The sequence below is a fragment of the Sorghum bicolor genome, chromosome 4 (assembly GCF_000003195.3).
Source record: "Sorghum bicolor cultivar BTx623 chromosome 4, Sorghum_bicolor_NCBIv3, whole genome shotgun sequence".
NCBI lineage: Eukaryota > Viridiplantae > Streptophyta > Magnoliopsida > Poales > Poaceae > Sorghum > Sorghum bicolor.
Window position 1 is genome coordinate 12,288,470 of NC_012873.2, and position 71,749 is coordinate 12,360,218.

At 40.9% G+C, this 71,749-nt stretch overlaps 5 protein-coding genes, 1 long non-coding RNA gene, 1 other non-coding gene and 1 pseudogene across 7 annotated transcripts; 6 read left to right on the top strand and 2 right to left on the bottom strand.

The window, feature by feature from the left end:
- Window positions 6,701-10,241, top strand: LOC8059058 (zinc finger BED domain-containing protein RICESLEEPER 2). The gene is made up of 4 exons (XM_002451860.2): window positions 6,701-7,018; window positions 7,993-8,463; window positions 8,578-8,927; window positions 9,133-10,241. The coding sequence occupies exons 2-4, from the start codon at window positions 8,009-8,011 to the stop codon at window positions 9,789-9,791; spliced, it is 1,464 nt and encodes a 487-aa protein (XP_002451905.2). The 5' UTR covers window positions 6,701-7,018; window positions 7,993-8,008; the 3' UTR covers window positions 9,792-10,241.
- On the bottom strand, window positions 22,279-24,307 carry LOC8078364 (B-cell receptor-associated protein 31). Its single transcript, XM_002453596.2, has 2 exons — window positions 23,843-24,307; window positions 22,279-23,018 (listed from the first exon to the last, which is right to left on the bottom strand). Exons 1-2 carry the CDS (start codon window positions 24,141-24,143, stop codon window positions 22,651-22,653), a joined length of 669 nt encoding a protein of 222 aa, XP_002453641.1. The 5' UTR covers window positions 24,144-24,307; the 3' UTR covers window positions 22,279-22,650.
- TRNAK-UUU lies at window positions 35,127-35,198 on the top strand. Its single transcript has one exon. It is a non-coding gene; the product is annotated as a tRNA-Lys (tRNA).
- On the bottom strand, window positions 36,520-39,041 carry LOC8059060 (arabinogalactan peptide 22). Its single transcript, XM_002453598.2, has 2 exons — window positions 38,740-39,041; window positions 36,520-36,991 (listed from the first exon to the last, which is right to left on the bottom strand). The coding sequence occupies exons 1-2, from the start codon at window positions 38,852-38,854 to the stop codon at window positions 36,885-36,887; spliced, it is 222 nt and encodes a 73-aa protein (XP_002453643.2). The 5' UTR covers window positions 38,855-39,041; the 3' UTR covers window positions 36,520-36,884.
- On the top strand, window positions 45,665-46,876 carry LOC110434621. The gene is made up of 3 exons (XR_002452168.1): window positions 45,665-45,712; window positions 45,903-46,061; window positions 46,796-46,876. It is a non-coding gene; the product is annotated as an uncharacterized LOC110434621 (long non-coding RNA).
- LOC110434743 (U4/U6 small nuclear ribonucleoprotein PRP4-like protein) lies at window positions 60,354-61,351 on the top strand. Its single transcript, XM_021459458.1, has 2 exons — window positions 60,354-60,961; window positions 61,348-61,351. Exons 1-2 carry the CDS (start codon window positions 60,354-60,356, stop codon window positions 61,349-61,351), a joined length of 612 nt encoding a protein of 203 aa, XP_021315133.1.
- Window positions 65,419-67,785, top strand: LOC8078365 (probable WRKY transcription factor 27). Its single transcript, XM_002451862.2, has 3 exons — window positions 65,419-66,144; window positions 66,270-66,383; window positions 66,501-67,785. The coding sequence occupies exons 1-3, from the start codon at window positions 65,690-65,692 to the stop codon at window positions 67,057-67,059; spliced, it is 1,128 nt and encodes a 375-aa protein (XP_002451907.1). The 5' UTR covers window positions 65,419-65,689; the 3' UTR covers window positions 67,060-67,785.
- On the top strand, window positions 69,049-69,581 carry LOC8078366 (annotated as a pseudogene).

Below are 71,749 nucleotides of genomic sequence, written 5' to 3' on the forward strand. Positions count from 1 at the left end.
GTATCCGGGTCCTGATGTGCGAAGCAGTACGAATCCCACCAGTCCTGTGCGGCTCCCTGAAGCTGCCCAGAGCCATACAGAACCTTCTCCCTGTCATTGCACTGAGCAATGACCAGCTGCTTCTCCACAGCTTTAAGCCAATCCTCAGCTTGCATAGGGTCAGCTGAGTGAGAGAAGAACGGTGGACGTCCCTTCATGAACTCTCCACGCTTGTCCCTAGGTGGGGCAAACGCGTTGTTACCTCCTTGATGCTGGTTCTGATTCTGATGCTGATTCTGATTTTGGTTCTGCTGCATGTTGTTCATAATATGTGTCATCCCTTGCATCAGCTGAGTCTGCATAGTCATCAACTGCTCTATGGTCATGGGCTGATTCATAGGAGGAGGGTTGGCATTAGTCCCGTTGTGATCATTGTTGTTGTTGTTGTTGTTGTTGGACTGCCCATTGTTTCCTCCATTGGTGTTGCTTCTGGTGTTGACAGGCATCTGATGTATAGAAATAATATAATAAAATCAGATGTAGTTCATATGTGTAAACCTGAGCTGTAATGTGAACTGCAAAGTAATAATCTTTCCTCAAAGTGTGAACCAGCTGATAGTCACTTCCCTTTTTCAGTTGATAAACACAGTACTCATAACAGATGTAATATATAGATACTGAACTGATCATGATAAAGTAAGACTAATAAGATAAAGCGATATGAAATATGATAAAGCACAAATAAAGGAGACCGATGATAACCCAAACTAACTATCTCATATAAACTTAATACTTAATCTTGTTCTTGATGCGTTGTGGACATAACCCACAACTCATCGCACTCATTACAAAGAACCAAATCACACCATTAACACAATAATAAATCAAGTTCTCACACAGACCAAGCAAAGCACACTAAGCAAAACCACTAAACACTAGACTCGCATAACTAAGATCGTGCTAACGTTCTAAGCGTGGCACTATTAATTACTAAGCTGGGAATAGCTCCTATTCTATAGTAGTACGAGCGTTGGCATCTCCATAGGCAGGATCTTCACGGGGCGGAGAGAAAGCAGGCCACTTAGGTGAAGGCGGTGGCACTCCAGTGATCTGAGCTTCCAGCTGCGCTATCCTCTTCCTGGTGTCATCCAGCTCCTTCCTGACTTGCTTCAGCTCCACTAGTGAACTGTTGAGCTCAGTGTTAGTGACCGCCACTAGCTTGACAGTCCTGTGCATGCGGGGGTCCTGCTCTTCAGTGGTGGAAGCAATAGTCATCGCCAACTCTCCACGGCGACGGCGAGGGTAGTAGCGACGTTCGTCCTGGCTGATCTCCTCGAAGAAGTGATCACGGTATGCGTAGAAAGCCTGACGAGCAGCATCATTAATGCCCGCCATCTGGGTAGACCTCTCTACCACAGCTTCATGTATGGACATGATCCTCAGTGCCCTCAGCGTCGGGTTAGGCCTGCCGACGTGTGCCCAGACCTTCCAGTACGCCGGGTAGTCTGGGTGACTCCAGTGCTCACTGCGGTACTCCACTGAGAACATGCCATGTCCTAGTTGTTGGTCAAGGATACGCTTCAGCTTGCTGTGGAAGAAACACTCTCCACCATCCCTTGTGCAGACTGTCACAATCCACCCATCATCAGCAGCGAAAAGTCCATCTTGACCTCCAGGTCCACCGGGTCCTCCAGGTGCATCCTCATCATCATCATCCATGTCATCGTCATCACCGATGGGATCATCTCCTCCAGCCGCCCAGCAAGGCGCCCTTCCATGCACTACCAGAGCTTGAGGTGGTTGTTGTCCTTCATAGGGTTCCGCGTCTTGGAGGTTAGCACCGTCATCAAGATGTTGGTTAGGCTAGAACACGATGTTATCCACGCGACCAGTCAACGAGAACTCCACAGCTTGAACGGGACGGAAACGAATGACGCTCTTACGGCAGGTCAAATGGCGAGTCATCTACTTATGCATAAATCATAGACATGCAGGAAACGGTTAATAGATCATGACATTGATAGATAAATGAATAACATAAATGAAAGTAAAAGTGTATGTGTAATGAAGATGAACCAAGATTATACAATGGATGGACAATATGAACTTTGGTGGTATTTATGGTAAGATATGAAAGCAAGTAATGAAGGTATAAAGTAAAAACAAGGTAATGAAATTTATTGTCAAGGCAGAAATAAAACATAATTCAAGTAATAAATGAAAAACAAGGAGCAAGAAGGTAATATGAGTAGAATGATAATAAAAGACAAGGTATACAAGAAAGGTTCAAATAATAAGTAATAAAAGTTGAAACAAGAATATAAATTCAATATGAGAAGCAGGAAGTAATAAATGATGACAAGGTAATAAATGCAGGAAGTAGAGTGAATAAAACTGAACTGTTAGTAAAAGTAAGTAGATAAAGCTAATAGATAAAGTCTAATGTGACAGGTTAGTAAGGTAGTTAATAGATCCAATGGTGTATTCCACCCAAAAGGGACAATCTAAACGGCTGTTTCTAACTAGGCTGCGTGATCCTACGGTCAACACGGCTTTGGTACCACTTCTGTCACACCCGGATGTAAAAGAGCATTCGGGTGCCAAATCACATGTGCGCCAGGATCTCAAATTCACACACATGGACCGACATCATCAATGGTACAAAACACAGTGTTCAATCGAATTACATAAATGAGAGTAAATATACCATTATTACAAGCCAAATGTTTATCAAAGTGCGAAGGGGAAACATAAACTAAACTGTTCCATAAATAAAAGGGAAACAGACGCCGACGCAGCAGGTCCACCTTGCCACAGGAAGGTCGACGGCAGAATCACACGTGCCTAACAGCCAGGAGACTCAGGGTAGTCCTCAGGGAAATCGCAATTGTACTCCTGATCGTCCGAGCTCACCCTTGCTATAATCATTAAAGGTTGCTCGGACGATCAGGAGTACAATTGCGATTTCCCTGAGGACTACCCTGAGACTCTTGGCTGTTAGGCTCGTGTGGTTCTGCCGTCGACCTTCCTGTGGCAAGGTGGACCTGCTGCGTCGGCGTCTAGTTTCCCTTTTATTTATGGAACAGTTTAGCTTATGTTTCCCCTTCGCACTTTGATAAACATTTGGCTTGTAATAATGGTATATTTACTCTCATTTATGTAATTCGATTGAACACTGTGTTTTGTACCATTGATGATGTCGGTCCATGTGTGTGAATTTGAGATCCTGGCGCACATGTGATTTGGCACTCGAATGCTCTTTTACATCCGGGTGTGACATGAAAATAGAGATCTTCCTAGCAATTGACAAGTGCCACTTGTGCTCATTCTATCAATCTTGCATCCACCATAGTCGGAGTCCGAATATCCAATCAGTTCAAAGTTAGACCCCTTGGGATACCATAATCCAACATCATGAGTGCCCTTAAGATACCTCAATATCCTCTTGGTTGGCTTCAAGTGACTTTCCCTTGGTGAAGCTTGATATCTTGCACACTTGCACACACTAAACATCACATCCGGCCTTGATGCGGTGACATAGAGCAAACTTCCAATCATGGACCGATATAGCTTTTGGTCTACCATGTTGCCACTTGCATCACTACCTAGTTGATCATTTGTGCCCATAGTGCCATTCTTAATTTGCTTGATTTGAAGACCAAGGAAGTAACTAAGCTCTCCAATCATGGACATCTCAAACTCATTTGCCATCATTCTTCCAAACTCTTCACAAAAGTCTTGATTGGTTGATCCAAAGATGATATCATCAACATATATTTGCAACACAAACAAGTCCTTGCCTAGCTTCTTGGTGAAGAGGGTAGTGTCAACCTTTCCCATCTTGAACCCTTTAGAGAGAAGGAAATCTCTCAATCTCTCATACCATGCTCTAGGTGCTTGCTTCAAACCATACAATGCCTTCTTGAGCTTGTACACATGGTTGGGTTTCTTGTCATCTTCAAAACCGGGAGGTTGTTCAACATACACCAACTCATTTATGTATCCATTGAGAAATGCACTCTTCACATCCATTTGATAGAGCTTGATGTTGTGGGCACAAGCATAGGCTAATAATATTCTAATTGCCTCCAATCTTGCAACTGATGCATATGTTTCTCCAAAGTCAAGACCTTCAACTTGAGTGTAGCCTTGTGCTACTAATCTTGCTTTGTTTCTCACCACTACACCATCTTGATCTTGCTTGTTTCTAAAGACCCACTTGGTACCAATCACATTATAGTTCTTTGGCCTCTCAACAAGTTCTCACACTTGATTTCTTGTGAAGTTGTTCAATTCTTCATGCATGGCATTTACCCAATCGGAATCTTTCAATGCATCTTTTATTCTCTTTGGTTCTTCAAATGAGACAAATGAATAGTGCTCACAAAAGGATGCTAGCCTTGATCTTGTTTGCACACCACTTTGAATACCACCAATGACTTGATCTAGTGGATGATCTCTTGCTATGCTTGTAGGTTGGAGTATTGGGAGTTGATTGCTTCCACTAGCTTGAATTTGATTTTGATCCTCATCTTGAGAGCCACTAGTACTTGCTTGATTTGTATCAATTTGCACTTCTTGATTGATCATGTGAATGTCACCATCATCATCAACTTGCCTTGGCCTTATGTCACCTACATCCATGTTCTTCATTGCATTTGCCAATTGATCTCCTCTCACATCATCAAGATTTTGAGCTTCACTTTGAGATCCCTTGGTTTCATCAAACTCAACATCATGGACTTCTTCCAATGTGCCACTTGCCAAGTTCCAAACTCTATATGCCTTGCTTGTGGTGGAATAACCAAGTAAGAACCCTTCATCACATTTCTTATCAAACTTGCTCAATCTAGTGCCTTTCTTGAGAATATAGCATTTGCAACCAAACACTCTAAAGTATGCAATGTTAGGCTTTCTTCTGTTCAATAGCTCATATGGTGTCTTCCCAAGCTTCCCATGGCAATAGAGACGGTTGCTACAATAGCAAGCCGTGTTGATAGCTTCACTCCAAAATGAATGGCTAACATTGTATTCACTAAGCATTGATCTAGCCATATCAATCAAGGTTCTATTCTTCCTTTCAACTACACCATTGGATTAAGGAGTGTATGTTGGAGAGAATTGATGTCCAATGCCAAGATCATCACCCAATTCCTCAATTCTTGTGTTCTTGAATTCACTACCATTGTCACTTCTAATCTTTTTTATAGTGGTTTCAAACTCATTTTGCACCCTCTTGACAAAAGACTTGAATAGATCACAAACATCACTCTTGTCATAGAGGAAGAACACCCAAGTGTATCTAGTGTAGTCATCTACTATCACAAAGCCATACTTGTTGCCACCAATACTAGTATATGTTGTTGGCCCAAATAAATCCATGTGCAATAGCTCAAATGCCTTTGATGTGCTCATTTCACTTTTCTTAGGATGTGCATTTCCAACTTGCTTTCTGGCTTGACAAGCACTACATGGTTTATCCTTCTCAAAGGTGACATCCTTTAAGCCTCTAACTAAGTCATGCCTCAATAGTTTGTTCAATTGTTTCATTCCAACATGACCAAGCCTTCTATGCCACAACCAACCCAAACTTGATTTGCTAATTAGGCATGATGTCAATTGAGTGTCACTATCATTGAAATCAACCAAGTATAAGCTACCATGCCTAAATCCTTTGAATATTAAGTTTGATCCATCAAAACTAACAACCTCAACATCATCACTTCCAAAGATGCACTTGAAACCAAGGTCACACAGTTGTGCAATTGACAAGAGATTGAAATCTAGGCTCTCAACTAGCAACACATTTGATATGCTCATGTCATTTGAGATAGCAATTTTACCAAGCCCCTTGACCTTGCCTTTCTTGTTGTTGCCGAAGGTGATTGAATCAAAGCCACCATTTTGACTAGTATCAATTGATTTGAACATACAAGACTCTCCGGTCATATGGTGAGTGCACCCACTATCAAGCACCCAATGCCTTCCTCCGGCTTTGTAATTGACCTACAAGACAAGATCAATTCTTTTTAGGTACCCAAACTTGATTGGGTCCTCCAAGGTTAGCAACTAAGCTCTTTGGTACCCATATGGCTTTCTTCTTTGAGCCCATCCATGGTGCACCAATGAACTTAGCATGAACACCTTTTGTATCCTTGGTAAGCACATAGAAAGAATTAAGCTTAATTGAGGATACATTAGCTTTGGGTTTCTTGTTCATGCATTGTTGCTCTAAGTGACCAACTTGCTTGCAAGTTTGCAATACCGACCATTGTCCTTCACAAAACTAGTCTTGTGAGGAGCAAAGGCGGCTTTGCCTTTCTTGGGGTTATAGCCCAATCCCTCTTTGTAGAGAGAAGCTCTTTGGCTACCCAAGCACATAAGCAACCAGTCCTCACCACCATAAGCCTTGGCTAAGGTGTGATTGAGCTCTTTCACCTCCTTCTTGAGAATTTCATTCTCAACTTTTATTGTGGTGTCACAAGTGAAACCATCACTACTAGATGAGGATGATGTAGATGTGCTACATGAAGGGTTAGTAGAAGCAATAACAATAGGTCAATTTGCAGGCGGGGCGGGCTCTTACCGCAACCCACAAGGTCGCCCCGCAAACTCTCGCTTCGTGGCTATTGTGGCCCAGCTGCGATTTCTTTGTGGCCCACTATTGTTTAACCCGCAAAGCCCGTTGGCCAAAAGCCAGAATCCGCAGGAACCCGCAAAGACCCGCAACAAGTGCACCTCACCCTCCCGAACCCTACCGCTATCGCCGTCACGGTAGCGTGGAGTCGTGCGTCGCTATCCTCTCGAAGACGTGAACTCAGCTGCTATCGCAGATGGGAACACCGGTTCTAGCCGTGGCTGGCGGCGGAAACGTGGTCCTCGGCTTGAGCTCCTCCATGGCGGAGCAAGAGGAGGCAGGAGAGGATGGGGGCCAAGATGCCTCCAAGATCCAGGCGCCAACTTCTGCGAGATTGGGACGGCGCTAGATCTCAGATGTGCATTCATCGTCCTGCAATGTCTTCCACACAAATCAATATGGGTAAGGATTTGCTCGGTTCCTTCGATTTTGGTTGTTCTGAATGTCTGGATCTCTGAATGTCTGAATGTTCTGATACGTAGTGGAGCAGATTGTAGAGTTCTGAATGTTTTGAATCTCTGATGCACGCATGTGCATATTGCGTACTAGTACTAACCCTCCATTCTCACTGGTAGAAATCAGTTGATATATGCTCTCGCAGCTATGGACTAGTGCTCCATTCTCTTGTGCGTAGTTGATATATGCTCTTGCCGTGCTCTGTAGAATTACTGATATATGCTCATGTGCGTAGTAGTAGTCTAGTACTGGTGTTCCATTATCCTCTATAGAAATCAATCGTGTGCTTTATTATTTAGAAATAAATAATGTGTGTTATTCTAAAGAATAGTGATAGATATTCCAAATTATTTGTTTGCTAGTGCCAAAATGTCGGATGATACATTTGTTAAATGACTTAATTACGTTTGGTGATATAGTCGCTAGGAGCTTGCATCTATATTTAGCGAGGCAACACCTGTGAACTTTATTTTTTATTTAGCGAGACAACTCGTCGTCCATTTGCCGTCTGTATTTCTTGTGCGATTCAATCTCTGCTTGGCGAGTGTCCACCGATGGCCCATGAGGTCATGCCTCATGCCATGCAGATACAGATCCTGTCTATCGCCTGCACACTACACTACAGGGAGGATTACTTTTTATCTAAATGTCGAATTACTTTTTATCTAAATTAGGTGAATACCTCACGTGTTGCTATGAAAGTTTAAGAAATAGTATTTTGTGAGTGACAAATGAATTAATCATGAAAATATGAAGCATAAATTTTGTAAGAAAGTGTTAGGGTTGGAAGTGCGAAAGACACTATTTATTTCTAACATCTGATCCCTAAACAATTAGTATTTTTTACCAATTTACTGTTGCTTCACTATTTCCAACTTATCTTGGCTTAACATATTATTGTATTATACTATTCTATCCAGATGTGCTAGTGTTCAGATGGCGACCCTACAATCTGAGGTTGTGCAAGAAGAGTTGATTGGTCATGAAGCAGTGGAACAAATGAGTAAGCATGCAGCTTTAAAGAGTGTGGATGTGACAGAGTCATTGCTGATGAAACGAAAGCCATCTTCTGCTCATAATGCTCCAAAGCCTCCAGCAGAGAAGCGAAAGAAGTCATCTGCTTTGCCCGTGCAATTTGTGAGGTCTCCGCTAATGAATAGGGTGCTAGTATCACCAAGGATACGCCACTCTAGAGCCAAACACCTGAGGTCCCCTTCTATGATAAGGGACGGGCCATCATCAATGGAGCAGGAGTTGCACCAGCCTACGGACGTGCCCCCAGGTTTTCACTTCCAACCCACTAATGAAGAGCAAATCTGTGGATCCCAAGATGGAGGGCAACTTCATCCTGCATTGCTTCCTTTGCAACAAATTGAATCTCAGCTACCTGTGTAAGCATCCCTTTAAAATGAGTTTATATTGATTTAATTAGTACTACTGTTCTGTCCAGTACTACTCTTCTGTCCAATACTTCTTGCTGATAAGTCCATTTTATATTGGTTTAGGTGCACTGTACCAAGAGAGCAGGTTGGTCAAGAAGTAGGAAAAACTGCAGCTTCAAGAGGCGTGGCCGCACCGGAGGCGGTGAAATCCTTGTTATCGAAATGGAAGGCGACTGGCAGGAATGCACTAAAGCCCCCAACAGAAAAGCGAAGGAAGTCCCCTAGGTCGCATGTGCAGATTATGAGGTCACCTCAACTAAAGAGGAACCTATTGTCACCAAGGTTGAGATATCCTTCTGTGAGAGGCACTGGATTGCCATTAGATGAAATAAATAGATCACCATCTACAATGTCCTCATCTTCAGCTTCTCCTGATGATGCAACAATGGATACTTCCAATTCTCTTGTCCCAGGTTAGATTAACTTCTGTTTTCTTTCATGTTAACCATTTATTGTCGTTACTCCTGTGATTGCTCATGCCTTATATTAAAGAAATTTTATGGGATGCTGCTATAAATTCATGCCTAGTTCTTGTTATGTACCAATATTTCACAGTTTGCAGTTTTGTATTATTCAGTTGTATTTATTCTCATCATTACTTCCTCACTTATGATGTAGATGCATCAAGAAAAACTAAAAGGCACAAACTTAGATCTTCTGTCTGGAAAGAGTTTGAACCAATTTATGATGGAAATTTAATTGTACAAGCAAAATGCATTCACTGTTTGGTTATCTTTCCTGCAAACCGAGAGACTGGTAGAAGCACTTGTCGTAGGCATTTAGAGACATGCAAAGAACGCATTAGAATGAATGAGATGGTTGGGAATATGACTACGGGTTCTCTGTCCCCTGATGCAATTACTCTGAAAAACTGGAAGTTTGACCAAGATGTCTCTCGTGAAGCGATGGTTAACTTCATTGTTCTACAAGAGTTACCTTTCAGTTTAGTGGATCATGCACCATTTAAGAGATTCATTGGTACTTTGAACCCACTATTCAAAATAGTGTCTAGAACTACAGTCACCGAGGATGTGGTGAGGTCATATGAAGATAAAAAGATATCCCTTCGAGAAATTATTAAGAATACAGATTCGAAGGTTTGTCTAACATCTGATATGTGGACATCAGTACAAAATCTAGGTTATTTGTGTGTTACCTGTCATTTTATTGACAATGATTGGAAATTGCAGAAAAGAATTATAAGCTTTGGTATGGTTGCTTCACCACATGATGGTTTCACAATTTTCAGTGCTTTATTGAAAAGCTTACAGGATTGAAAATTAGAGCATAAGCTTTTCAGTATTACACTAGACAATGCAAAGAACAACAACAAAATGGTTGGTTACTTGAAGAAAAATCTTTTAGATAGAAAGCTGGTTGTCGCAAATGGTGATCTTCTCCACATGCGTTGTGCATCGCATGTTCTGAACCTTATCGTCCAAGATGGATTTAAGATGCTTAACAATGGTATTACTCACATTCGAGAGAGTGTCAAGTACATCAAAAGCTCACAACCTCGTAAGGAGCGATTTGAGGAGATCATTGTTCAAGCTGGTATATCATGTGAGAAGCGTCCTCCTCTAGATGTACCTACTCGATGGAATTCTACTTATCTAATGCTAAAGTCTGCAGTGAATTATAGAACAGCATTTGAAGCTTTAGACTCACAGGATCTGAGTTACATAGATAATCCATCAGCTCCAGAATGGGCACTTGCAGACATACTTTGTAGGTACACTGTACCCAACAGCCAACCTTTATTTCCATGTCCTTTGGGAGGTTAAAAGACGACTAGAAAAGGAGGCTTCAAACATAGATTCTTCCATTGCAACAATGGCAGTCAAGATGAAAGAAAAGTTTCAAAAGTATTGGGACCTATCTTTGCTGCAAATCTGTGTTCCGGTTGTTTTAGATCCAAGGTTTAAGTTCGGTTTTGTAGCGTTTCGTTTGGCTGCGGGTTTTGGTGAGAAAGGTTCCAGATACACAGAACAAGTGAAGACAACAATGAAGAATTTGTTCTCTGCATATTCAACAACATTGCCTGATGAAAATAACTCACAGTCAAGACAAATTGATGAGATTGCTGATGATGAAGATGATTGGACAGACTGGGAACAACACCTTACACAGCAGAAAAGGAGGAAAGCAAAAAATGATCTTGATGTGTATTACGAAGATGATCTTTTCCCTCGGCAAAAGAGCCTTGATGTTCTGCAATGGTGGAAGATGCATTCTGCTAAATACCCTATAATTTCACGTATTGCCAGAGATGTATTTGCAGCACCTGCATCAATGGTAGCCTCTAAATCTGCATTTTCTACTTCAGGCAGAGTTGTTAGTGAGTACAGGAGCCGGCTGACAAGCAAGAATATAGAAGCGCTAGTGTGTCTCCAAGATTGGTTGAGAGCGAAAGGTATGTTTTCTTTCAATTGTGCTTAACTAGCCATAAGGGGTCCTACTATTCACCAATTTAGTCAAGATGATCTGATTTGTATCTAGTTGTTCTGATGTTAGATATAATTTTTCTAAGTTAGTCTAGTGAATATGTTTTACAAATCTCCACATAGTTCAATAATTGTGGATTTGTGGTTGTTATGCTTTGAATGGACAGACCATTACATAGTCTGCTGATTTTCAAATTGATTCTAAGCTAATGTTGGCTGCTCTTGTTGCACTTAGTAGAAATAATCAGGTTGTTATTGGAACCAAAAAGTTTAACTTCCATACCACAGGTTCAACTTGTCTGCTAGACTGCTAACTTAAGACAATCAAGATACTCTTTTAGTAGTCTTTTTTCATTAAGTTGATGCATAATGTTACCACATAGAAGCTAATACACATTTCTTATTTCAGGCCATAGTAACTTCAAGACAACAGAGGATATAGATGAAGAAGAGGATCATTTAGAATAAAAATTTAGTTTAGGTAATGGAGAGGATCGGTCTTGCTCAAATGGAGGGTTCAATACAATGATTTTTGTTGGCTGTTGTTATGTTCTTGTAATTTAATTGCCTATACTCTTATAAATATTATTCAGTCAATACGTGCTTTCTTTAAGTGGTACAAAGCTATCTTGGTATGTGGTACAAAGCTGTTTTAATATGTGGCATGTAAGTTGTATAAAGTTGTCTTTATATGTGCTTATTGTACGTGGTTATTTTACTTGCGCTTGTTGTATGTGATCATCCTGGTTGCGGATATTAGTTGGCTTAAAATATTTGTCCGCATAGTCCACTGGACATTCGTGGCAATCATCTTGCGGCCAGCGGACTTCCGCATAACCCGCTTTATAGTTTGGTGGCCAGCTTAGTGGCTTGTGGGCAGTCCACAACTCGCCCCGCCTGCAGATTGAACAATAGGCTTACTCAAGATATCACATGTTATGCCTATGTTGCAAGTTTTAGCTTTTTCAATTTTAGTTGGCTCATTTTTACATTTGTTAACTAGAGAGGAATGAGCTTCTTCAAGCTTAGTGTGAGCCTTTTGAAGCTTCTTATGGTCTTCCTTTAGACTCTCATAAGATGCTCTAAGCTCATCAAGTTCTTGCTCAAGGGTTTTCTTATCCTTAAGCAAGGCCTTGCACTCCTTTCTAGTTTCTTTATAGTGATGAGTGCAATCTTCTAGCATAGTGATTAGTTCATCTTTATTTGGTTCATCATCATCACTATCACTATCACTATCATGCTCACTCTCATCATCGGATGATACCTTAGTGGCCTTAGCCATGAAGCACGATGGAGTGTCAAAGATGGAGCGCTTTCCTTGAATTGCAATGCTAGCATGCCCCTTCTTCTTATTGCTCTCATCATCACTTGAGGAGTCATCACTATCCCAAGTTGCAACATGGGAATCACCCTTCTTCTTGTTTGAGCCTTCCTTCTTTTCTTGCTTCTTCTTTTGCTTCTTTCTTTTCTTCTTGATAGCATCTTCATCATCACTATCACAAGGACACTTGGCGATGCGATGAACCTTGCTATGGCATCTAAAGCACCTCATGGAATGGTCATTCTTCTTTGAGAAGCTCTTCTTCCTTCTTGCCCGATAGCCTTTCTTCTTCATAAACTTGCCAAATCTCTTGACAAGAAGAGCCATCTCCTCATCTTCATCACTATCACAAGAGCTTGCTTCTTCTTCACTTGATGATTCTTGCTTGGCTTTGCCCTTGGATGTGGAGGCCTTGAATGCCACACTCTTCTTCTTCTCATCATCCTTCTTCTCACCATCCTTCTTCTTTTTATTGATCAATTCATCCTTCTCATCATCTTCTCTATAAGCATCATCGGTCATCACTTCTTGGAAGACTTGTTGGGGAGTTGATTCACTAAGTGTTGTCTTGACTAGCACGGTGATCAATGTGTCAAATCTCTTGGGCAAGCTTCTCAAGAACTTCATAGAGAATTGACTATCCTTCACCTCTTCCCCAAGTGCCTTGAGCTCATTCACAATAACTTGCAACTAGTGAAACATCTCCGGCACACTTTCATCTTCTTGCATCTTGAAGCTTGAGAACTTCTCTTGGAGGATGTAAGCTTTTGCGGTCTTAGTACCTTTGGTGCCTTCAAATGTTTCTTCTAATTTTGCCCATGCATCATGAGCAACCTCAATGTTCTTGATTTGCTCAAAGGTCTTGTCATCAAGAGCTTCATGAAGAGCACTAATTGCAATGTCATTGCATTGAAGCTTCTTTTCTTCAACCGGTGTAGGTGCATTCTCATTTGCAACCTCAAACTTTGTTTCGGTCACCTTCCAAACTTCTCTATTGATTGACTTGAGATGGGCAGTCATCTTGACCTTCCAATAAGCATAATTTGTGCCATCAAAGTAAGGTGCCTTCTTAGTGTTGTTGATATGCAAACTAAGAGCCATTTCTTCACCGTAGGTTGTTAAGCCTCAAATAAACGGTGCCTCGGCTCTGATACCACTTGTAAGGTCCAAATGGCTAGAGGGGGGGTGAATAGCCTATTTAAAAATTCTACAAACTTCAACTAGACAAGTTGATTAGTAAAACAAAAGGCGAAGCTATTCTATCACTAGCACAACTAAGCTATGCAAGCCACCTACACAAGTCTAGCAAGAAAGCTAAACACTAGTTACAACAAGAAAGCACAACTAGAAGCTTGCTACACTCCTAAACAAGAAAGCTAAGCTAAACAAGCTACACAACTAGCAAGGTATACACAAAGGTAAAGGAGAGGGGAGTGATTGTTATACCGATGCTGTAGAGTAGAAATATATCCAATCAATCACGTGCACAATCACAAGAGAAACCTCGGCAAGAGATGACACAAGATTTTTTACCGAGGTTCACTTGCTTCCTGGCAAACTACTCCTCGTTGTGGCGATACACCCACTTGATGGATCACGAGCTAATTGGCAATCCAAAGCCAAACCTCAGCGGGTGCCGCACATCCACTCACAAGATGGGTATCCTCCAAGCCACGAGCAATCCACTAGAGTAGCCAATTGCGATCTCCCGCGGGGAAGGCTCAAGAACCCCTCACAAGTCACTTGGTGAGGCTCGAAACAATCTCCAATCACGAGCTCAACACCACCGCTGCTCCAAGCCATCTAGGGCGTCGGGAAACACCCAAGAGTAACAAGAAATCCACAGCAAACTCAAGAATCAAGTGCCACTATATGCAACTCTCAAAGCAATGCACTTGAATCTCACTCAATCTCACTAGGATTAGCAATCAAGCAAGGAGATGAGTGGAGGGAGTATTCTGTAGCTCAATGTATGTCTCAAGTAATCAAATGTGCAAGAGAGAACCCCTCAAAGCCGGCCACCAACTATTTATAAGCCCCTCAAAGAAACTAGCCGTTGGCCACTTTCACTGGGCTGAAAACGGGGGCACCGGACGCTACTAAGTGAGCACCGGACGCTCGACCCCCTGCGTCCGGTGCTCACGGGAAGGCCATGTGTCCTTCAGGAATCTCGCGTGTCAGATTCTAACAGTCACCTGCGCACCACCGGACGCTCTGCAGGTCCACACCAGACGCGTCCGGTGCACACCAGACTCATGCGCAGAGAGGGTTGCAAAACGCAGGGTCACCGGACGCTAAGCACCGGTAGCGTCCGGTGCTCACCGGACCCATGCGCAGAGAGGGTTGCAAACTTGCAGGGTCACCGGACGCTAAGCACCGGTAGCGCCCGGTGCTCACCGGACCCATGCGCAGAGAGGGTCGCAAAACGCCCTCACACCGGACGCTAACCACCGTACGCTCTCAGAGTGCGTCCGGTGCTCAACCCTAGCAGGGTCAAGCACACCGGACTCTGAGGCCAGCGTCCGGTGCCTCCGCACTCAGCGTCCGGTGAGTGTTTCTCACTGAGAAAACACTCCCGCGACTTCTTCAAATTTCCCACCGACGCAATAGAAAATATACACTTATTTTTCTCAAAAGCGTCGAATCCGGCCTCGCAAGCTCGGCGGGAGAGAGAGAGGAACCCAAACCCCTCTCAACCCTAGGAACTCCACCTCCTTTGTAAATGTGCTAACACCAACAAGTGTCCACCACCAAAGTGCAAGTGTGTTAGCTTTTCACAAACATTTTAATCCAAAGAAGTTAAGTTAGCACTTTACTAGATCATAATGCATATGCTCAAGATATGGACCTAGTAGCACTTGATTCAAGAGATGACCGTGATTTCCCCTCTTGATAGTCGACTATCTATCCTAAACCTGGTCAATCACTTCTCTACTCATCTTAGACCGGCAAAAGTAAAACCCTATGTTTATACCTTGGCCTTGATCACTTTGCTCCTCGTCTATCACCATGATCTTCACTTTATGCTTCATCCCTTTGTGATCATGTGGCCACCTTTCCATGCCACCATGCACCTTCATCACATGTGTTGCTATGCCTAACTCAAATTACTTAAACACAAGGCATTAGCAACTTGGTGTCGTTAATTACCAAAACCAAACTTGGGCTTTTAGCAGGCGCGCGTGTGCAGTAGCCGTCGGCGGCAACGGTCGAGTTCAAACGGCTAGTGACACGTGGCTGACGCCTGAGCACCGGACGCTGGAGGTTGAGCGTCCGGTGGCTCCTTGTGAGCGTCCGGTGCCCTCGTGTTTTGCCCAGTGAAGGGGCAACGGCTAGTTTAGCCCTTGGGGCTATAAATAGAAGTGGTGGCCGGCCTTGGCTGCAGTTGAGCACCCTTGGGACTTAGTGTCCATGCTTGGGGAGTGCTAGTGAAGCCTCTAACTCACATATACTTGATAGTGATCATCCGATTGTGTGAGTGAGCGATTCTAGTGCGTTGCATTGAGAGATTGCATCGAGTGGCACTAGGTGTTCGTGTTGCAAGCCGGTGGTGCTTGTTACTCTTGGAGGTTGCCACCTCCTAGACGGCTTGGTGGCTTGTGACTCCGTCGAAGCACGCAAGGAGATTGTGCGGTGCTCCGGAGAAGAGATTGTGAGGGGTACGGTGCTCACCCCACGGGGATCGCGAAGAGCAACTCTAGTTGAGCGAGACGTGAAGAGCGACAAGTGGTTCGACCGGGTCAAGTGCTAGAGCTTGTGATAAGCACTCCACGTGGGAGAGTGTGACTTGCGGGTCACCACTAGCAAGAGGACCGGCGGCAACCTTGGAGCTTGTCTCAACGGGGACGTAGCTTGGTGGCAACCAAGTGAACCTCGGGAGAAAATCATCGTGTCAACTTTGTTCTTCCCGTTGGTTTGCAAGTCCCTAACACAAGCTTGTTCTTACTTTCATATACTTGTGCTTGTGTAGTTGCTCTTGTAATTAGTTAGCTTGTGTAGCTTGCTAGTTACCTTCTTGCTTGTGTAGCTAGTAGTAGTTCCCTTGCGTGACTAATTTGGTTTGTGTAACCTTGTTAGTCACATTGCTTAGTTTGTGTAGCTAAGTAAGTTGCGCTCTCTAATTTGGCATTAGTTGCCTTGTTATTGAGCTTGCTAGTGAGCTTAGGCTTTGTGCGCTTTGCCTCACTAGTTTGAGTAGGAGCTCCCCCGGTTTGCAAAGTACTAGTTGCATAGGTTTGTGTGACCTTGCTCCTAGAATTGGTTAGTTGAGCTCTTGCTAAGGTAGCACCTTGTTTGCTTGTTTAGGATCTTTTACAAGGTGCTAGAGAACTTAGATAGAGGGATGTAGTCTTGGCTAGACCGATAGTTTTAATTCCGCATTTGTTTCGGTTAGCCGGCGCAATAATTTTTAGAAAGGACTATTCACCCCCCTCTAGTCCGCCATCTCGACCCTTCAACAAGGCATGTTAAGAGACGATTAAAATCTATCAGAAAGTTGAAAACCTCCGAAGTTATAATGGTGGACTATGTCTATACGTCGAATAATTTGGCAGATTAATTCACTAAGGGACTGTCACGTAATGTGATAGAAAGTGCATCAAGAGAGATGGGTATGAGACCCATAAGTTAATCTACTGTAGTGGTAACCTGCTCTATGTGATCGGAGATCCCGTGAAGTAGAGTGGTGAAACAAGATTGAGAGGAAAGTTCCTTTCTGAACCTATCTCTCATGTACGACTTTCCTTTTGTAAGGCAGGTTTTGAGGAATACACCTATATGAATCACACTGCTGGTCACAGTCTATGGGACTTGGGTAATCTCTAAGTACTCATGAAAGACACTGAAGTGTGACTTATATGCTTCAAACAGCGGGGATGCCTTGTGCAGCCAAGTATCAGCAAAGAGCTTGAGTGGACCTCATCTCGCACAAAACTATCAATTCAAGGCCTAGTCCATTGTTCAGTTGTGAGTGGGTAAAACTCTTGTTCTAGATGGATGTTCAACTTAACAGTCTCCATCAAAACACTGGTATATCATAGAACTGTGGTTTTGATGCTTCATCATTACAAACCCTAGAGTTTGGTGGGGATTATTTAGATTTAATAAATCAATAAACTCTATGGTGTGTAATTATGGACAATATATATTGTATCAAATTGGAAGTCCAAGAGTTGGAGTGGCAGGCTGACGGTACGAGAGTTTCAACTCAATTATGTGGGAGTTTCAACTCATTATCTGCGGGTGTTTTGATAAGTAATTGAGGGAGTTTCAACTATGCGTGAAAACCTTTCAGATGCCCGTCTCCTCAGCTGCCAACAGGGGAGTTCCTTCCCCTCCTCTCCTCTCCTCTCCAGCCACAAGGATAAAAGGAGACTCTCGTCTCTTTGGTACAACAAGAGAGAACACTCAGATCATAGTTTCGTTGCAAAGTAGGAATCCCCATCTCGTAACTCCGCGTGCTCGGAGGAGCGAGAGGGCAGGTGCCTCCGGAGCCCTTGCCGTGCTAGACCTTGCACGGGGGATCGACAATTAGATTTTGGGGAGCGTCTACACGACTGCCCAACTCTATTGTTGCTGTCCATCTTCTTCCCGGAGGTTTCTTGGTGTTGCCGGTCGCCGTCTTCTCCTTTCCGGTGATTGGTTCGTCGGCTTCACCTTCGTCTCTACTCCATGGCAATCGAGGAAAGACAAGATTCTGGAAATCTGAACGCGGGAGTCTCAAGGTATGATCTGTTCGTCTTCCCTCAGTTTTACGTCGCTCTGTTTCTGTTTGTTTCAGTAGCTCCGTCGTACAGGTTCAGTAGTTATGTCATATTTGTTTCAGTAGGTCTGTTTTGTTGTTGCGCAAGATATCTGTTGTCTGTTCCTGCTATGTTTAAGTTCTGCGTATATGCCTCTGTTCTACAGTTTTGTTGTTTCGCTAGTATCTGCTTTTCTCAGTACATCTGTTTATCTGTTTCGATAGTTATATCATGTTTGGTGCTATTACATAGAGTTATATACTATGTCATGCTTTGATGCTTAGTATGCTTTATGGATCATATTTACATATCGTAATTATGATTCATGCCATGATTATATTTATCAATAATATCATATATGTCATCATCATATTGTCAATTTATGAAATTAAAATGACATGAAAATTGGCTAATATTCTAACATATCCCAGCTGGAAATAGGAGTCCATTGTATATTGATGTTCTTTTATTTTATTTTATTTTACTTTATTTCATTTTATTTTGTTTTGATTCTTGATAGGTCGTGCATCAGAATACAGAAAGACCGAAGGAAAAGTAGGCTGGTGAGTGAGTGGAGCGCCACTAACTATCTTGATCTCGTAAATTAACGCGCAGGAACAGTGGCGGAGCCAGGATTTCACAGCTGGGTATTCCACGTATAAAATTTTTTCAATGCATATGTGCAATAATAATAGGGGATAAAATTAATACAAAATTAATTCTGGTGCACAGCTCAAGTAGTACATATAATTTCCTTAAAATATATGCTAGGTAAAATATTTATTTATCCTGGTAACAAGGCATCAGGCAAAGTGAGCCTAGTGTCGCCCCTGGTAATAATCAAAGTGTATATAAATTCTTTATCTATGTTACAGGAACATAATGCAATATTTTTTTAAAAAAAATCAGAAGCAACAAAAAAAGAAGAAAACGAAACCTTAAATTCTTACTTTGAAGAATAAAAAATAGATGTGGGATCTTTATGTTTACCTTGTTATTGCTTCAAGCCGTATATGAGAAAGGCGTTGAGGGGGAGCCGTATATGAGAAAGCCTACAAAGACCACTAACCGCCGCCGCTAGAGGAATGCCGTCGATGGGGTTTGTTTCTGATGAGTTCATGGGTTGCCGCTACTAGTTGTTCTACTAGGCTTAGAGCAACTTCAAGAGTTTAACTATTCTTGTTGTTTATGCTATTTTAGAATTTGTAGCAAAAAGTAGACTCCAACTAATATGATATTTAATTTTGTAAATTAGGAAGTTAGCTTTCTCTTGATTTTCAGTGGCTATATATAGCTTATTACAGACGCTAACTATAAGACTTTGTAAAATAACAAGATTATTGTAGATCTCTTATTTTTTTTAGAAATTTTCTATTCGACAAAATAGCCAAACAATAGAATTTGACAATTAATTTTAGCCAGACTATTGGAGTTGCTCTTAGAGCATCTCCAAGAGAATAGCCAAAAAGATTAGCCAAATTTACTGATTTAGCTACTCTCTAAAATAGATTTGACAAAAAGATATTAGAGTACTCTAACAGACTCTATAAAAGAATGACTAGTGAGGTAGGCTATCCAAAAGTAGAGAGCGCTAAGGCGGGATGAAGAGCTGCTAAATTTGAAGAGTTATTAATAGAGTCAAACGTTTTTCCTTCAACAATAGCCAAATTTACCTTTAGAAAATGATTTGGCTAATCTCTTGGAGATGCTCTTATGGGCTACATATTTACATCATTAAACAAACTAACATATATACTGATTATACATGTGTGTATATATACATATATTTGTATTTATCATAAAAATCATGGGTATTCCATGGAATACAGGGGCATACCCCTGGCGCCGCCCATGCGCAGGAAGACCACTAAGACTGTCTTGATCTCGTAAATGCGCAGGAAGGCCACTAACTAATGAATGATGATACGGAGGGTGATGCATGTTCTATGCGACACGCAGCCGGGCAGCTGCTCGTGAGCATGCATATTGCAGTGGATTTGTGCAGAGAAAATGTCAAACAGCAGGGGTTGTGCATGTGCAAGGTTATTCGATGAAGACAAGTGGGCTTGGTGATCAACCTGAGCAAGTGAGCATACAGTTCGGGTAGTCTGGTGATCGGCAAGTCATGTGGGCGGAGCGGGCCAGATCAGCGTTACAGCGTACATGGCGACGGATCTCACAATTGACTACAGATCAGCCAGATATTGATATCTATATATATCATATACATATCGGAAATCTAATTTTAAGTATTTGAATTCAAATACATTACAGATATTAAATGTTTGGATTCAGATACGAACTATCTATATAAGATTTTGACCCTCTCAAGACATGGGGATAGCAGTTTTCATCGCTACTTGCTGGTCATAAGGGTTCTACTGGAGCTTTTAATAATGAATAAAAAAGCTTCATTTTGATATTATCCGTATTTTTGGGTCAACAGCACCTATGTGGCTTACTAGTTACAGCTCCACCTCCATATCAATCGATTAGGGCACTCACAATGCAAAGTCTAAAGTTATTTATTACCTCGAACAATGTGGACTTAGAGTCTAAATAAGACTTAGAGTCTTATTTTTTCTACATCTTTCTTCAATAAATATGCTGCCACATCAGCAAAATACCATAAATAATATGTAATTAATTGTCTTGGACTCTGTGATAGAGTCTTGCATTGTGAGTGCCCTAGGGCATGTACAACCCATAGACAGAGTGCCGTCTGTAAGTCCAAATATAGACAACTAAATAGACAACTCATACAATGGGTTGTTTATTTGATTGTCTGTATCTTATTTAATACTTTGTATGTAGTTACGATCTATCATGAATATTAGTTTGTATACCACTTTGTTGGTATTTTTGTTCGAAAACATATCAAGATAAGATGAACACGGTTAAAAAAATTAAAACCAAACAAATAAAAATAAGATATTATATATACTAGCAAACTTGCCCGTACGTTGCAACGGGACTCAATATGTATAGGAATTGGACTTATGTCATTGCTAGATACGAGTTGTATTGCAATATTTCTGCCTAGTCCAAACAGAAATGAAATGACATTTTTTGCTAGTCCCCGCCATCTACAAAGACTACAATCTATGTAAAGTAGAACAAAAGAAAAACGTATCCAAAGTTCCAAACTACTCACAGTACACTAGCACATGATCGAGCACAAAGAAGCCAATTGGATTTTGTTGGTCTTGGACGCATCAAACTCCAAATCCGAGCGACGCGAGGAAGGAAGGACATCAGCGTGCTGGTGTTGTTTCAATTGGAAGCAACGCGAGCTACTAGATGCGGGCATGCGGCAATGGAGGAAAGCCGCCGCCGTCAGGTCATGGTCATGGCCGCGATCGATGGGGATGGGCGCTGCTGTCGCCGGGACTACGGTCTTCCTTGCCACCTCCGCCTCATGCCGTAGGGGGGATTAAATTTGCTGAGGCTGGGTCCGTCCTGGACGAGGTAGAGGGAGCTGCGGACGCTGGCAACCCGCCATCGGCGACGACGTGGGAAGGGCGGGGTCCGACGGGGGCGAGTATGAGGCGGGTGTGGAGGGGATTGGCACGGAGGAAACAACAGCACCGCAAACTCTCAACCGGATCCCAAGCGAGAAGACGTCGCGTGCCGTACAGCGCGTCTCTCCACCGACGACGCAAACTCGGAGCACGAGCCTCCCTCGTCGCCTCGCCAGACGACGACCCTCCTCTCTCTCCTCATTCAAAGCAGTGCGGCAGGGTGCTTTTTGCATAAAACATGCTAATACAGACGGCTAATACAGACGTGCCCTAACCATTAGAAACCACTTCATTTTCACCAACCTATCAAAACATTGTCAGCAACTGAAATATTACTCACGTATATAGAAAGTGAATGTCCCAGAAATTGTGCACGACAATTAATGAGGCGTAGGAAATAGCTATTTCTCTTGTCAACAAGATCACACACTGAACTTGAGCACCAAGATCCAAGAACAAAATATATGACCTAGTTCAAATTTAAAACATAAAAGTGGCTTATGGATAATATCATAGTTACACAAGAACTGCAGGATCAAATCTTCATGTAAAGAAATTACTTTGGTTGGATAATTTTCTTTTCTCAAGAACTCGACTACATGGCAAGTCCGGTATTTTGTTCAAACATGTGTTCTAATGCATCCATTTGCTAAGGAAATAGATAGAAGTATAGGTAATGTTTGAAGGACACGAAGTTCTATTTTTCACCTCAAAACATGCATAAAGCTCTTTGTTGATTTCAACATGTGAATGCCATCTGCAATATAATCACAAAATGCTGCACAAAACAGTAATCACTACAGCACATATAAAAAATAGGCATCACAAGAAACACATAAGAGAAACTTCGAAGTTCTAGACCATATAATGCTTGCACTAGTTTTGCCAACAATATAATACAGCAGCTAGTTAATTAAAGATGCTAAGACTGCTAAGACTGACAAGTGAGAAAGCAGGTAGCTGCCGTACGCTTTGGGTGGTATCATGGTCTGCCAAAAGAATTTCTTCACCATCCCATGAACGGAGTAAACATTGATTCTTCCAAACTGCAACAGATAATTTGTCGCAGCAGCATTAGACTCATCATTCTTATGCCTGAATATACTCCTTCAAGAAGAGCTGGAAAGCTTGAGGTCAATTGACATCAGCTGATCCCGAAGATGCTGATTGTCCTCCAGCAGGCGGTCATATTCAATCAGCAAGCCTTCAGATTGTTTTTGGATAGTAAGTGCCTTGTCCTCAGCAACATGGACCTCTTCTATCTTTTCTTGGACTTGTAGCTTCAGTTTCTTCATCTCCTTGTTCAGAATGGCAATCTCTTCCTGGTACTTCTTTGCGTCCTCTGAATTTCCATGTTTTGTTTCCTCCAACATTTTATTATGCTTACGTACAGCCTCTAAGTCCTTCTTGAACACACGCAAATCTCTGATGTATTGGTGGAGCCGGTCAATCACTAGAGCAAGAAATAAGGAGTACCCTGAAAGAATAGTCCTCTGCTCAGACTTCAACAATCAACATAGAGAAGATAGCATGAATTCAGTGCTGAAACATTTAGCACAATATTGCAAGAGGGAAAGGGTACATGTATAAAAAGGACGTGATAGATAAACACATTCAACTGAGTCATATGCACACTAGAAATTTCATTGCAACACATATACAGAATATATCAGAACAAGCCATTCTGACTCTACTCAATGCTGATGCAACAAGTAGATAGATGATCACAATTCAATCTCGATCTCCATATTTTTGTAAAACTTCTAGTGTTTAGGGAAAAGTACACTCAAATATAATGCGGCTTAATATATGTGTGCTATATTTTTTTTGCACTGTGGAGTGTGGATGGCAAAGTTGTATAGTTTGGATCGAAATAGTTTCTCATAAGATAAAAGTACTAGCTGGACCATACAAATTTTCTATTCACTCACAAACAAATAAATAGGAATGTTCGAAGTTTTAATCCCCTAAGCAGGGTCAAAGAATGGACGCTCTTTTCATTTTTAGACCAAAAAGACCTTGGCCCAGAAAGCTTAAAAACTAGTCACTGCTCGGGTTACCAGCTTAGATCAACACAACCGCTTGAACAGCCACCTGAATAAGCAACATGGCAGTACACCCCCACCAACCTAGATTGCTCACCAAACTATTCATCACACTCAGATCTCACCAAACCCCTACCCAAGCACCCAGTAGAAACACGGAATCTTGTCCAATCAAAAAAATGGGGATAGAGGAGCCCGCATAGGCAAGGCGTACCGAACATGATCGAGTGGGCGGATGCGGGTTACCAAGACCTACCCATGAGGCACGCCTCCAGGAGGTGACGCGAGAAGAGCACCTGGTCGGTGGGCGTGGGCCCGCCGCCGGAGCCGGAGTCTGAGTCGCTCGCGCCGCCGCTGATCTGAGACATGCTGTAGAGCGTCGAAGCGAGCAGGGCCAGGACAACGCCCGCGACCGTCTTGACGACGACGGGCGCGTGGCGGCCGCGCTTGAGCCGGTCGACCACTAGCACGGCGAGCTTCCGCAGCGGCGTCTTGAAGAGCAGCGCCGCCGTCAGGGACGCCTCCGCCACCAGCACGGCGAACAGCAGCTGGATCATCGCCGCTTGTATGGAGATGGAGCTGCTGATTGGATTTGGATTCAGAGTGTGCTGTGATGGGAGATGAGGAGCCGTTTTTGAGCGGGCGGTTTCCTTGTCCGTGCTCGCGTGTTGGGGTTTGGGGACAAAGAAGCCGAGGAGGCGGCGAATTTCTTTTATTTTTAGTAAACTTCATTTCAAATCGAAGATCAAAGAGAAATTAAAAATAGCTGAAAGTAATGAAAGTAATGAGGATAGAGGAGCCGTTTTGGAGCGGGCCGGTTCCGTTCTCTATGCTTGTGTGTTGTTAGGGTAAAAAAGCCGACGAGGCGCTCTCGCGAATTATTTTTATTTTTAGTCCACTCCATTTTAGATCTAAGGTCAAGGAGAAATTGTAATGAGTGGAAAGTGATTTAAACTAAATCATTTTTTATTTATCTAACCATGAAATACTTCCTCTATCTAAAAAATACAATTATGAATACATGTCAGTTAAATGAGAAGTCGTTTGGAGCGGGCCGGTTTCGTTCTCTATGCTCACGTGTTGCGGTTTGGGGAAAGAAGCCGAGGAGGCGCGTACGCGAATTTCTTTTATTTTCAGTCTATTCCATTGCAGATCTAAGGTTAAATAGAAATTGAAATGATTGGAAAGTGATTTAAACTAAATTATTTTTTATTTGCCTAACCATAAAATACTCTCCATCAAAAAAATACGATTATAGATCCATGTCAGTCAAATGAGGAGTTGTTTTGGAGCGGGCCGATTCTGTTCTCCGTGCTTGCGTGTTGCGGTTTGAGAAAAAAAACCGAGGAGGCGCGTACGCAAATTTCTTTTATTTTCAGTCCACTATATTTCAGATCTAAGGTCAAGGAGAAATTGGAATGGCTGGAAAGTGATTTAAACTAAATTATTTTTTATTTGTCTAAGTATGAAATACTCCCTCGATCTAAAAATACAATTATGGATCCATGTTAGTCAAATGAGGAGCCATTTTGGAGCGGGCCGGTTCCATTCTCTGTCCTCGCATGTTGCGGTTTGGGGAAAGAAGCCGAGGAGGGGCGTACGCGAATTTATTTTATTTTCAGTCCACTCCATTTCGATACAAGGTCAAAGAGAAATTGAAATGGCTAAGAAGTGATTTAAACTAAATCATTTTTTATTTGCCTAACCATGAAATATTCTCTCCATCTAAAAATACAATTATGGGTTCGTGTCAGTTAAATGAGGAGCCGTTTTGCAGTGGGCCGGTTCCATTCTCCGTGCTTGCGTGTTGCGGTTTGGGGAAAGAAGCTGAGGAGGCAGATACGCGAATTTCTTTTATTTTTAGTACACTTCATTTCAGATCTAAGGTCAAAGAGAAATTAGAATAGCGGGGAAGTGATTTAAATTAAATCATGTTTTTATTTGCCTAACCATGAAATACTCTCTCCATCTAAAAAAATACAATTATAGATCCATGTCAGTCAAATTAGGAGCTGTTTTGGAGCAGGACGGTTCCGTTCTCCGTGCTTACGTGTTGCGGTTTGGGGAAAGAAGTCGAGCAGACGCGTACGCGATTTTCAGTCCACTCTATTTCAGATATGGGAAGTGATTTAAAGTAGATCATTTTTGTATTAGCCTAACTATGAAATACTACCTCCATCTACAAATAAATACAGTTATGGATCCATATTTGTCAAATGAGGAGGCATTTTGGAGCGGGCCGGTTCTGTTCTCCATGCTTACGTGTTGCGGTTTATGAAAAGAAGCTAAGGAGGTGCGTACGTGAATTTCTTTTATTTCCAGTCCACTCCATTTCAGATCTATGTTCAAAGAGAAATTGGAATGGGTGGAAAGTGATTTAAACTAAACCATTTTTTTATTTGGTTAACCATGAAATACTCCCTCAATCTAAAAAAATACAATTATGGATCCATGTCAATCAAATGAGGAGCCATTTTAGAGCCGAGCGGTTCCGTTCTCTGTACTTGCGTGTTGCGGTTTGGGAAAGAAGCCGAGGAGACGCGTACGTGAATTTCTTTTATTTTCAGTCCACTCTATTTTAATCTAAATTCAAAAAGAAATTGGAACGACTAGAAAGTGATTTAAACTAAATTATCTTTTTTAGTTGCCTAACTATGAAGTACTTCCTCCATCTAAAAAATACAATTATGGATTCATGTCAATCAAATAAGGAGCCGTTTTGGAGTGGGCAGGTTCTATCCATCCTCCGTGCTTGCGTGTTGCGGTTAGGGAAAAGAAGCTGAGGAGGCACATACGTGAATTTCTTATTTTCAATCCACTCCATTTCAGATCTAAGGTCAAAGAGAAATTGGAATGGCTGATAAGTGATTTATAATAAATTATTTTTTTATTTGTCTAACCATGAAATACTTTCTTCATCTAAAAAAATATAATTATGGATCCATGTTAGTCAAATAAGGAGTCATTTTGGAGCAGGCCGGTTTCGTTCTCCGTGCTTGCGTGTTGCGGTTTGGGGAAAGAAGCCGAGGAGGCGCATACACGAATTTCTTTTATTTTCAATCTACTCCGTTTCAGATCTAAGTTCAAAGGAAAATTAAAATGGCTGGAAAGTGATTTAAACAAAATTATTTTTTATTTATCTAACCATGAAATACTTCCTCGATCTACAAAAATACAATTATGGATCCATATCAGTTAAATGACGAGCCGTTTTGGAGTAGGTCGGTTCCGTTCTCCGTGCTTGTGTGTTGCACTGTTGCAGTTTGTGGAAAGCAGACAAGGAGACGCGTACACAAATTTATTTTATTTTCAATCCACTATATTTCAGATCTAAGGTCAGAGATATTGGAACGACTGGAAAGTGATTTAAACTAAATAATTTTTTTATTTGCCAAACTATGAAATACTTCCTCCATCTAAAAAAAATATAATTATGGATCCATGTTAGTCAAATAAAAATACAATTATAGATCCATGTTAGTCAAATGAGGTGTCGTTTTATAGCGGGGCGTTCTCTGTGCTCACGTGTTACGGTTTGGGGAAAGAAGCCGAGGAGGCGCGTACGTGAATTTCTTTTATTTTCAGTACGCTCCATTTCAGATCTAAGGTCAAAGAGAAATTGAAATGCCTGACAAGTGATTTAAACTAAATTATTTTTTATTTATCTAACCATGAAATACTTCCTCCATCTAAAAAAATACAATTATGGATCCATATCAGTTAAATGAGGAGCCGTTTTAGAGCGGGCCGGTTCCATTCTCTGCTTTTTTTAAACTGGATGGATTCCATTACTCAAATGCTAACACCTGATTACATAACAGACCCAAGCTAACTCATGAGCAACTTGATTGCACTCTCTACTTCTAAACACGCACTGAAACCTGAAAACAGGAGAAAACTAAATTCTTGATCTCAGACACCAAAAGGCCCACCGCAGAATCATCAAAATCATTGGTAGAAACTGTTTGGACAACCAACTTTGCATATCACTTTTTTATTTGCCTAACCATGAAATACTTCCTTCATCTAAAAGAATACAATTATAGATCCATGTCAGTTAAATAAGAAGCCGTTTTGGAGCGGGCCGGTTCCGTTATCCGTGCTTTCTTGTTGCGGTTTGGGAAAAGAAGCTGAGGAGCACATACGTGAATTTCTTTTATTTTTAGTACACTTTATTTCAGATCTAAGGTTAAAGAGAAATTGGAATGGCTGGGAAATGATTTAAAGTAAACCATTTTTTATTTGCCTAACCATGATATACTCCCTCCATGTAAAAAAATACAATTATGGATCTATGTCACTCAAATGAGGAACCGTTTTGGAGCGGGCCGGTTTCGTTCTCCGTGCTTGCGTGTTGTGATCTGGGAAAGAAGCCAAGGAAGCGGGTACACGAATTTCTTTTATTTTCAATCCACTCTATTTCAGATCTAAGGTCAAAGAGAAATTGGAATGACTGGAAAGTTATTTAAACTAAATTATTTTTTATTTGCTAAACCATGAAATACTTCCTCCATCTAAAAAATACAATTATGGATCCATGTTAGTCAAATAAAAATACAATTATGGATCCATGTTAGTCAAATGAGGTGTCGTTTTGTAGCAGGCCGGTTCCATTCTCTTTGCTCGCGTGTTACGGTTTGGAGAAAGAAGCTGAGGAGGCGTGTACGTGAATTTCTTTTATTTTCAGTACACTCTATTTTAGATCTAAGGTCAAAGAGAAATTAGAATGATTGGAAAGAGAAATTAGAATGATTGGAAAGTGATTTAAACTAAATCATTTTTTTTATTTTCCTAACCATGAAATACTCTCTCCATCTATAAACAAATATATTTATGGATCCATGTCAGCTAAATGAGGGGCCGTTTTGGAGCGGGTCGATTTCGTTCTCCGTGCTTGCGTGTTGCGGTTAGGGGAAAGAAGTCGAAGAGGGCGTACGTAAACTTATTTTATTTTTAGTCCACTCCATTTCAGATCTAAGGTCAAAGAAAAATTAAAATGGCTGGGAAGTGATTTAAATTAAATCATTTTTTTTATTTGCCTAATCATGAAATACTCCCTCCATCTATAAAAAATACAATTATGGATCATTGTAAGTCAAATGAGGAGCCATTTTGGAGTGGGCCGGTTTCGTTCTCCGTGCTCGCGTGTTGCTGTTTGGGGAAAGAAGCCAAGGTGGCGCGTACACGAATTTCATTTATTTTTAGTCCACTTCATTTCAGATATAAGGTCAAAGAGAAATTGGAATGGCTAGAAAGTGATTTAAACTAAATTATTTTTTTATTTGTCGAACCATTAAATACTCCCTTCATCTAAAAAAATACAGTTATGGATTCATGTCACTTAAATGAGGAGCCGTTTTGGAGCGGGCCGGTTCCGTCCTTGCGTATTGCGGTTTGGGGAAAGAAGACGAGGAGGCGCATACACAAAATTTTTTTATTTTCAGTCCACTTCATTTTAGATCTAAGGTCAAAGAGAAATTAGACTAGCTAACAAGTGATTTGAACTAAATTTTTTTATTTGGCTAACCATGAAATACTCCCTCCATCTATAAAAATATAATTATGGATCCATATCAGTCAGTCAAATGAGGAGCCGTTTTGAAGCGGTCCGGTTCCGTTCTCCGTGCTCACGTATTGCGGTTTGGGAAAAGAAGCCGAGGAGGAGCGTACGTGAATTTCTTTTATTTTCAGTCCACTTCATTTTTAGGTTTAAGGTCAAAGAGAAATTAGAATGGCTGAAAAGTGATTTAAACTAAATCAGTTTTTATTTGCCTAACCATGAAATACGCCATCTATCAAAAAAATACAATTATGGATCCATGTCAAAATGAGGAGCCGTTTTGGAGCGAGCCGGTTCCGTTCTCTGTGCTTGCGTGTTGCGGTTTGGGGAAAAAAGCCGAGGAGGCGCGTACGTGAATTTCTTTTATTTTCAGCCCACTTTATTTGAGATCTAAGGTCAAAGAGAAATTAGAATAGGTGGGAAGCGATTTAAACTAAATTATTTTTTTTATTTGTCTAACCATGAAATACTCCCTCCATCTAAAAATATATACAATTATATGTCAGTCAAATGAGGAGCCGTTTTGGAGCGGGTCGGTTCCGTTCTTCGTGCTCGCGTGTTGCGGTTTGGGGAAAGAAGCCGAGGAGGCGCGTACACGAATTTCATTTATTTTTTAGTACACTCCATTTCAGATCTAAGGTCAAAGAGAAACTGGAACGGCTGGGAAGTGATTTAAACTAAATTATTTTTTTATTTGCCTAACCATGAAATACTTCCTCTATCTAAAAAATACAATTATGAATACATGTCAGTCAAATGAGGAGTCGTTTGGAGCGGGCCGGTTTCGTTCCCCATGCTAGTGTGTTGCGGTTTGGGAAAAGAAGTCGAGGAGGCGCGTTCGTGAATTTCTTTTATTTTTAGTCCACTCCATTTTAGATCTAAGGTCAAAGAGAAATTAGAATGGCTGGAAAGTGATTTAAACTAAATCATTTTTTTATTTGCCTAACCATCAAATACTTCCTCTATCTAAAAAATACAATTATGAATACATGTCAGTCAAATGAGGAGTCATTTTTGAGAAGAAGGGGCAAGAGAAAATGGTACTCAAATTGAGAAAAGCTTTATATGAACTGAAACAAGCTCCTAGAGCTTGGAATGTAAAGCTGAATGGCAGTCTGATGAAACTTGGTTTGAAGAAGTGTGTGACAGAGCCAGCTATTTACACTAGGGGAGAAGGATTGTCAAAGTTAGTACTAGGTGTTTATGTTGATGATTTGATAGTAAGTGGAGGAGATCCAAAGGCAACAGATGTCTTCAAGAAGCAAATGACCTCAGAGTTTGAAATGAGTGACCTAGGCAGGTTGTCTTATTATCTGGGAATTGAGGTGGAGCAGAAGGAAGACCATATTACTATGGATCCTGGTACAAAATTGGATGCTAATAAACAGGGAGAGAGGGCAGATGCTACTAGATACAGAAGGATCATCATATGCTTAAGGTATCTACTGCATACGAGGCCAGACTTATCTTTCTCTGTTGGTTTGGTAAGTAGGTTTATGGAAAAACTTACTGCCAAGCATTATAATGCAGTTAAGCGGATAATAAGATATGTAAAGGGAACAGTGAACTATAGGTCTAGTTGATACTCAAGAGAAGAAATCAGAGGTGTTGATGGGTTACACTGACAGTGTTAGTGGTGGAGATGTTGTGGAAAGGAGGAGTACAGGTGGCATGGCCTTTTATCTGAATGAAGGCCTGATTACTTGGAATTCTCATAAAGAGAAAATAGTAGCTCTGTCATCTTGTGAAGTTGAATTCATGGCTGCAACTGCAGCAGCTAAGCAAGCTTTGTGGCTCAGAAACCTGTTGGGAGAGATTACAGCAACTAAACCTAAGACAGTGACTTTGTTTGTGGACAACAACTCAGCCATAGCCCTGATGAAAAATCATGTGTTCCATAGAAGGAGTAAACACATAGATGTGAAATATCACTTCATCAGAGAGAGGGTGGAAGATGGTCAGATTGTTGTCAAGAAGATACACACTTTGGAGCAGAATGCAGATGCATTGACAAAGCCTATGCCTGCAGTTAAGTTTGCCGTGATGATTCACGTACTCGGTGTTAGGGAACTTGAAGAACATCAGGCTTAAGGGGGAGAGTGTTGGTGTAAGCCTGCCGTCAGCTGATGTGGAAAGTCAGGGTGGCAACCAGTAATGCAGGAAAGGCGATTTGAATTTGCCTGGAGCGGGAATGGTTGGTGCCAAGCCGAGGAGGTGGTGACCGCGCCCACAGAGCAGTTCAGCAGTGACAGGCGTGAGTTTGTACTTTTTATTGTGTTTTAAAACATTGCAAGCGTCGTGTGTATTAGCTATTGGTATAAATAGCTAGGAGTTAGAGGAGCGGTGTAGCGCCTCAGCTGTGTTGTATCTCGCATTGTACTCAAACTTATCTATAGCGAAAAGGGGCACTATCTCCCTGGCGACAGGTGTGCAGTTGCCGTTCGAGTGTGCTGTGTTCTTGCGTGATCATTGATTCATAGGTTAGTCACAGTGAGATTTGTGTTTGATCGACGATTCTAAACCAACACGCGGCCGACGCCCATGCGCAGTGTGAGCAGAAGCAGAGCTGCCAAAACTGGAGCCGATGGAGGGATGTTTATGTACCTGTGCTGTGCAGGAGTATATATATATATAGGCTTTTGATGTACTAGTAATAAAGATGGTGACGGTGCTGCAAACAATCACTCATAGTTCTTCTCTAGTGTAACTAAATGAACTATTTATTTAGTTTATTTAGTTACACTAGAGAAGAACTGCTGATATCCATTTAAAGGACATCTCCATCCTTAAATCATAAGATATATATCTGCTACGCCACACTTGATGTTCTGTGTCTGCGCTCATCTTGCTTGTTGAACGTGACCAGAGCATGCATATTGTGAATTTATGATCTTGATTGACTTTTGTAGGCAAGGCTATAGCTTAAATATTGTTTCGCGCGCGCTTCTCTGTTGGAGTTGGGATGACGTACGTACTGGGTACTCCCTTCCCTTGTCCAAGGAAGCATGAAGCTGGTCGAACGAATGAATGCATGCACTTGGTCCGGCCGCCGCGGAAGCATCATAAAGTCAGAGTGGGAGTTAACGTCAAGCCAGGATTACAGTATGTATGTTTACCAGGGGAGCCTTGCAAAGTATGGGCATAAGGGTTTCACTTTCACCAACAGAAAAAATTATTTACATAACAAACAAGCTTATCTACCGTCATTTAGTAGTATTTTTCTCTCACAACAAACCAGTGAACAATACTTTCGATCATGACTTTTTAACCAAAATTTCCTCCAAGAAACTCCGGTTTTTACATAACCTACCACTTAGAAAATGTTTTTGTATTGTTTTTTTAATTACACAATACAAAAACTGATAATCATACAAACATGTGCACACACATCATATCCCTATGAATCAGTGATAGATGATGACCAATAATTAAGAAGGGGGCCAAATTACCATTAGTCCATTAAAAGCAACAAAAGTGCTAGATTAGTAAGAAAGTAGTGGAGTACTAGTATTGGTGTAGATTGTAGTTGTCAGTCTTGCAATCACTTTCTCACTCTGTATTAATCATCGATCATCAACCAAGCATACTACTAAACAAATTCGCAGCTAGAGGGGCGGGAGACCAGTATCACCGGTAGCCTCCTACTATAGGTGTCATCTCGAAATTGATAAAGTCACCACAAGTGTCTTAGGGCCTGTTTAGTTCCCCACCTAAAATTTTTTCGTCCATCACATCAAATCTTTAAACACATGCATGAAACATTAAATGTAGATAAAAAATAAACTAATTACACAGTTTGGTTGAAAATCGCGAGACGAATCTTTTAAGCCTAGTTAGTCCATGATTAGCCTTAAGTGCAACAGTAACCCACATGTGCTAATGACAGATTAATTATGCTTAATAAATTTGTCTTGCAGTTTCCAGACAAGCTATGTAATTTGTTTTTTTATTAGTTTCTAAAAACCTCTCCCGACATCCTTCCGACACATCCGATGTGACACCCAAAAAATTTTCATCTCCAATCTAAACAGGGCCTTATTATGGAGGAACACATCACATGTCATTGAAAAAATAACACAATTAAATCTTGAAATGAATTTAAGAATAGAAGAGAACCCACATCAAATCGATGATTTAAATGATAAGCAAATTTCATTATAAGAACCTAACCATTGCAAAACGAAACGAAATATTGAAATGAGCCCAGCCCAGCCCACACACTCCACACCACACCCCTCCAAGGGCAAGGAGTACTTTTTTTTGACACAAAAACTGTGGGGGAAATCCCCACTGTGCCTTTTTTTTATTTCAACATTTATAAAAGATGGAGTACGGGTACAGGTACATACTTACAAAGCTTAACTAAAGGCATCTATCCAAACACAAAAGGATGACCTAAGTTCAACTTTGAATCTTACAGATTGTAGTAAACATTGACTCTTGAAGTTCGACCACCAAAGTGCTAATGTTGGATCACGTCTTGCAAACACTTTATCATTTCGGACTTTCCAGAGCTCCCATGCTGCTATGGGCGAGGCTTCAGTGAAGAATGGTAACTGGTGGTTTGATCTTGCTTCAGAGAGATGTCCCAATTGATTTCAAGCTTGGACCAGCAGTCTTGTGCAAAACAACATTCAAAAAATAGGTGCTCTATGGTCTCCAGACTCCCTGCTGCACACATGACACATGTCGGGGTCCCCTGAATGTTTAGATGACTCCTCTAGAGCATATCTTTGGTGTTAAGACGATCAACCAAAATCAACCATGCAAAGAACTTAACTCGTGGGCTGCATTTGCATTTCCATATTATTTTGAAAATAGGGTGAGCATCTAGTTCCTTGAAGGCATATGAATAGAATCTTTTGGAGCTGTATCTGTCACCCCAGATGGGTGACCAATTGTCGACGCCCTCCTCATCATATTCCATAATCTGCAATTCCTCTTGCAAGCTCACAAATTCAGCATAGGCTTCATTGGAGAAAGGTAGCATGAAGAGTGAGTCTAAGTCCTCTGCTTGCATGACCGCATAGACTGAGATTTCCTCTGATTTTGCAAAGGATGCAAGTCTTGGGTATTTTGTTGCTATGATCTGATCATTCATCCAAATATCTCCCCAAAAACAAACCGATTGACCATTGCCAATTGTGCATTTAGCAATGTCTCTGAACAACAGGTTCAACCTCAATATATCCTTCCACCAAAAAGATCCAACCTCCTTGGCTGCATGAGGAACTCGATTTGTATAATACCTTGTCCATACCATTCTTACCCATGGAAGGTCAGCCTTGTTATAGAACTTGCTTAGATGTTTCATAAGCAATGCATCATTCTGCAGCCTAAGATTTATAATGCCTAGTCCTCCTTTTTCCTTTGGCAACATTACAGTTTCCCATGCAACTAAGTTCCCACCTTTCTTCTTTTCAGAATTCCCTCTCCAAAGACACTGTTTCCTTGCCCTATCAATATTCTCAATCACCCCTTGTGGTATTTTGATGGTGCTCATTGCATAGGTGGTGATAGGCGTAATGGCTAAATTCACCATTTCAAGTCTCCCACTATGTGACAACCAAGTAGAGCAGGCTGAACTTTGGTCCTTTGACTCTGCTAATATTTTGTTGTTTGAGATTTTAGCTTTAAAAATTGTCGTTGTTTCTCTATATGTGCAGCAGTTGAATAGTTCTAGGTTATCGAGAATGTGAACTTGATATTTTAAATTTTCTCTTTTTTATTTGAACTTTGTCATTTCTCATAACCAAAAAGTTCAAAAAACCAGAATTGCCCGTTCCAAGTTTTTCGAAAGATCACCCTTGAAAGGCAAGCTGATTTGCTTTTAGTACAGGTTCCTACATAATCTAGGTTAGTACAACCGAAAGCAGTGAGACGGGACTTGATTCCTCCATTTGGATTGTCGATCCTTTTTTAACTCAGACGATAAACATGCAACCACTTGTAAGGTGCAGTGGACATTTATTTCGTTCCAGCCGTCCTAGCTCAGTGGTAGAGCGCGTGGCTTTTAACCACGTGGTCGTGGGTTCGATCCCCACGGACGGCGTTAGTTTTGCTCAGTTTGCTTTATTTTTTCCATCTCCTTCAGAAAATTAACAGATTTTTGCAACGACACTTGTTAGTACACTTCGTAAGTTATATTTGGTCGAGGTGTTATAACAGGTACGGTAATATTTTTATTTTATTTGACAATTATTGTTTAATTATGTATTTGTTTCGTAAATTTTTCTCTAGCCGTGTTTTTAGTTTTGTAAATAGTATATATATATATATATATATATATATATATATATATATATATATATATATATAGAGTACTTCATGTATATGTGTCTAAATATTCGATATGATGAGTGATAAAAAAAAATCACAAGTAAGCAAACAGTGCTTTACTCCATCCAGTTAAAACTACTACGGCGTTAATTTTGCTCAGTTTGCATTTTTTTTCCATCTTCGTCAGAAAAAACAGATTTTGCAACAACACTTGTTACTGAGCTCTTGAAACCTGAGTTGGCTGAGTTACTCCATCCAGTTAAAACTACTCAATCTGGCTAACTTTTATGGCTTTCTAACTTTAACCTATTGAATTCTTGTAGAGTATTATCAAAGCTACAAGTCCTGTACAGTATTATGAAAGTTCATTCCAATTTAATTTAAACGTTGTGAAAGTCATTGACAATCGACAACCAGTTAAAAATACTAGTCAATATTGTTAATGTTTTATGGGTTTATTATAACTATAATAACTACTTTATGCTTATAGAGCATCCCCAACCGTTTTGCAAATAAGCTTTGCATTCATGTATTTGTAAAAAAGTCTTAAAAACACTTATCCAACGGTTTGGCATTTAGACTTTGCAATTTTGTTAACTTGGCAAAAAGAGAGGAAGGATTGACATATATGCCAAACCTGTTCACACTTGGCATTGGAAAATTGGCGCGAAGTGATTAATGCCAAACCATTGGAGATTGCCTCTTTTCACCTTTGCCATATTTTTTTTGAGACTTGACAAACTCCCTCATTTGCCAAATCAATTATGCAAAACGGTTGGGGATGCTCTAATAACTGCACAAATGTACAATGTTATGAAAGTTGAAGTTTCCATTTTAAATTTAGATATTTTGATAGACGGTCACAATTGGAAAGCAAATGTCCACGTATTATGATTACTGTGCTTGTAATATACGGAGTAAACATTTTGAACGTTCTTTTAAATATGAAAACGATCATGTTTCCAATCTAAAAATTTTGAAGGCCATTGATTATCAAAGTTTGCATGCGTGACAGGAAGGACGAACTTCCCATGTGCCTTGCATTTCGGAGTTTGCCAGCAAGCATGTGGAAAAAGAATATACGAACAGGGGAATAGGACCACAATGAAACCACCATCGTGTCAGCTGTGCCAGGCACACCTACCCCCTCTTCACATGCCTGCTGCTGCAACTTGCAACGGCAATCACAGCCGAGCACATATACTCCTACCATCTCTCAATCACCAGCCGAAAATCCAGCAAATCAGCAAGCACAACTGAGAGACAGACTGAGCACAAAGATCATGGAATCCGATACAGACCAATCAGAACACCAACGGCTTCGAGCCTTCGGTACATACCAAGATCAGATGATTGCAATCATCATTCTAAACCTCCCAACCTCACCTAAACATCTTGTGCAGCTAAAACTTCTATCGCACCCATAAACCGCATGACCAAACGAAAAAAGGAGCAGGGATTAGAAGAGCTTGTAGGGAGAGGACGCGTCCAGCGGGTGGATCAGGTAGGTGAGCACCAGGGCCACCAGCATAAGGATGTACGCGATCCCCAGGTCGATTGATGTGCCTGCGGGGAATCAATCACAGGACAGTTGCACATGTTAGTCCTTCCTGCAAATCACTAGTATAGAACATCAATCAAGAATAAGATTCCTGTGCTAGGAAAATTACTGCATGCATTGTTTACTGTCACATACTCACATGTGGTGGTTTATCAGTAACTAGCCCATATATGATATGTACATGCATTTTGATGCATATCCAACTCACTCTTTCAAAGAAAAAAAGAAGATTACAAAGATAAAGATAATGATGCAGTTACTACTAGTTCCTTATGCAATTTTGAAATGACAGCGTGAGAGGAAAACTGCTATACATTGTTCAACATGGCATGTTGTAATTTACAATAATAATCAACACAATTACACATACGCATATGTGCATTTGAAACTGTCTGTCCTTAATGCTACAGATCAGTTGCATGCACGTTTATGAACACAAGTAACAAGTTATGGAGAGCTGACTGATGATTTCATAGTGCTTGAAATAGGCAATGGAAATTTTCTTGGGCATGCTAGTTTGAAACATTTTCCAAAACCAATAGTGACAGTTCCCACAAAGACCAACGATTTGTCAGTCTGGGCAAACAGTGATTTTCAGAAATAGCTACAGATGTCACATTCTTCAAATCACTCATACACACAGCAAAGCATTGGAAATTTTGCAGTCATTTTCAGGTAAAGAAAATCCCCATCATCCTAGACAAGGCATGTCTGCAAAGGGAAGGTACCAATATGGACAGAAAACTACTGCACAACCAATTTACATTATAAACAATGGTAGGGAAATGACTGAACTTGCACAAGGAAAGGACCTGTATGGATCTATCTAGGACCACAAAAAGATTAACAGAGGATCATCTCTCTTTTATAATGGCACCAAAGAGGACTATCTCTTGTTCTATCAAGGACAACCAACAAGTACAGACAGCCAAGATGAATAAAGAGGACTACGTTTTTCATCTCACATCAGATATACCTAGCAAACCAGTTGCTTGTTGCAATGTGATAGTTTGTGCAAAAGACAACACATTAGAGGCATTCCATGAAAAAGGAGAGCAATGGTAGCTGCCATAATCCTATTAAATTAGAATGTAAATGCAAGAAGACGGCGATAGCCACAATCAACATTTGTACAGGCCGCAAACACCAAACCCATTACTGACAGATGCGATAGATAATGTGCAAATCTGACAACAGTTGGTCCAGATGTGAACATTCTTTACAAGAGAAGTTCTACAAAATATACCGAAATAATAATAGTACCTATTTTTCATATAATAAAGAATGGCATTGCAGTTTATGTGTTAAAACTGAAAGAATTTAACTGAAAGATGGCATGAGGACGGACTCCAATCTCTGGATGCTTTGTTCACGTTAATTTTGTACTTCGAAAACCAGCACTGCCGCAGAAGAAAGCACATATGCAGGAGATTCGCGTTATTGTGACAGTAATTAATTAACGTCCAGAGATGGGGATCTAAAATTCTACGGCAATGCAGGTTGCACTGGGGGGAACTTGTGCCTTTCTTTTTCGACGAACAGTTGTGTCTATTTTCTTCTTCTTCTTGGCTCAAGAAAGAACCAGATCGACAAACGCCCGAGATTTTTGTTACACAATAGAAGATGAGAACACGATTGCGGCCCACGATCCAGGCGCCCGGCGCACAGATTCGCCGCGTCCAGATCGCAATGTGATTACAGGAAGAGAAAAGAAGGGCGAGGAGGGAGAGAGAACAAGAAAGACACGGCGTACCGTCACTGGTGGGCGCGGGCGCCGGTGCCTGCGCCGCGGCGGCGGCGGGCATGAAGATGGCGACGACGAGGGCGGCCACCGCCACCACGCCGAGCGGAGCCCTCATCCCAGCCATTCCTCACCGGGGAGTCCCTCCCGCTGTCGCCGGCGCCGGAAGAGGAGAGAGCGGGATGGACGGACGGACGGACGGCACGGCCACCACCAAGCCACGCGCACCGGCACCGACCACGAACGCACGCGCCTCTCTCTCTCTTTCTTCCCTCTCCCGTCCGGACCTCCTCCTCTCTCCGCGCGCCTCAAAAAAAGCCTAGGCCTCCACGACGTGGCTGCGCATCGGGCTCTATGTAACTTAGAACCCGCCTGCAAGCGACTCACGCTCGATGACATGTGGGTCCACTGCGACGCTGTGTTCGGCGGACCCACCGGCAGGGCCTCGTGCAAGGGTACGACAGTGGGGGCCAGTTTTGGGGGACCTCGACGAGATTCTCTTTCCGATGCGCAGGGTGGCCGGCGCGTGAGCTCGTCAGACTGCCCGCTGGGGCCCAGGGTCGTGCGGGGCCCGGTGGGCATGGGCAGGGAGGTCGTCACGTGGGGGTCTGCTCGGGGTGCGGAGGACCCGGGTCGTGGTGTGGCGCGAGTGCGACTGTGCGAGGCATGTGTTCGTGCAGCAGAGAGCCGGAGAGGGACGCGCCAGTCTGGCCAGGTAGCCCCGCAAGGTGGTCCACATGCCAGGGGCTTAGTTGGAGCGTGTTTATCAGAGCAATTTCATTAGATTAGATTAGATAGATAGGTAAATGAGGAGATTAGATCAGAGCAATTTCATTAGATTAGAGCAATTTTATCAGAGCAATTTCATTAGTTTAGATTAGATCAGAGCAATTTCATTTATCAGAGCAATCTTGTATTGTATGCAGAATATAATTTGATATATATATATATATATATAGACACACACACAATGATACAATAAGGCATATCCATGGTTCAACAAAATCAGATGCAATAGAGAAATAATAATAATAATAATAGTAGTAATAATAATAATAATAATAATAATAATAATAATAATAATAATAATAATAATAATAATAATAATAATAATAATAATAATAAAATAGGGAAACCAATGAGTTATATCAGTCTTGGCTTGATATAGTAGAACCGGTATCTTCTGTTCAGTTCTCTGATGAAGAGGATGAAATGATTTGGCAGTTTAACTCTTCTGGTTGTTATTCCTCTCAGTCTCTTTATAAGATATAATCAACTTTAGAGGAGTTAAGACTGTCCATGTTTCTGCTATGTGGAGTCTTAAAATTCCTCCTCGGGTCTATTTTTTCCTGTGGTTAGTGATCAATAACAGAGCTTTAACTAGGGATAATTTAGCTAAAAGGAGGAAAGTTGATGATGAAACCTGCCTGTTTTGTTCAGAAAAAGAAACTATCCATCATGTTTTCTTCGAATGTGTAGTAGCTAAACATTGCTAGAATATTTTCTCAGATATTTTAGGTGTACAAGTAGGTGGAAATTTGAGTAATATTGTTACTTTCTCGTTGAGTAATAAGAGGCATTCTGTGTTGAATATGGTTTCATCTGCTCTTATTTGGTCTTTGTGGAAACTTAGAAATGATCTTTGTTTTCACAGGAGTGGCTGGAGAAGCATGGAAATGCTTCTTTTCAGGATTGCTGGAGTTTTACTGAGTTGGATGGTCCTTTGTCCTCCCGACAAGAAGGATTATCTGAAGGATTGTATCGACAAGATCAAATTGGCTGCAAGCAAGACTCTATGGCTTCCGTATGGGATCATCCAGGGCGCTGCCTGAAGTTCTACAGAGGAAATGATGAAGCTGGGACAGGAAAGATCAAAGGACCAGGAATACCAGGAGCAAACCTGGAATTGTTCAAGCCATGGTGGAAGGCGTTGGACATCTCCATGAGTCTAGACTGAGACTCCTGAATTTTCTTTGAGGTGTAGCGAAGTTGAGAGGATCAAGTTTTTGTTTTTCTAGTGGCTCCTGTTTTGAGGTGTGATGCAGGCTTTTATAGTCCTAGTGGACTTCTGGTTTTCTTAAAAAAACTTTGTGTTGTAAAGACTTGTGGTCTTTTGATGTTAATTGAAAGGCCGAGGCATGTGCCCTTGAACTCTAAAAATAAAGGGAAACCAATGTTTATAATGGCAACGAAGAATAAATACCAGTGGCCCATAAAACTTGATGATCGTTACTAGACAACGAGTATATAGGTTTATGCTCTAATAGATATGTGACACTGTAAGTAAACAAAGAATAATCATAGAACCTGTGAATGGCAAGCTAACAACATGATGTCTCCTTATCAAAGAAAAAATTGATGCCATCGAAGTCCTTTGCCAAAGCTTCGTAGTACCAATCAATTTTTGTGGAGCTTGAGCGAGACACAAGTCTCATGCAATTCAGTGGATCCAAGGTTAGACACTTTTGCTTGAGCGAGTGTTTAAGCACGGATAGATTGTTTCATTAAACTTGCCTCATGGCTAGCTGCACATAAGATGGAATGTGTCTGAAAGAAGTGGCTCTACAAACCTACATAGCCCTCCAACCGAACCGATTAGCAAATAAAGTGATCTGTTTGATGTAGTGGCCGAACGTGTTCACCCGGTGAGCCCGGGCACCGCCGCACCGGTCCAGGGTGGCCGAACCTTGGCTCCGCTACTGTGTCTTAAAGCCCATGTAAGCTACAATAAAAAATTCGAGAAACAATATTTTTTCACCATATTCGGCTTACCATGTCTCTCGTCAACCATGCTAGAATAAGATTATAATTAACAAATGAATGTTACTACCAATCTGTGATTAGATAAACTCGATACAAATTCACTAAAAGGTGATAATGCTTTGCATTTAAATAAAGTTTTATTTCAGCACAACATTTTCAATTGTTGATGTGTTGTACAGAACAACGGTGTCACTCTTGTTCGTTTGGCTGATAAGTCATGGCAGAAAGTATTGTTGACTAATTTATTGTGAAAGAAAAATACTGCTAAATAACTAGTAGATTTGGCTAATAAACCCAAACGAACATGAAGTGGCCATCACAACCATACCAACCAATCAGCTAAGTCTACATAATCTATTGCCATAGCACTTCCACTCCCCCTTCGCCTCTTGCTGAACAATATAAAAAAACTTGTTAAATTCACAGATACGTAAAAGAAATATTGATTTGACAGCTTTAGGTAGAATTAATTCACTATTCAACAACGAGCTATTTAATTTAATGGGAATTTGGTGTTTTGTCCCTACTCTAGAGTGTAATTGATTTTACCCTTTGTGATTTTGTTCTTGTAGTTTAAAATTGAAGCGTCTATTTGGCTCTTTATTTGTAACGATGGTGAGTGTCGGTGGATTATTACATAGCGAAAAAGAATAGATAGAAAAAAGTATCCACATGAAAGGACCAAGCTGCCCTCGCCTTATCTCTCCTGCCAAACGCTCTTTTACCGTGTTGTGCTGTTCACTTCTCTTTCCATCCTAGGTTGCGGTGCATGGATATAAGAGCAGATATAATAATAGACTTATAGTCAAGTTAATGCTGATATAGATGAGAGAAGAGAGATGATAGCTTGGCTTATACAAGCACTAATCTGGGTACAGATGCATAGGTAGTGGTGGGTCTAAATAACAAGTGTTGTCAGAAGGAATAGAAAAGAGAAATATTTCAGAGACAAGTATAAAACTATTTATTATATAACTTGACTCTAATCACTTGGTTTATAGCCAAGCATTTGGCTCTATTATTGATGTTGCTTTAATTAGGGTGTGATGTGGATCCGAGCACGTGGTCTCCCCCGCTAATTAATTTAAAACAATATCAATATCTAGCATACGCTACATAGTACTGTCTTAGCTTGCAAACTTCTAAGGACATAAGTGGCCATTCCCACCAAAAAAAAAAATCTATTTTCTAGATATGGACCTACTACTTTGCAAGCCATATAGGTTCCTAAGCTCCATGGTGGGGATCCTAGATCCACAACGGAACTATTGCTCTAGATCTGCGTTTTTAGAGCTGGAGATCTCTCAAATAGACTAAAAAAAAACAGAATTGAGAGGAAAATAGACTCAAATATATCTCTCAAATTGAGCACATGGGCCGCTCCCCAGTGCGTGAGCCGTAGCCGCCGCTGTTCCCGTGTGAAGCGAAGGTGACGAGGCCGTACATTTATTGGGCTGCTGCCACAACCAAGAAGCGAGAATTCTAGATGGGCCCGTGCGAACGCAGGCTACCTAGTACTATCGCGGAGCCCATTGGAATTATACGCTGGGCCTGAAGAGGAGGGTCCACATGAACACTCGCTGCTCCTTTTCCATTAAAACGTTGCCATATGGAATTCCTGCCAACCGCACAAGTGGGTTTTTTTTTTTTTCGAGTATAACGGAAGTGAGGTAACGACATGCATGCATGCATGCATGCATGTGCATTGTCTACCTTGTGAATTTAAGAAAAAGGTGCTGTGAATTATTGTGATTATTACAGTACGTACTAAATAAACATGCATGAGACCTGGACTTGCACTCCGGGAAAATGAGTTGTCACCGACCAACTAAAATCGTAAATTGTGGTGGGTTCTACAGACTTTGTATATGCTGTGGTGTGCGTGTGTGTGTCAGAGCAGCGGATACTACTTAACTGGCGTAAGGGCACTCCCAATGCATTAATTTCTATAGACACTATGTATAGAAACTATGTTTCCAATGGATAGTTTTTATACAATAATTTGTTATCCAATCATATTCATTCTCTCTCCATTCTCAACCAATCATATCACTTTATGTCTTGGATTTCGCGTAGATATGGTTTCTAAGGCCAGTCTCAACGCATAGTTTCATGGCACAATTACCAAGACTATAAACTAGGTAACCGAGCCACATGAGTTTCATGGGGATGAAACTCCTCTCTCATCTCATGAAACTCCTTCATTTAATGACCCTGTCAAGTCAGCAATTTTCCTTATGTGGCACTTTATTTAATGTGCATGACACTCTCATGAAACATGCATTGAGACTAGCCTAAGCTAGACTCAGTTTCTATGATTTTTGCTCTCTCTTCAATAACTACCTTGCCACATCATCAAAATGCTTAGGTGGCACCATAATTAATGTCTATAAAAACTATGATGGTTTCTGCATTGGGAGTGCCCTAAGAACCAACACTCTCGGGTCGAGAGTCCAAATTTTTTTTGATTTTAATACTGTAGCATTTTCGTTTTAATTTGATAAATATTGTTCGATCATGGAGTAATTAGGTTTAAAAGATTTATCTCGCGACTTATAGATAAATTGTGTAATTAGATTTTATTTTCATATATATTTAGTGCTTTATATATGTGCCGCGAGATTCGATGTGACGAGAAATTTTAAAAAGTTTTTGGTTTTTTAAGTAAACTAAAACAAAGGCCAGGTTTCGCCAACACAAATAAAAAGGAAAAGAAAACTCTTTCCCGGATCTCGATCCATCTCTCTGCATGTGAGATCCAGAATCGAAAGAGAGCAGAGCAACAGAAACACCAGGAATTAATTGGAACAGTGAGTACAGTATATACTAGTGGTGCGGTGCGCACAGGCGGCGGCGCTGCCTCTGCTGGCCTGCACTGTGCAACGCCACTTCGGATGGACGACACCAAGCGGCAGGGTACGGCGTGTCGTGTCTACGTGATGATGATGATGATGATGCTGGGATCTGGTTGGCCGTGCATGCATGCATATACAGTAGTATCTCCCGTTCGCCAGCCGGCGGCATGCATGCATCGTCCCTGATATTTACCCTAACAAACCGGAGGCACTCCTCGCGCAGAGAAGGGGTACACGTCGCCCCAAATCTTTTGATTGGTCCAGCTCCGCGCCACGTCATCTTTGTCTTCTCTCATTGGTCCACCTCAGCAAGGCCAGCTCCAAATATAAGCAGCCGCCCCACTCGCGTTGAAAAAAAAAAAGACTAGGGGCGACGACCACGACGCCGCCACTGGGGGCGACCACGACGGCAACGGCCGCGAGCGGCGCGCCGCGGCCACCCCCTCCTCCTCTTCCTCTTCTTCTTCCTCCTCCTCCTCCTCCTCCTCCCTCCCCTTCCCTCCCGTGTGGCAGCATGGCAGCAGGCAACGGCGCGGCCTGCAGGCGGCGCGACGGCACAGGTGAGGCCCGATGACCCCCTCCCTCTCCCCAATCTTCCGTGCGGCCTCCTCGATGCCTCCTCCTACAGGGATGGCTGCGCTCCTCCAGTGGTCGAAACCCTAGCTATCATGCTGGCCAAACCCTAAACTCCGGAATGCTCTCTGTCTCCTTCTCCCTCCCCTTCCCTAAACTCCCTCTCGTTACTGTGGGGATCTTGGCCCCCCTCCCCTCTTCGCTGTAGCAAGGAAGCTCGTCCGGTGCCCATCTTGCTGTTCTATTGTGTGCAGACCTGATATCCTTCTATAGTGATTATAAATTATTACATTCATGTTATCTGCTGAAGATTTAGTAGTCTGTCTCCAGTTCAGAAAATTATCATATATACATTGTTTCCAATTCTTGCGTTGCTTCTTTTTTAGTGTCCTAATTAGACATGCAAAGATAGTTTTAGATATGCCTTATGAGCAGTGTTAACTCTCTGCAAAACTAAAAGAGGAAGAAGACATTTGTATTGCACACTAAAAGGTACGAGCAAAGGTAACTACTGTTGTTTGCATGTTAGGGGCATCAATAATTATGTTTTACTCCTTATTAATTAGGAGACTTGATTATCTGGATTGTGGCCTTAGAATGCAAACCTAGACAGCCAAATAATGACAATAATCTGAATCTGAGAATGCATTTCTCAAACAAATAACAGTTTACAAGTTACCAATGACACTTAAAAACGTGCTCAGACTTATCTTTTTTTTTTCTTTTCTCACATCAGAGAGGTGGACATCAGGTTGAAGGAACAAGAACATGACCGATCCATTGTGGAATTAAAGGTGAGTTGTACAAAGATATTGCCTTCTGATTTGCTACATCAATCAGTTTCTATCAATATTATTGTTATTTGTTTTGCTAAATCGATTATTAAGTTCTTGCTATCTCTGTTTCAGGAGCAACACATCCTCTTACATGTATTTTTTCCTGATTACCATACTTTAAATTTGCCCTTGCAATTTTTTTTCCCAGTTACAATGCTCAGGGAAGAGTTGCAGTTGCTTCAACAGCCCGCCTCCTATGTTGTTGAGGTAGTGAAGGTCATGGAGAAATCAAAGGTTCTCATGAAGGGATTTTTTAAAATTCTACTCTACAGTCAGTCCTTCGTATGAATATAATTTCTGCTTAAAGGTATTTATTCTTGCTGTCATATAAACAAAGCTCTAATGATTTATCATTGCTCTCTTGGTTAGGATTACATGCTACAAGAGTACCCTCCTGCCTCCATTTAACACCTAGAAATGCTAAACAAGTAAAAGAATTATTTGGCCATGGTAATACAAGTATCTTAGATGCCTTGTACAAGTTAGCATCAGCCTCCACATTTTTCTATCTTGGCTGTCACATTGTCGGTATGTGTACTGACAAACAGGCATGGATCTAGCAGTGGGGAAGGTGGGACTTCAAACCCATCCTTACCCCCTTCACGATGGTGGAGGCCCTCCTAATTTTTTGAAACATGGAAGTGATCAAAGAGGTATTCTAGAGTTCTAAGATGATTTGGGCCCCCTCTTGCAGTCCAGTTTGTCTAAAAAATAATTTTACGGATCCCAGATTATTTAAACTGAGTACCAATTGTAAATTTTGTATCTTCTTGGGACAGCAAATTACAAATGTTTTTGAACTTCTGGTATAAGTTGCTCTTTTCAGTAAAGAGAAGAGCTCCCTGACATTGTTTTGTGGATACATGTTTGGAGCTGTGATTTATTTGGATGTGGTAGTTTTTTTGCAATACATGTGTTAGAGCCAATTGATTTGGATGTAGTAATTTCTGAGCATTCTTTTTTCTAGCTTTTGAGGCATCTGTACGTAATGAAAGTTGCATCTGTAGTGATGTAAATACCTATGCTAATTTTCCAATGTAGGAGCAAGTTAAGTGGCATGTGCAATGATGACATACTATTCCTGGCCAACAATCCAGTTTTGTTTCCCACGCCACATTGCTATTTGCAAAAAATATTGTGATTCAGTATTAAGGTATTCTGATGTGTGCTCTTTCTTTATTTGTTCTCATTTCTGCTCTTTCTTTAATCATTCTTTGATTCTTTACAACTAGGTACGTACCTTATGTGTCTGTTACGAATATGATTTTGAATTTCGTTGCAAGGGATGAGTATGCCATTATTTTTGAACTTTAAGGTTCAACTGCTGCAGCTAGGTAACTCCTTAGATAGATATGAAATTTGTTTTTTGTTATTGTGTGTACTGGCCTTAACTATGTGTTGTTCCATTACAGGTTTGGGTTGTTGTCCCATTGCAGGTTTGGGTTCTCAGACCACGAGCTCAGTCAATTTCTGAGGTGCCATTTTTATTTTTAATATCGCTTTTTGTGACCACTCCTTGTTTATGCAGTATATTGCATATTTTTTTCGCTGTGGCTCTAGAGCTGGTTCAGTTTAGTTGAATCTCATGCGCATATCTTTAAACCTTATGTGTCATTTTGTGATGTCCTGAAGTCCACACTCCGTAGCGTAGTGTCATATGTAACTGACAATATTCTATATAGAATGTTACGTGCTCTTTTTTTCTTAAAAAGCTCCGAAATGATTCGTCAATTTTTTCATTGGATTGGTGTACATACAATGGGCCATGTTATTTCCAGTACAGTTCAGATCTTTGCATTTTAGTCTCCATGCAAACTGCGCATGAGGTTTACTCCTGCATCTAAAGCTCTCTGAGTTTACCAAAGATATCTAAAGCTATAGGCTGTTAGGTACAGGTCTCAAGGATATTATAGGCTACAAAAATATAGCCATGGTGCCTCTTGATTTTTCTTCATCTTCAGTGATACTACACTATTCTCTTAAGTTGAAGCTACCATGTTTTTTCTAAGCAGGAAACATATTTTATTGTGTTGTTATTAACATTTGCCCCCAGCCTATGTTGCTACTTTCTTTTGTTGCCCTGCATTTTTGTTGTTGGGTGAAGTATGCCACAACATGCGCGTTCAGTTATAAGATCAGGTTCGTGCCCATACATATGTTGTTGTTGTATAGTTCAAATGAATTTATTGTTTCCTTTTATTGTGCAGGTCCAATGAGAATATAAGGTCAGCGCCTCTCCTCTTAAACTGAAATCTGGAGATCTCTGCAAGGAAAGTTCTCTGCCTTCATCGCCCTGTCCTGGTGAAAACTATGGAAAGCCAGAAACACCTGTCTTTTGGAACAACATTGCACAAGTCTTCGGAACTTGCAGAGCAGCGGCGGAGCAATGGCGGTTCAGATTCAAGAAAAAAAAAATTGAAACACGTGAGCACAAAGTGGTGTCAAATTTTTGATAGGGCAAGATAACATTAGCGCCTTCATATCTCATTATGGGTTCAATATCACCTCCCTTTTGATGATGTAAAGAGCAAAATTTTTGTAACTATCCATAAGAGACCGGTTGAGGCCAATATATATATAAAAATCAGGTGGGGAGCGCCTTCCGGCCTTCCCCCATTGACCTGCAAAAAAATCTGGAGATGCACTTTATGCTGATGTGGATGCTTGTTGTTCATTTGGTTTTTTCTTCCAGAATTCCATGGCTACCACTGTGCAACAACTCCTGTGCTGTGAAGATGCACACAGCTACCAATCTGCAAGGTATGTGTTGGATGAAAAAATGTGCACATCTTTTTCCTTACCTTTAATAGGTGTCTTTCATTTATCTCAATGATAGTACAACCAATTTTTCTCTACCTGTATGATAATATTTCCACAACTACGATACACATAGCTCTAATGGCTTATTTGAATGACAGGTTGCTCTGAGGTTTGAAGTTCTGATAATCTAAATTTATGTCCATGTGTTATTCTATTTGTGTAGTTTCTGGATTAAATAACCAATTGGAATCATCATAAGCCTTTACAGGATCTGCTCATATGTGCTGAAATGATCCTTCGTCAAATCCTTACATGCAGTGAAAGGCTCCAAAATGAGCCTCATTAGATTTCTCTCCTTCCAGAGCCTCTGCCTGTACTTCTGGGATCAAACTTAGATTCTTTGTACACTACTACTAAACATTGATTCTCTCCTAACCACTTTGAAATATATTAAATACCAAGGAACAAGTAGCCTTCTCCACCTATTCCTGAATTAAGCTTATTTGTCATGCCATCTAAGCATTTAATTTTCTCCAGTTTGGACATGACTTTCAAGATGCACAAGCTAGATAAGAGTACAGAGATTATCACAGGAACATGGTGATTTATCCCTTACATCAACCAAATCATTGTTGTTTGTGTAGCCCAGGTCAGTCTCTGCCCCCTGTACTATTGTTGCCAGCCAATCAACAATATTTCTGTGGTGAGGTCATGTTTGTGCTGAATGCAGCCCTACATTGGCTACTACCTGGTAACATTTTAATTTTTGTTCAGTAGTTTTATTCTTATAGTCAGATGGCCTACACAAAAAGAGACTACATGAGAGAAAAATAGGTTGCATCTCAAATAGAAGTGATATATCCCCTACCAACCATGAATGATATGAAGTCAATACAGTTCTTAAAACAACCTCACCATAGTCTATCACAGAGATATTTAGGAGACCTAATTATTGTCGCTCCCACAAACCACACCGAAGGAGTAAAGGTAAAACTCTCTTGCTGGGTGATGTGCAGTGCCATTCAAAGTTAAGAACCTCTTCATCATGAGTGGAAATTTTATATTCTTAAGACTACTTTTCTATAATAATCCGAGTTTACTATTCCTTTTATAGTGCATTGTAACCAGCCAAATCCTTTCACTTTACTAAATGTTGGGTAGATGAGAACTTTCCTTCAAAATTTTGACGAAACATTATCTGCTTCCATTTGAATCTTGCAAAATAGATAGGGTCAACCTGCAGCTGCCAACTATGGTTACAACCTGTGTGTGCAACACTATGATTTATTCATCCACTTTATCATTATATGAGCCATCAGACTTCATTCACTCGCGCGCAGGGGCGCGCGTTTTCTACTAGTATATGATATGGATCTGATGCATTGAAAACGATCGGGTGATTCTGATCGATCACACACAGTGGAAGGCAAGCGAACGCACCAGCATATTCATGGGCTAGCTGATGACAGTGGTCTTGTCCCCGGCCGGCTGCTCACATCACATGGGATAGAGGTTTTTTGCATGCAGTTTAATTAATGCATAGTGGACGACCATCTCGTGGGATTATTCGTGATACGTAGGACTTGTTTAGTTCCTACAAAAATTGCAAAATTTTTCACATTTTTCATCATATCAAATCTTTAGACGCATGCATGGAGCATTAAATATAGATAAAAAAAAGTAATTACACAGTTCATTTGTAATTTGCGAAACGAATTTTTTAAGTCTCGTTAATCCATAGTTGAACAATATTCATCAAATACAAATGAAAATACTCATTTTACAACAACAAAAAATGGAACTAAACAAGGCCGTACATCCAGTGCTCGATGATGCATGGTCCCCCGTCGGCTCAATGACAATAGCTAGTTGTCACTAGTCACGTACGGCTACGGATCTCCTTTCTTTGCCGCACTTTTTTCTATGGATAAAAACGGATCGAATCGGTGCGGATAATGCTTTTTCCATATCCTAATCTGTTTTTCTTTGTCGGATTCGATGCGGAGCGGATAATACACGGATGCGGATGTGGGTACGGTTTTTGGGTAGTCGGAACTGGTACGGATATGGAGCGGAAACGGATCCGAGACGGATTTTAATAGTCGAGTAACATGTGCATACATAGAGAATTATATGCTTGTCAAGAATTTATTTAGTACAAAACAAGAACAGGCAATAGATAATAATCTTGCATTGCATTCCATGTTGCTGCTCTCACACTAATAATTAACACTTAACATGATATCTTCACCAAAAAATAATAAGTTATTAGCCAATAAATAATAGCATCTAGCAAATTTCTTAATTTAAAAATTAGAACATTAAACAACCATATCATAAAATAAAAGTCCTCAGCTAACAAACTTTTTAAAATTCTAAATTCTTTAGTCTTGGAAGAGAAACCTTCAGATATCATATTTTAAACATCGGATAATCCGCATAAAATTGCGGATAATCCATATCCGCCGGATTTTACCTATTCCATATCCTACCCGTATCCACAGATAATCGGATTCGGATTATCCGTATCCGCACGGATGTTAAAAGTTCTTCTCCATATCCTCAAAATTCGGATTCGGATCGGTTTGGAGAATTATTCACACCACTTTCACCCCTAGTGTTTTCACTGCTTGTTTTTTTCCAGAATAACCAACGACATGACAATAATGTTTCATTGTCGGGGCGTAGCGGATCAAAACACCGTCGTATGGGTTTTCACTACACATATTGGATCATACTAATAAACCCATGGAGAGAGAAAAAAATCACCACGGTGAAAATGCCCTAGTACAAAACCCCCCCACTTAATTTTCTCATCTTTTTCTTGGCTCCATCCACTTGTTTACCTCTAAAACTCCCACATTTTCTTTCACCATTGCTAGGGTCATTTTTCACGAATTTGATCACGAACAATGATGCACATCAAGGATGCATTGGTAACTATCAACCCTTTAGATCCAGATTTTATTCCTTTTAGAGGGCTTCTTGCACGCCAATTGATCATGGACCGGAGCCTCCCAAATTTTTGAAGGTTGCACGTCACACCAACTTAAGGTTAGTTTGCAGCCTCTAATTTAATTATTAGTAGCTTGTCATGGAGAGCCTCTTTAGTTTAATTCATTCATTAGAGGACATTTTATAAAGGATTATTTATGGAGGCTCTCAAATTGTGAAGTTTGCAACCAACATTATCACTCTAAGATTAAGATGATGCATGGTCACCTGGTCATCTCAACGACAAATGCATGCTTATTACTATCAGTTGTTGCTATATAACGATATCTACTCAATTTTGTATATGGTTCTCATTTCTTGGTTTGTCCAAATCAACGATGATAATGTTTTACTGACAGAACGTAGTGAACATCAGAACGTGAGGATTTTCACCACCAGTTCATACTAACAAAGCGACAAAAAGATAGGTTTCACCGCTAGTTCAAGGATTGATCTGGAGGTGATGAAAATGTCGCGATAGAACCCCTCCCCCCCCCCCCCCCCAAAAAAAAAATTTCCTTGGGTTTTTCTTCACTCTGTCCACTTGTTTATAACTCGGACTCTCACATTTCTTTCACCATTGTTACAACCATTTTTCACCAATTTTCTTATGGAAACCCCCAATTCTCAAAGGATGCATAACACTTTCTTGTTTTAAATTCATAGATTATTCCTTTGAGAGTGCTTCTTGTACCTAATTGATCATGGAGGCTCATGAACTTTGAAGGTTGCACATCATACCAAATTACTCTCGGGTTAGTATATATATGCATCCTCTAATTTAATTGTTAGCTTCTTCACTTGCATTGGTTACACTGTTTACAATATATTGAGATGGATGTGATGGAGAGCCTCTTCAATTTAATTTCTTCATTAGAGGACACTCTATAAAGAAATGTTCAAAGGAGGCTCTCAAATTGTAGGGTGCACATCATCAACAATATTATTATTACTCTAAGGTTGGTATCTTACAACTCATTTAGATTTTTTTTATTTTATTTTAGAGGACACCACATTAAATTGATGAATAGTCGTTTGTATGCTTCTCATGTTTTAGTTGGCACATATTTGTTATCATTGTCACAATCATGTTGCTCTGTTGTATTTCTATTGTTTTACCCGATCTAAGATCATTTTTAATATAACTGGCTGCTCTCTTACTTGCCTTGTTTCAGAGAGAAAGAGAGAGAGAGAGAGGAAGTACTACAACTCTCTGTTCCAGTACTATAAAGAAAAGTACAGGTCGAGTAGTACTCGAAACAAAAAATTTGAATCCATGACCATTTGGCAATTTGTTAACTCAAGCTTCTTGAAGATCTGATACATCCAACGATCACATGCTGCTTCGTACGTACGTACGGATAGGGCAACGATTTAATTTGTTATGCGACGTACGTACGACTACGCATTTTCACGGAGTCGAGACCACATGCACTAGCTAGCAGTTGTTTGGTTCAGAAATAATATTCTTTATAACAAACGCAATACAATTAAGATTGTACTAAGCATCATGCAGATGTGCAGCCAGTGCAGTGTGTGCATGAGAATATTTCGGGTGATTAATAAACTACTACACGTCCGTACCTGCAAATGTCGTTACCACCGTTGGAACGAACCAGCATGCATGATCTATCTGTCCACATTTAGTTTAATCAATCATAAAGATAACTATAAAATTATGGCTTTAGCAGGCGTTTAAACTAACCATCATGCGACGCAAAGTGTTGATGCATAAACTACAAACTAAAGTCAACGCGTGGATCCGTACGAGAGGCTACCAGCAGCCGTACGATCACAATCCGATCCTTTAGCACTAGCATCACTGCAAGCAAATTAAGGCAATTATTAACTTCTGATTTCTAATGATGCTTCAATAAAAAAAAGTACATGTGCAGCATCATATATAAATATGTAGGAACAGTTATTTGCTGCACAAAAGCAAGCAAAAAACCAAAAACTTTTCAAGATAGTCTGTGATATCGAATCTTACGGCACATGCATAAAGTATTAAATATAGACAAAAACAAAAAGTAATTGCACAGTCTAAAAATCGCGAGATGGATCTTTTGAGCTTAGTTAGTCTATGATTAGACAATAATTATCAAAAAAAATAAAAGTGCTACAGTGACTAAAACAAAAAAAAATCGGAACTAAAGAAAGCCTTAAATTTTTGGTATCTTGTGTAGCGTGTACATTGTACTGGTTCGGCATAATACTACGTACAATTTTCAAATCTTGCGTTAGCTGATGCAGTACTAGCTACCTACTAGCTTAGCTAGTACGAGTATTCATGTGCGATGGCATGCACCACACCAAAAAACTAAAACTTGTCAACATTCCTCGTTACATCAAATTTTACAACACATGCATGAACCACTAAATAGAGATAAAAACAAAACTAATTGCATGTAAATCACGAGATGAATCTTTTAAATCTAGTTAATTCATGATTAAATAATAATTGCTAAATAAAAACAAAAGTTCACAGTACCTAAAACTAAAAAATTTTTGGAACTAAAGGCCCATGTATGCTGTCCGGAAGACTATTCATGTGCGATGGCATGCAATTGACAAGTCACTCCCTGCTCATGCGTGTATACGTATATGCACTTGGGAATTCGATCGTAAGCACTTACGTCTGATAGCTCCACTTGCAATATTTTAACTTTTTAAACTATGGCCTTGTTTAGTTCACCCCGAAATCCAAAAAAGTTTTCAAGATTCCCCGTCACATCGAATCTTGCGGTACATGCATGAAGCATTAAATATAGACGAAAACAAAAACTAATTACACAGTTTATCTGTAAATCGCGAGACGAATCTTTTGATCCTAGTTAGTTCATGATTGGACAATATTTGTCAAATAAAAACGAAAGTGCTACCGAAATTTTTTCGGAACTAAACAAGGCCTATATATACATATCAACTCTTCACTGAGTTTTATTGTTTCTCTTTCTTTCTCGGAATTTCTTTTCCGCGGTGTTATCTTTTTTCTAATTGGTGGCGGGCACGCATCCCAGCCACCTCTATTATTCCGAGCGAGGTCGCCCTCCCAATGACCTGCCTCGGTTAAACTTTAGATGAGGAAGACCTACCTTGGTTAAACTTTAAATGAGGCGGTCATCTTAAAACAACCATCTCCATTAATCCATTAAGGGAGGCGGTTGCCTTAAAACGACCGTTCCATTAACATGTATTAAACGACCGTTCCATTAACATGTATTAATGGAGACGATCGATTTAAGGCGACCGCCTCCATTAATGGATTAGCGGAGACGGTCGTTATAAAATAATCGCCTCTGTGGATGTACTGCTAGGACAATTTACATGCTACTCCACGTCAATGATCCGGAAGCGAGGCTAGTGTCCACTTATCATGGGCACAAAAGAAGTACAAACCAAAGGAGGGAGCGACCCACAACATGTCTCTCTTGATCTACGAGCCATGGCCTATCTCTTTCTCTTTCTCATGCCGCGGCACATTCTATCTCTTTCTCATGCCTCCCGCTCCACCCACTGCTCCCTCCCTCTCTATGTGGCAACGAAGCTGGTGGCCACGAAGGCCTCCCTCTCTCCTCCCTCGCTGCTTCCAGATCTAGTAAAGGGCAGCTGAATTCGATGGTGGTGGCCAGATCCAATGAAGGACAGCGCCGGCGGCACCGATGGGGCAGTTACAGCCTCTCTATCTTCTTCTATTTATCTCCTCACTATTCCCTCTCCCCTTTTGCAGATGTGGTGCTGGCTGGAGCCGCATGGACGACAACGGCAATGGCAGACGGAACCCTAGGAACTGGCACGAGCGAGGATGACTGCGACGACGAACAAGCGGACGCTGGCGGACGAGCAGCCTTCGTGACGTCAACAGGAGCCGACACGGACCGTGGAAAGGATAGCCTGGACGACGGTGGCTCTAGAAGTTGGAGTAGCTTCTAGAAGCTAGAGCTAGGTGGCTCGAGGACCTAGATTTTTTTTGTTAAATGAGGCAGGTCTAATTATAGTGACCACCTCCATTAAAGACCTATTAACGGAGGCAGATGTCTTATGACACCTGCCTCTGTTAATGTTTTAATGGAGGCAGACAGGAGCAACCGCCTCCATCAAGTCATGATTAACTATGACCTAACATTGAAGGTGGTTGCCCCTATCCACCTCCATTAACGAAAAATGATCGCCTCTAATAAAGAAGTTGTAGTAGTGCCACTCGTGTTTATGGAATTTTGATATTTTTGTTTATTTTTGTACACGTATCAACACATGTACTTAATTGATTTGTACTGCAGTACTCGCACCATCTTAAAATTTAAAGTTATTCTAATTATTATTTATGAAGAGCCAAAAACATCTTAAAATTGAGAAAATTTATATAATAAAATAACAACACTTACGATAGCAACTAAGCAATGCTAGATTCTTTATTCTCATATAGTATGCCTATTTGATTATATAAATCTTTGTTTTTTTTCTATAATTTTAGGTAAACTTGAGATGCTTTAATTCTTAAAAAAGTCTGAATAATTTATAATTTGGAATAAAGTGACTATTATATACTACATGCATGATGCAGCCCAAATAATGTTGCAAAGTGTGAAGTGTCCAACGCATGCTTGGGCATTTTTTGCCGTGCAAGGCTGATTGTTTGTGCAGCTGATGCTAATGTTGATTTATTCTTAGAAAAATATTATTCCGTTGCTGAAAAGTAGTGGTTGATAAGCTACATAGAAATCCTGACTAGGAGGCATTTAGTAGAAAAATATACTAAATTTTAAATGTTAAAACACTAGGAGAACTTCACATCATTAGGAATGTTAAAAACTCTGATTGTGATTATATGCATGAATGAGAAGGCTAGATAGATTTCCGATAGAGGTAGGACAAATATGTAACTTTCAGCTAATAAACCAATAGAAAAGTTCTATGAATCGGATGCCAACTGCAAAGCACTTTTACCTGCTCATTCCATTCCATGACATAATAAAAACAGCATCTATATGACATCAGTATCCTCCACAGTCCACAATAGTATTGTTCGCTCATTCCTTTGCTTACACACCTATTCTTTGCAAGAATTTATCCCATCTCGCTACTCACAAGTAAAAAAAAAGGCAACAATCTACTATTTCACTTGTTAAGAATTATTACTTTTAAAATAGAATTTTTTATGTGGATTTTTATGGATCTAAGACCTATTTGGGTGCATATGTATAATTTTTAGCCAACTAATTCTTAGACTTATAGCAACTTCAACAGCTTTGCTATTCTTATTATGGAGGCCTTTTAGAACTTTTATAGTAGAAAAATAGACTCCAACAGATGTGCTATTTGGTTTTGTAAAATAGAAAGTTTGCTATCCCTTGATTTTCATTGGTCATATATAGCTAACCACTAGCACTAGCTATCTGATAGCAAGGCTGTTGCGAACCTCTTCTTTTTTAAAAAGCTATCTATTTTACAAAATGGCTAAACATTAGAATTTGGCTACTAATTTTAGCCAAGCTCTTGGAGATATGTCATCAAACAGGAGGCTAACATGTTAATTATAGGTCTTACTAATAAATTCAAACTAATTTAGACTTAAGCTTTAGCTTCCGCTAATAAATAGTCCTAGCTGATCCAAAGTGGTCCTTAATATCGTTACCCTCAGTTGCCAATGTTGTGCTTTGAGAATACTTTAGATAATTAACCAATTTATCCAATGGGCGCTTAGTCATGTTGTTTGACCAAACAATTCGACATACTACTTTTTAGGATTTAGTTATCCATGTGGCTCAGTGGTACGTAATTAATAAGATGAGTTTGAGGTTTTCCCCTCGCTTTCCCTGTTCTTTTGAGGATCAACCTTCATTTTGATTGATTGCACCTTGTGTTTAGATTTCACACATAGTATGATCCAAAAAATATTTGAGTAGGCCACTTTGAAAAAGAACATATGTGTGGAGCTTTTCCCTGAAGGAGTAAGCACATGCATCAAAGTATATCCTCTGTCCTTCAAAGTGGGGGAAGAAAATAGGATGCATAGCCGTGAAACAGGGGCAAAATCCCTGCATATATTCTGAAGAATGTCAATGAATAGACTCTGCATATTTGGCACATTTCCACTGAAAGAGATACATGATGGTCACCAAAAATGTTTGCCCGTCCATGTAAAATCTCAACCGTATATATTCTTAAAATTCTTTTTTATATTTTCTTGATGTAACGGATACTATATATGTGTCATGGCATTTGGTGGGATGGGAATCACTTTCTCAAACAAGTTAAGAGCTACCGCGTGCTATAAAGCAGATTATCCATGTCTGGAGTGCTCTCGTGCTCGAGTTTATGCATCTAGCAAGGAACCGTCGTCATAAGAAATAGGAATTTCTACTTGCAGTTTGTTATGTCGACTCAGGTGACTTGGCACCATAGGCCGATCCACCACTAGGGGAAGCCAGGGCGGCCGCCCTAGGTCCTCTTAGGACTGATCTGAACTCTATGGAAATTTTAGAGATTAGTGCAAAATAAAAATAGGCTCTTCGAGTATCCGACGGAGGTTTTGAAGGCAAACTTAGACGTCTTGGACTATCATGTGTGGTTCAGCCCATATAAAAAACCACAACCCACAAAGTGCAATAAGAATACGATCAGTCTTTCTCATGTTTCTCGCTATTCTCGACTTCTGACTTTCTGGTCGTCTTTCTCGCTAATTCACAAACTTGCGGAACCTAAGAACCTGCGCCGGGTTGCAGGTATCTTTATTTTTTATTTGCCCTTTTCACATAGTTAATTGTTTAAAAATTGATTAAGGATGAATCATCGAATGATTTGGTGAAGTCAGTTTAGAACTATTAGTATTAGTATGTATGGCTTCTCTTAATTTAAGGAACAAACTTCTCTAATTTTGATGTGGAAAATATATGCTAAAAATTTTAATATTGGTCAAATTATTATGTTTCCAAAGCAATTTATGGAATTTGTTAGCTTATATTTCCATTGGTTTGCTAAAATTTTATGGTATAAGTCCGCCCTAAGTAATTTCTCGAGCTGGATTCGCCCAATTCGCCCCAGGCACAGTCTCAACCCCCAATCCTAAAATCTAGACACTATACAAAGAAACTTCACAGGCCAAGGGTGCTAATAAGGGATTAGGGTTTTGGACGTGGTTCTTAAATAGTAGGACTCTACTGACGTCATTTATATACCGCTAGTGGAAAAGTAAGGAGCTTCGGTAAAAAAAATACTTTCTATACTCGTGAATGTTTTCTTTCTTTTTACTTTGTCATAGCAAAATTGCAGTATGTTTCCAAATTTTGTGCCCATGAACCACGAATAGTGTGTGAACGTCTATTGGTGTTATGATTTTTTTTTCAAAGGTATATGCTCATTCATTTTAGTTAATATAACAAATCATCATAGTTGACTACAAGTCAGTGTACTACTTCCTCCCCCCCCCCAACCCCCCCCCCCCCCACACACACACACAAAAAAAAAAAAAACAAGATCGTTGTTTTAGAAATAAATTTTGCCTGTCTGGATTCATTCATGAAACAACATTTTTTTTATGAAGGGAGTATGTGTTAGCTCTAGCTTGTGGCGATGGCAGTCACAAAGGTGAATAGTGATTGCTACTAAATATAGTGTTGACTCGGTTACCCTCCTAACATTGGTATAGATTTATAGTATATGGTATCTATATCTAAGTTTAATATTAATAACTATCTATAAAGAGCCAAAATTTCAGGCTGCCAAATATTTTCTTCTGCATGATCCTGTCCGTGTGTTAGGTTTACCGATCGCCTCCTTCGTCCAACGTTTCTAGAAGAGCAAAAACAAAATAAAAAATATTCTAGGGTTCCTAATGCAAAATCTCATATTACTCCGCTCGGTACGATGGAAGAGAGAAAAAAGAATAAAAAATTTTCTAGGTTTCCCAATGTAAAATCTCCAATTTACTTTTCTTTTATTTTTTAAATCGACTGAAAATTAATAAATGCATAGTAATTTATAGAAAAATCTAAAAATTATAAAACAAATTTTGTTCAGCTCCACATATGTAGATCCATGCAGTAAACAAAAATATCACAAATTTTAGTACACTTTTTTTTGGAAATGCTTGCCTATGCTTTTTACTGTAAAATTAAAATTGTAGTTATCTTGCTCCAATTATTGGAAGAGAGAAAAAAGAATAAAATTTTTTCTAGGGTTCCCAATGTAAAATCTCCAATTAACTTTTCTTTTATTTTTTAAATCGGCTGAAAATTAATAAATGCATAGTAATTTATAGAAAATCTAAAAATTATAAAGCAAATTTTGTTCAGCTCCACATATGTAGATCCATGCAGTAAACAAAAAATATCACAAATTTTAGTACACTTTTTTTTTTGGAAATGCTTGCCTATGCTTTTTACTGTAAAATTAAAATTCTAGTTATCTTGCTCTAATTATTATAAAAATTTAATGGTAGCCTATTTAATGTGATGCTTGATTCATATTTCATAGCAATCCTAATCTAAATTAAAAAAATAATGCTAGCATCAAACTTCTTATGTTTTAATATAATACTGAGGCATATTAAGAGGTAATATTAGAGTGAGATAAGATTTAACTATTTTCTGTTTTTATTATTAAATAAATATGTCTTTAAGCTACATATTATTGTAAATATTAACTATCTAATACCATAGATGTTATGGTTATCAATAAAATAAATTATGGACTTTAAATTTTATAAAAAGGATAAATATAAATAGATATGTAACATTATGTCATCACTTTCTAGGGTTATTTGATGTTTTTCTTCCGTTGCAATATTATCAAATTGAGGAAAAGCATTTAAAAAAATTGTGGCCCCCCGGCCCCCACTCCTCCCATGGCTCCGCTCTCCGTCCCCGTCCACCCGCCAATCGCTCCCATCCCCGTCCCGCCGCCGCCACTTCCTCCGCCGGGGGCGGAGGCGAGGCCGACTACGAGGTCTCCGACGACCACCGCGCCGCGTGGGAGCGTCACGAGCAATCGGTGCAGGAGCTCCTCTAGCAGCGCCGCGCCTACGCCATGGCCGTGCGGGCCTGCCTCCGCCGCCTCGGCGAGCGCAAAATGGAGCGCCACAACCGCCTCCGAGCCCTCATGGTCCGGCTCGAGGCCGATGGCCAGGTCGACCGTCTCCTCGCGCGCGCTGGAGGACGACCACGCTGCGCGCACCGGCGAGGAGGAGCAGATCCAGTACCCCTTCTTCACCAAGGGCACGCAGGAGCTTCTCAAGGCGCGTGTCGACATTACACAGTACTCGCTGCCCCGTGCCAAGGCCAGGATTGAGATGGCCAAGCGCTGCCATGAGGATTCCGATGAGGACCCAGAGGCGGAGGCCAAACTCGTCGTGAAGCAGGGTGGAGAGTTTGTCCTGGAGTGTAGCGAGATTGGAGATGATCGCCCTCTCATCGGTTGTTCCTTCTCTTATGATGCATCAATGCTGGCCACAAGGTACTTCCTCTTATTAATCATACGGAATACATATGCTTTGTTCACGTATGTCTCAAACAAATGTTGTGATGAAAGGATGTTGAGAACTGTTACATATTAATTGTATTATTATGTGGCGGCTGTGGCTGTGGGCTTTTGTCACTAACTGCGCCGCTGGTTTTGCTTTGGATTGCACTGAGCGACAATAAAAGTGGACTGATCTGACGTGTTGTTTGATGGAATTGTTCTCTCATGTGATGCTTTTATGCTTTCTTTACGTAATATTCTTCCCCTTTTAATTTCTATACATATTTTTTATCTCATTTTTTACTCTTTTTCCTCCACTGTACATGAAGATTTCTGATTTTTTTTATGGGACATGATTTTTTTTTCTATTTCTTCTCAAGGTGATTTCCGATATTAGTTTGGTAGTTTTGTTTGTTTTGGTGGGGTTATATTTATTTGATTCAAGGTTGGACTAAACTCATTTAAATTTTACAAAAAGTGTACAATTATCAAATAATAAATTCTATACCCCGTTGCAACGTACGGGCATGTTTTGCTAGTATTAACTAAAGATTGAAAAACTTATTCCTCTAAATTTTGATTCAACGCCTTGTTTTCCTGTCCGTGTGTGACAATTTAATATTCATTCTGCACCAGAGCATTAGTACATAAGTAATCAAATATTAGATTTATTTACAATTGGTTTATTGTCCCTTCTATAGCCCGAACTCATAACCCATGTTCATTCAAGTTATAAGAGCGCATGTCTAAACATGGTACAAAGTGATTATAAAAAGTACTATTAGAACATATGATATTCGCAAGATTCAAGTTCTCTTGCAACACACACATATTTGCTAGTAAGGCCTTGTTTAGTTCACCCCAAAAAGCAAAAAGTTTTCAAGATTCCCCGTCACATCGAATCTTGTGGCACATGCATGAAGCATTAAATATAGACGAAAGCAAAAACTAATTACACAGTTTAGCTGGAAATTGCGAGACGAATCTTTTGATCCTAGTTAGTCCATAATTGGATAATATTTGTCACAAACAAACGAAAGTGCTACGTTACCAAAATCTAAAATCTTTTCGGAACTAAACAAGACCTAAATACTGCACGCAAGCGAATACTACTTGGACATTTGGAATTTCGAAAATAAAATAAAATAAAATATATCGCACATAACTAGCCATATACTCTACTCCATCCCCGTTCCTGGACAGCCGCAGCCGGGGAGCCAGCCCGCAAAGTTTTCCTACCGGACGCGTCACACGAGCCGCGTGCAGGCGTCAGGCTGACGCCAGCCGAGCCGACATGCCGACCCCAGCTGTCAGTGCGCGTGAGGGCCGCCCGCTACGCGCCGACGCGTGTGGAAGCGGTGCCGCCGCGGTGGTCCTCTTCCACGCGTGCACGCGGGGTCAGCCATGCAGCCGGTGGAACCAGTCAAAGGGGCCTCCCGCTCCCGCCGCTCGAGGTCGTCGCCCCCACGACCGCCCGCCCGCCCCCAGGGTCGTCGCCGCACTCGCTGAAAACCTGGGCCCACACCGTACGGAGCCCCACGTGTCCGCGTCAAAAAAAGTCAAAAGGCCCGCCCGCAAGTACGGAACCACATTTACTGCGTCTTCAAGATTCGTGCACGGGTCGGCTGCCATGCGATGGGGGCTCGCTTCGCTCGTGAACGAGCCATCGACCTGGTCAAGAGTCAAGACATGCGACAAGCTACGATATATATATGGCCTTGTTTCTTCTACCCTAAAACCTAAATTTTTTTTTAAAATTCTTCATCACATCGAATCGAATCTATAGACGTATACATAGAATATTAAATATAAACAAAAATAAAAAATAATTACACAATTTAATCAAAAATTACGAGACAAATTTTTTAAGCCTAGTATTATTATTTTATAGTTGAACAGTAATTACCACAAACGAACGAAAATACTAAAGTGTCGTGAAATTTTTTGGACCGGGAACTAAACACGGCCTATGTGTGCTTACACGTTTTGATTTTGACTTTCGGAATTCAATAATCACGGTACGGTTGCTTGTTCAATTGTATACTTTGTTCATACCGTACCGACCAGAGAAAAGAGCTGCACCGCCGCTAGATGCAATGTGGTTTTGACTTGTGCGTTAAAAAAAGGGGGGCAAACTATCGACACAAGTCCATGTCACTGTTGAATTTATTCCAACTGCAGTATGTCATCCACTCTTTTCTAAAAATTATCACGGTAGTAGCGATAAAACATCGAATGCTATTAGTCGTATATTACTATCGTCATTGAAGCGAAGTTTACTTCCCTGAATTCTTATAATGTGAGATATTTTGACGACGTACAGTGAAATTTGGATACATTTAATCTTTATTTATTAGTCGTAGCCTAAAAACATACTCCTCCTTTTTTAAAAGTGTCACTATGGTAGTCGTACTAGTTATTTTTTAAAATTTCACAATATTTATATTTCTAAATAAGTTTGTTATAAAAAAATAAATTCATTCAATAATACTAATTATTTACCATAGATTGAAATAGAGTGTGTTGGCCTTCTTGGGATTCCGAAGTGAGAATGAAGGTTAAAAAGAGACGGAGCAAGTATGCACCCATAAGCAAGTATTTTATACAATACAATGTATTTTGTAAAACCATGAATGGATATCGTAGACAAGATGACCAAACATCAATAAGTAATAAAAAATCAAAAGATGGCGTCCTCTTGAATCATAGCTAAAAGGTTGCATATTCTATCTATTTGATGAAGTCAAAAACCAACGATAGAAATTATGTTGGCATCCTCTACAATTAAAATAATTTAGCTATTATTTTACTTTTAATTGTAGAGGATTACATATCATGTTAGAGCTGCTTATAAATGTGAACCTTACCAAATCAGATATATTTTGGTTATAAATAATAAAAAAACTAAACATACTCCTCCTTTTTTAAAGTGTCACTATGATATTAACATCAGTCATTTTTTAAAATTTAAAAATATTTATATCTCTAAATAAGTTTATTATAAAAAAATTCATCCATTAATACTAATTATTTACCATAGATATTAATATTTTAACATATGTTTGGTTGAAATAGAGTACATTGGCCTTCTTGGGATTCAGAAGTGAGAACGACAGTTAAAAAGAGACGGAGCAAGTATGCACCCATAAGCAAGTATTTTATACAATACAATGTATTTTGTAAAACCGCGAATGGATATCGTAGACAAGATGACCAAACATCAATAAGTGGCATCGTCTTGAATCATAGCTAAAAGGTTGCTTATTTTATCTATTTGATGATGTCAAAAACCAACGATAGAAATTATGTTGGCATCCTCTACAATTAAAATAATTTAGCTATTATTTTACTTTTAATTGTAGAGGATTACATATCATGTTAGAGCTGATTATAAATGCGAACCTTACCAAATCAGATATATTTTGGTTATAAATAATAAGAAAAATAAACAAATTTTAGGCCAATTTAGCAATAGTATCTAGAATAATGATATGTTCATATATCCTATCCATGGAACAAAAGATTTTATACAATGTATTGTTCATAAACCTGTGACTAAATACATCAATAATTAATAAAAACTAATAAAAATTTCAATACACAACATCCTCATGTATAAAATCGTAGCTAAAATACTGCATTTTATGTCTATTCAAATGTCAACCAATAATGGAAGTTTCAGTACATAACATCATTTACAATTAAAATTACAGCTAAAAGTTTGCAAATTGGAGTACATGTATCTTGATAGAAAAAATCACAAGTGTGGACAACATTAAGTAAGAAATATTTTGGCAACAAGCAGTAATAGGAATTTAAATTCCTTGCTAATTTATCAATCGTATCCAGAAAGATATGCATGAGCAAAACGAGATTTTATATAATACTCTCACCATTCTAAAAAGAGTGTCAATCTAACTTCTAAAAAGTCAAAAGCTTTTTTACTTTGACCAATCATATATAAGAAGATATTAATATTTATGATGCATAATAAATATATTAGATAAATCGTTGCTATATTTTTATTATATAATAAGCATATCTAGAGATACAAATGATATTTAAACTTAAACAATAGGATACAAGGAGTATATTATAATTATAGTCAAAATATTACAGATAAAAATCCATTTAGATATTAATAATTAATCAAAGAATTTCAACACACTCTATCCTTATGATATAATAAATCATATCTAAAAGATCGGGAAAAACATTTGTGTGTATATCTAAAAGATTTTGAGTGAGAAATTCTTCTTAGAATGCCTTTACTTATTGGTAGTTTTTTCATTTATATAGCCTCCCTTTCTCCCTCATCATCCTTGAATTCTCTCACCCCTTTGACATCTCACAAAGTCAAGTGGGGCTGCCCTGCCCTGGCGTGCCTTGTCCTGCGCCTGCCGTGCTGTGCCTGGGCTCCTCTATAAAAACTCCAAGCCCCAAGAAAAGAAAAAGAAATTCAGAAAGGGGAAAAAAAAAACCCAGAGCATAGACCAGTAGCCCTCACCCCTTTTTAGGACAGGATCCAATGCCTTTGCCCACCACACTCTCTCTCTCTCTCCTTTTACTCTTCCCATAGTCTCCTCACTCTTCCAAAACAATCAATAAACTAGCAAAAGTCAGCGCCTCCCCCTTATCTCCTCCTCCGCCCGTTTCCTCCAGCTAGCCCCCAAGAACCCAACCACTCCGCGTCGTCGTCGTCGTCTGCTGTGCTTTTCCCAAATGGAGGAGGAGCGCTGCTTCAACAACTGGGATCTGGACGCCGTCGTGCGCCTGGGCTGCCGCCGCCGCCTCTCCCCGCCGGGCCAGCCCGACCCGTTCGCGTCGTTTCTGCCTCCGCCGCCGCCGTCGCCGCCGCACAAGGAGAAGCCCGTGGTGCCAGCGCCGGCCGCCAAGGAGCCAGAGCCATATGCGGCGTGGCGCTTCCCTGACCTCGGTGCAGCTGGCGGCGGGCAAGACGGCGACGAGCTCCTCAGGGCCCTGCTAGCCGCCCCCCCGCCTCCCCCGCCTCAGCCTCTGCCAACGCCAACTCCGCTGCCTCCCCCGCCGCCACAGCAGCAACGGCAGCCGGCTGTGGCGGCGGTGGACGTGCCGCTACCCCAGGCGCGTCCCGCTCCGGCGAGGGCGCAGCCGAGCGGACGGCAGGTGCCCGGTGGCGTGCCAAGATCCAAGAGAAGGTACGCTTCCCTGCTCGAGCCCTCGACACGGCGGCGCTTCATTGACTTGTTTCTTTCTTGGGGAGGTTGAAAGCTCGGGTATTTTGCAAGCTAGCTGCTGACGCTGTTTTCCGTGCACTCCGCAGGAAGAACCAAGTGAAGAAGGTGGTCTGCCATGTTCCGGCGGACGGCTCGTCGTCGGACGTGTGGGCGTGGCGCAAGTACGGCCAGAAGCCCATCAAGGGCTCTCCCTACCCAAGGTCAGTAGTCAGCTAGAACGATCCCCTTGTCTCCCTGTCAGCTTCTTGCCGGCTCGTCGTCGGAGGAGGAGTCCGATCTCACCGGCGGCTCGGCTGCTCTGTTTCTTGAACGAACAGGGGATACTACCGGTGCAGCAGCTCCAAGGGGTGCGCGGCGCGGAAGCAGGTGGAGCGAAGCCGCGCGGACCCCAACACCTTCATCCTCACCTACACCGGCGAGCACAACCACGCGGCGCCGACCCACCGGAACTCGCTCGCCGGCACCACCCGCCACAAGTTCCCCGCCTCGGCGACGCCTCAGCCGCCGCCGCCGTCCGTCGTGGTGGGCGGCGCCGGCGCCGGAGCCGGAGCCGCCCCCGGCGACGCGCAGCACCAGCACCAGCAGCCGAGCCCGAGCCCGACGTCGACGTCGACCGCGGGGCTCTCGCCCACGACGCCGCTGCGCACGCCGTCCATGGAGGAGGACGACGAGGAGGAGGAGGACGAGCTGCTGGTGGAGGACATGGAGATGGCCGGCGAGGACGAGCTCCTGTTCCTCAACCCCGACGCCGACGCCGGGGCACCCATGTCCTCGCTCTTCGACGTCGTCGACGAGCCCTTCCTGAGCTCCCCCTGGGTGACAGCCACCAGCAGCGCCGGCGAGCCAGCCACAGGGGCAGCCGGCGCCGGGAGCTGACTTCCTCTTCTTCTTCTTCTTCCAAGAGAGAGACAGTGATCGATGTGCCGTCCGTTCTTGTAGATGAAACAGAATCAAGGGAAGGGAATAGACTATAGAAGAGATCATCTGATGATCTGCCATTCTAATGCATCCATCAGCTAGTGTCATCATCATCACCATGATACTAGTAGTAGTTCTAGCATCGGTAGTCAGTCCTGACCAGTACAGAGCTTGATCCATCAACCTTCAAGCAGTTCTTCCTCACTGATCAGAACAGCAACATCTTTGCATTTTTGTTCTTTTTTTCTGCTCTTTTTTTAGGTATGGTTGGGACTTTGTATCTCTTTACCTTAGGTGCCTGTTTTTTCTTTGCATTTGTGTATAGAAAGTGGTAGATGATGAACCAACAAAAGGAGTGAGTGAAAAAAAAAACTAAAGGTGTGCTTGGGTGGCTCTTCTTGCATCTTCCTTTCCCTGCTCAACAACTTTTCTTCCTGCATGTAGCTAGCTTCTTCCTGTGTAAACTTCAAGAGAGATGAGAACCCTTTAGTGGCAATTTTAATCACTTTCGTTGTTCTCAGGAATGAAACCTCCATCTATCTTTGCCCTTTTGATGGTTCCTTGCCACTCTCTTGATGGATGGATCTGTTTGTTTTGTTTGTGTGGTGTGTGTGTGGATGGGGCTCGGTGCTTTGGCAGCCAGCAGGAGTGGAGGATCGGAAAAGGTCAAGGGGTTTAGTGTTATTTTTTCTCTTGGTTTTGTTTGTATCTCCTCTGACTTTTTTGAGGGGAGGACAGAGGGGGGTGCTGTGTTCCCATGGATTCCATGAGAGCTTTGGAGGGAGAGAGGTCAAGGAAAAGTTGGAGAGATATTGTTAGGACCACCCACAGGCCACATGAATAAACCTACTCCATACACAGTGTCACACACTAGCACAAGCTACCGAGTGGGGCTGGAATCTTAATGATTGGAAATGCGAACTATAAGTGAAATGCCTGCAAAATCATTTGCAGCCTGTGTGAAACGCCTTTTAATGTGCTTAGCCCTTGTTTAGATCAAAAAATTTTTGGATTTTGACACTATATCACTTTTGTTTTTATTTGATAAACATTATCTAATCATAGAAATTTATCTCGTAATTTACAGGCAAACTGTACAATTAGTTCTTGTTTTTTATCTATATTTAATACTTCATACATGTGCCGCAAGATTCGATGTGACGGAGAATCTTGAAAATTTTTTTAGTTTTTGAGGTGAACTAAACAAGTCCTATAGAATAGCTAGATCCTTGTTCCTCGAATCAGCAATATTTTCGAATCTTTGATATATAAATTTGTGTTTTTTAAAAGAAATGCTTAATCATCTGTTTAATTTTGCCATTTGCTCCATTCATTTAAGGCCTTGTTTAGTTCCCAAAATTTTTAAGTTTGTAGTACTCTAGCACTTTCATTTTTATTTGACAATTATTGTCTAATCATGGACTAACTAGACTCAAAAGATTCATCTCGTGATTTATTGACAAACTGTGTAATTAATTTTTATTTTTGACTATATTTAATGTCCTATGCATATGTCGCAAGATTCAATGTGATGAGAAATTTGAAAAGTTTTGGATTTTGGGGTGAACTAAATAAGGCCATAAGTTTGCTGGCACATCGACTTCTTATGTTTTCATTGTTTTTGTATTACATATCCTAAGTGTGCTCAACACACTGCAAAATTGTACTACTATGATTTGTATGGAGAAATTTGTGATTATAGAACTTCAATCATGTGGGTTTCGTTATAATAGGACTCTAAATATTTGTTTCGCTAAAACGACTCCCGAATCATTAATGCTTTGCTATTATAATATTTGAGACTTAAATTGGCTGTTTTGCACTCAAATATCTTCCAAACTTGAAATATTTTCAATCAATGGCCATATTGCCCCTGGGGGCTAATAAACAGTCTGCTGCTAGCATCTGGTCGACTGCTGCTGCATGCCTGGCCGCCTGCTGCTAGCGATGGCCGATCGGCTGTCGCGCCACAACCAGGTGATTCTGGTGAAGGCGGAACAGTCCGCGGCGCGTAGGCTGCGCGAGAAGGCGTCGGAAGCGGAGCGCGAGGCGCGGCGCGGCGCGGCACGGCGCCGAGCTGGAGGAGCATCTCGCGTGCCCCTGCGGCGAGGCGGCGATGTGGCAGGCCAAGGCGCTGTCGGAGCAGGCTGCCGCGGTCACCCTGCACGCAGCTCCAACACGCCGTGGCCGCGGCACTGGCGTCGGTCGAGGAGCTCGCCGTCGTCGGCGACGCCGGCCTGGCGGAGTCCTCGTCGTCAGCGTCCGTGGACTCTTGCCGCCGCACCATGGGTCCGGGGACGTCGTCGGACTCCGCGTGCCTCGGCTGCCGCCTCAGGCCGGCCTCCGTCGTGCTCCTCCCCTACTGGCACCTCTCCCTCTGCGGCGAGTGCTTCGCCGCGGGCGACGCGGACGCCGCTGCCATGGCGTGCCCCGTGTGCCTGTGCGTGCAGACGAGCAGCGTCGAGGCCATCCTCTGCTGAGCAGAGCTTTCCCCGCCTCATCATCCAGGTCAGGCATGCAGCAGCAGCCGACGCTAGCAGCAGGCTATTTATTAGCTCCTAAGGGCAATATGGCCATTAATTAAAAATATTTCAAGTTTGGATGAGATTTGAGTACGAAACGTTCAATTTAAGTCCCAAATGTTATAATAGCAAAGCGTTAACGATTCGGAAGTCATTTTAGCGAAGCAAATGTTTAGAGTCATATTATAACGAAACTCATACGATTGAAGTCCTATAATCACAAATTTCTTATTTGGATTATGTTATTGAAGTTCTTTCTCATCGCTATTAAGAATCCTTTTTTTAAATGTAACATTGCTTCTTTTTTAGAAAATACTTGGTAGAGAAAATTACAGAACAATCTTTTAGAATATGTCGCATCTCAAAAATTCTATTTTAGAATATGAATAACAAAATTAATTATTAAATATGTTTTTCTAAAAAATTTCAAGGTTTAGTTAGATCGTTGACAATCTGAACAGTGAAAATTTGATTTTCTAAAAATATAATTTATTTTATTTTTTTTCTTTTCAAATGACCTTGTTTTGGTTTTTCTTTGGCTTTTGGTTAGTTGAGTGAGTGTTACTTTTTTTTTTTTGCTTTTCATCCCACTACAAAGGTTTTTACCCTAACTCAAACATTTTATTTGCAACGCTATAAATTTAGTCGCCTTAACTGTAACAAGTACCATAACAATTGGTTGAGATACATGGCACTTATTGTATCTAAACTGTACAGTTGTGTTAATCCTAATCTCCAGAAGGGTCGAGATGGCGGACTAGAAGGAGATAAATAGTCCTTTCTAAAACTGATCGCACCGGTTATGCCAAACTTATGCGGAATTAAAACTATCGGTCTAGCTAAGACTCCACCCCTTTATATTGTAAAATAGACATTGTAGCACTTCGTTTGTATTTGACAAATATTATCTAATCATCGACTAAATAGTCTCAAAAAAAATCGTCTCGCAAGTTACAGACAAACTGTGCAATTAGTTATAGACACATCGAATCCTGCAACACATACTCGATGTGACGGGAAATCTAAAAATTTTGCAAACTTTCTCATGGCCTTGTTTAGTTTTATTTTTTTTACAAAATTGACACTATAGCACCTTCGTTTCTATTTGGCAAATATTGTCTAATCATATACTAACTAGGCTCAAAAGATTCGTCTCGCAAATTACAGATAAGCTATATAATTAGTTATTTTTTAATCTATATTTAATGTTCTATGCATGTGCCGTAAGATTCGATGTGACGGAGAATCTAAAAAATTTTACAAAATTTTTTTTGGGAACTAAGACCTTATTTAGTTCCAAATTTTTTGGCAAAATAGGTACTGTAGCACTTTTGTTTGTATTTTACAAATATTGTCCGATCATGGACTAACTAAGGTTAAAAGATTCGTCTCGTAAATTCTAGGCAAATTGTATAATTAGTTATTATTTTATCTATATTTAATATTCTATGTATGGTTGTAAGATTTGATGTGACGGAAATTTGAAAAATTTTACAATTTTTTTTTTGAACTAAACAATGCCTAAACCAGGCCTGATTCAAAATTCCTGAGGAGCCGACATCAATTTCGAAAAGAGAAAAAAAAAACTTGTTGGCATTTGCAGGGCATGTTTGGTATTAGCAGATGTCGGCGATTTGGCTGCGTACGCCTTGTCATTTGCGGTTGCCGCCGAGAGAAGTTTTTGTCCTCGTACTACTCGTACAACTAGAGAGAGAGAGGTGTAGTGGACCCTGCAGTTCCAAAGGTCAACACGGTTTGGGTTCGAGGCGGCCCGGGCCCGGGCGGGCGAGGGACGGAGTGAGGCCATGGGCCATGCCATGGCCCATGTGGACATGTGTGGTGTTGGGGCGGGCTGGACTGAAGCATCCATCCCGTCATGAATAAATGCATCCTTGTCTGAGTGTTGCTGCTCCCCTGCGTGCGTGACAGTCGAGAGAGACGGAGGCAATGACAGCACTTATCGCAGTAATAATAATAATAATCATAAACTACTGCTGCTGCAAGTGCAGTCAGCTGCCACTAATTAAAGTCGGAGAAAATTTCGTGTCACGATTCTTTGTGAGCTATCGAAAAAATTTAACAGATTTTACCGTCATTGCTCTAAACTTTTTTTTATCCTCTAGGCC

Coding starts and splice junctions, on each gene's coding strand:
- LOC110434743 (XM_021459458.1), top strand. CDS start 60,354: ATGGCTCCGCTCTCCGTCCCCGTCCACCCGCCAATCGCTCCCATCCCC.
- LOC8078365 (XM_002451862.2), top strand. CDS start 65,690: ATGGAGGAGGAGCGCTGCTTCAACAACTGGGATCTGGACGCCGTCGTG. Junction 66,145..66,269: donor GTGCCAAGATCCAAGAGAAG/GTACGCTTCCCT, acceptor TGCACTCCGCAG/GAAGAACCAAGTGAAGAAGG. Junction 66,384..66,500: donor AAGGGCTCTCCCTACCCAAG/GTCAGTAGTCAG, acceptor TTGAACGAACAG/GGGATACTACCGGTGCAGCA.
- LOC8059060 (XM_002453598.2), bottom strand. CDS start 38,854: ATGGCTGGGATGAGGGCTCCGCTCGGCGTGGTGGCGGTGGCCGCCCTC. Junction 36,992..38,739: donor GCCCGCGCCCACCAGTGACG/GTACGCCGTGTC, acceptor GATTCCCCGCAG/GCACATCAATCGACCTGGGG.
- LOC8078364 (XM_002453596.2), bottom strand. CDS start 24,143: ATGATCCAGCTGCTGTTCGCCGTGCTGGTGGCGGAGGCGTCCCTGACG. Junction 23,019..23,842: donor CCTGGAGGCGTGCCTCATGG/GTAGGTCTTGGT, acceptor CTATTCTTTCAG/GGTACTCCTTATTTCTTGCT.
- LOC8059058 (XM_002451860.2), top strand. CDS start 8,009: ATGGCGACCCTACAATCTGAGGTTGTGCAAGAAGAGTTGATTGGTCAT. Junction 8,464..8,577: donor ATTGAATCTCAGCTACCTGT/GTAAGCATCCCT, acceptor ATATTGGTTTAG/GTGCACTGTACCAAGAGAGC. Junction 8,928..9,132: donor TTCCAATTCTCTTGTCCCAG/GTTAGATTAACT, acceptor CTTATGATGTAG/ATGCATCAAGAAAAACTAAA.